Source organism: Brassica napus, chromosome C3 (genome assembly GCF_020379485.1).
Source record: "Brassica napus cultivar Da-Ae chromosome C3, Da-Ae, whole genome shotgun sequence".
NCBI classification, from domain to species: Eukaryota; Viridiplantae; Streptophyta; class Magnoliopsida; order Brassicales; family Brassicaceae; genus Brassica; species Brassica napus.
In genome coordinates this window covers 65568449-65640537 of record NC_063446.1, presented here as the reverse complement: position 1 = coordinate 65640537, position 72089 = coordinate 65568449, and the positions used below count along the sequence as shown (strand labels likewise).

Sequence of the window (72089 nt, the reverse complement as noted above, 5' to 3'; positions counted from 1 at the left end):
TCTCGAACATGACACAGAGACACATTATATATATGCTAGATTTGCTATATTTTTGTAAGACTTTTTTAAAATGTTAAGTTTCATATTATTGTTGAGATTTCTGACCAAAAACGAAGAAGCACAGAGAGACCAAGATCTACAAAGATAAACAAACAACAAAAAGGCCATAAAGCCGATCAATAAAACCAAGAGAAAGAACACTTATTGGTGGGGAAAACACAAAATTACAAAGAGTCACTTAGCTTGATTACCAAATGTAACTTCCAAACTCGCAATAATTTTGGTAAAAAAAAAAACTCGCAGTTACCAACAGCAATCCAAAACTAACGCTCAAGACCTCATTAGATCAAGCAGCACATACCACATTTTTTTTATACACAACTGTGATTAAAAATTATACAAAAATAATAATAATCAAAGATGAAATTCTTTTAAAAAATCAGTTGTAAACTACAGACGGCTTTGCGAGATGATACAAAGAGCAAAAGATGAGATCAGATACGAGCTACTGGAGAAGCCGTTTCTGACCCTCAATTCCAAGCTCGGTTGTAGTTATATGCTGAAAATAATGTATATTAAGCCATACAATTTTGAAGATCTAATACACATATTTTGTTTACCTATGCATGAAACTGGTCGTGGCTGTCATATCAAGCGATTTGGTGTGTAACCTTCAAGCGAATCTTGAAATTATAATTTATGCGACTATGCTATTTTGAAATTGTTAAACTATATCAAAAATATTTGTATGATGGTTTCAAAATTACTATTATCGTTTCTAAATATGTAGCGATCATCTAACTTTTTTTATAAAAAAATATATACTTCTTATAAACACGTATATATACTACTGATCAACTATTGAGCACACATGACAAAGAAACAACAATTATCAAAGTGAAACTGAAAATATATACTCCCTAAGTTTCATAAAAAGTATCACTTTGACATTTTTCACATAGATTAAAAAAATAATTGAAATACATTTAAGTTTTATTAATTACACATATTCAACCAATAATATTTGAGATAAATGAAATTATTTATAAAATCAATGTATTTGTAATTAATATTGAACCGAAAGTTGCATTAGAATTCTAAAATGACAATTTTTATAACAAAAAAATGTTAAATTGAAACTTAATTTGAAACAGAAACATAAAGAGTATAGTTTTATCATGCTTTTATTTTGTTAAATGTAAAATAATTATTCTTCTTGGTAAACAATTTAAAACTCATCAAAACAAGAGAGCAAGTTAAAAAAAAAGCCGATAGAAAAGCTCTCTAGTGTGAAACCCTAAAGGAATCTCGCTATCTTCCATGTCTGTTCACAGATCCTTTTTCTCCTCCCTTTAAAGTTGTCTGCTATTCCTCTGTTTGCCGCGGAACAGTTTGAAGAGCCTTCGTTTTCCAGATCTGATGAACCTTTGGTAGATCTGTGGGCATGAGCGATGTCTCTCGGTGGTGTATAAGGTTTCACCCTTGTCCGGTCTCCGTCTGCGTCTCTGATCAAGGTAAAGTTTCAACCTTTGTGGTTCTTCTGTGATGTGGTGGTTGTTCACAACCTGTTTAGAGTGGTTCTGCGACAGTTTGAGAGGGTTGAACCCGGTTAGTCTCTCATGGATTTTGGGGTTGCCTTAACTAATCTTTGATTCAGCAACGGTGTAGCAGTGTCGTGGTTGTGTGTGGTGAGCAGGTGAAGGTCATGGTCCTTGAGATGAAGATGGTTTTAGGTTACCTCTTATCTCCCGGTTACGAAGGTCCCTCTCGCACCTTGAATAAGTGTTCTTCCTGGGTGCTTCTAGTCTCTGGTTTTCCTCTGTGTCTTTGTATGGTGAAGCAATATAACGAGGTGGAGCCGTGAAGATCTCCAGATGAAGGTGCGGTTGAGGTGGACCTTATTTCGAGTTTTGTCTCTTCACGGTTTTGTGCCTTGGTGTAGGCGTTGTGGTTTAGTAGTCGTCATCGTGAACATGTGGTTCAGATGAGGTCTTGATGGTTCAGGCGTTGTCATTGTGAACTTGGGGTTCAATGAAGTCTCTGCGCTCCCGGTATATTGCGTTGCGTGCTATCTTGCTTAGTTCATGGTAAGAAATCCGGCTAGTTATTGATTGTTAAGTCTTTGCCTTTTCTATCTAGTGTTGATTTGATCTGGGTTTGTTGAAGGAGTTTAGGAGTTGATTTATATTTCAGTTGTTCATGTGTCACCCGTGTATTTTGGATTTTCGATCCCTTTTTTTGGGTTTAGCTTCCGGGGAGGTCTATGTGTTCGGCCGGTTTTCTAATGTTATCAATGAAATCGAAAGGGAAAGAAAACAATTTAAAACTCATTTTCCGTGTAACTTTGTTTTTAGCGCCAACTTAATTAATCATCAAGATCTGATCTCTGCTTTTAATTAGATCAATATATATATATATATATTAAACATTTTTTTGTTAAAATTAAGAATCATGTTTTTCCCGTTTTGTGTTACATTTTATAGGTTAATTTAAAATAATTTCATCATGATTTTGTTCTATATGAAAAATTGGCAACATCTTTTGTACTGTCCCGTGAACCCACCGGGCAGTTTCATATCGCTATCTTCACTTTTGCTTTCTAAAACTTCATTATTTGTTTTTATAGGCACAAATAGATTTGTTTTCTTATTTTCATTTTGATTATTTTAAAACCCCACATCTGCGACCAAGTCCCTCCTCAGTCTTTATATAAACATCTCTTCTCTCGACAACTTGGTATCAAATTACAAGTTAAAAAAATAAAATAAAAACCTAAAAATAATATATGGGTGTGTCAAGTGATACGGTGGAGAAATCCGATCTTCAGCGACCGTTAGTGGATCCGACAAACTCGGATCCAAAACCACCCAAAGATGTCGGACTCGAGAGCGTTTTAACGGATAGTAGCCTTTCGTGTCGGAGGCGCGTGTACTTAGGCGCGTGCATAGAGTTGAAGGTACTCTTCAGGTTGGCACTTCCGGCGATACTTGTCTATCTAGTCAACAGCGGAATGAGTATCTCCGCTCGTATATTCTCCGGACATCTCGGCGGTCAAGAACTCGCCGCCGCATCCCTCGGAAACAGCTGCTTTTTTCTCGTCTACGGCCTCATGGTACGTTTTTACGCTTCACTAAACGGTGAACGATATAATTAAATGAGTTAAACTTTTTGGTAAAAGGTTATTCCATTTACACTACACTGCACTGCACTACATGACTATGACTAGAACTTTTTTTATTGTCAGAGTTGTTAAGAAAGTGATCTAGAGCGAGTTGTAGAAGCAAACACTTTCGCTGCTAGGTATTTTAATACGGACAAAACTCAGTTCATCCCCTGTGAGGAACCTTTAGATTCATCATCTCCCTTATAACCAATTAAATTGTCACCTAGATAAATAATAAAAAATTTTAAATTTTTCTTAAAAAATTTTAAATTTTTCTTAAAAAATTTTAAATAGCCGAAAAAACAATGATGCCTAACAAAACCCTAGATCCTAAACTTTAAACTCTAAATCTAAATTTAACCCCTAAATATTAAACCCAAACCCTATACCCTAAACCCAAATAGTAAACCCTAAACCCAAACCCTATACGATAAACCCAAATCCTAAACCCTAAACCCAAACTGTAAACCCAAATCATAGATCCTAAATCCAAACTTTAAACTCTAAACTCAAATCCAAATCATAGACCTAAACCAAACTGTAAACCTTAAACCCAAATTTAAACATTTTGGGTTTAGGGTTTGAGTTTAGGGTCTATGATTCAGGTTTAAGATATAGAGTTTTGTTTTAGGGGTTGTGTTTAGGGTTTATGGTTTAAGGTATAGGGTTTGAGTTTATGATCTAGAGTTTGAGTTTGGGATTTAGGGTTTAGAGTTTGAGTTTATGATTTAGGGTTTAGAGTTTGAGTTTTGAATTTAGTGTTTAGAATTTAAGATTTAGGGTTTTGTTAGTGGGATCATTTTTTTTTAATTAATTTTGATTTTTTTTTTAAAAAAGTAATATTTTTATTAATAATTTAGTTGGCACTTTAATTGGTTACAAGATGGGTGGTGAATTTTTTGTCCTTTTAATACAAGTATAATTATGTTTTTCTTCCATAATACGGTCAACGGACACAAGTCGCTTAGCTGAAAATTTAAGATAAAAAATTATCCGCGTTTAGCGCGTTTACATTAAATTAATAATATAAATAAACAGTAAACATTAAATTCTATATAGCTGACTACAATAATTGATATTTTCTTCGATACCCCGAAATTTAGAGATAAATTGATAGAATGCTAATCTTACCTAACATTATAAACACACCCACATATATACATATATATATATATGAAAACTAGTATTCATATCATTTTAAAAGTAAAATTAGTATTAGAAACTTACTCAGTGTGTGATCAAAACTTATATATGCAGCTACTTTAATAAGTATACGTTTTCCAACAATCTAACCAAATTTAAAAAGTGTCCTAAGCTGATTTTGTTCATATCAGTGTTCTAAATATCGAACTTGACATGGAATTAATACAATACTATTTAAAAACTAATAATCAAAGACTCCCTCAGTTTGATGTTTTGAGAAGGTTTTGTTATTTCATAATATAAAATGTTTGCACAAATCCAAATAACTTTAATTATATCAAAATATGTAACCAATTGTCTTTTTATTATTTCTATTTATAATTAAACAAATTATTTTTAAATTATATTATAGTAGTACTTATACGTGCATTGAGGTAAAACATCATGTAATATAAAATAGATGGAGTACTTTAAAACACTTGCAAGTAACTCAGAAGTCAAATAATTTATACTGAGAAAGTATTCAAATAATAACTACTCTTTTGTAACATGTCCAAGTTTAAATTTTTATTACTTTTACAAAGATAAATCAAGTATCAATTATACCTAAAATATCAAGTACATAGCCTGTGTCTTTCCTTACATTCTATCATTTTTATTTATAAAAAAACATTATATATTCAATTAATTTTATTTTTTGGCTTCATTTCAGTTAGGCATGGGCAGTGCAGTCGAGACACTATGTGGACAAGCATATGGAGCCCAACGGTTCGATATGCTTGGGACCTATCTCCAACGAGCAACAATTGTCCTCGCTTTAGTGGGTTTGCCCATGACAGTTCTATACACCTTCTCATACCCGATCCTACTCATGTTAGGCGAACCCAAATCAGTGTCTTACAAGGCTTCTTTGTACATCGCTGGACTCCTCCCTCAAATCTTCGCCTACGCCGTCAACTTCACGGCCCAAAAGTTCCTCCAGGCCCAAAGTGTGGTGATTCCCAGCGCGTACATCTCAGGCGCCGCCCTTCTCCTCCAAATCTTGCTGACGTGGTTTGCCGTTAACGTAATGGGCATGGGCCTTATTGGAATCGCTTGTGTTCTTACAGTCTCATGGTGGGTGATGGTTGTGGCCCAGACTTTGTATATAACGTGTAATGAAAGGTTTAAACACACGTGGACTGGACTTAGCTCGAGATCGTTCCAAGGTCTTTGGAGTTTCTTTAAACTCTCTGTTGGGTCTGCTGTTATGATCTGTCTGGAAATGTGGTACTCACAGATTCTTGTTCTTCTCGCTGGTTTGCTTGAGGAGCCTGCTCTCTCTCTAGATTGTCTCTCCATCTGGTAAGTCCATGATCTTGGTGTGCATGATTATGGCAGACCTCACATATCTAATAATATGACTTATAACTTCTAAGAGATGCATGTATATGTGAGGTCTTTTAAATTATAAGATAACCTATAACTTATATCTAAATACTCTCGTTCCTTTTTGTAGTATGGCAGTTTCAGCATTGTCCTTCATGGTTTCTGTCGGCTTCAATGCGGCTGCAAGGTTACTATTTATTCCTTTTATTATTTTCAAATTATTAACATGGCATTGTTGAATCATAAACTGAAGAAAATATATATGTGACATTACAGTATACGAACAAGTAATGAGCTCGGAGCAGGGAATCCAAAATCAGCTTTGTTCTCTACATGGACGGCGACTTTTGTTTCCTTCATGATCTCCGTTGGGGAGGCGCTCGTCCTAATGGCGTCACGTGATTACATCAGCTACATCTTCACGTCGGACGCTGACGTGGCTAAGGCCGTCTCTGACCTCTGCCCTTATCTTGCCGTCACAGTCATTCTCAACGGAATCCAACCCGTCTTGTCCGGTATACTGACTTAAAACCGGAGAAACCCCCTATTTAACTTAACCGAACAATAAATATCTGTTTGCTATTTGTTTGCAGGAGTGGCAGTAGGATGTGGATGGCAGACCTTCGTAGCATATGTAAATGTTGGTTGTTACTATGTTGTTGGTATTCCCATTGGTTGTGTTCTCGGTTTCACTTTCAATTTGCAAGCTAAGGTTCGTTTTTAATTTTGTTTCCCTGTATAATATATGCTTTTATGATCTGTCTCTCTATATATAAATAAAATGCGAAATGATAGGGAATATGGACCGGGATGATTGGAGGTACCCTCATGCAAACTCTCATCTTACTTTACGTCACGTATAGAACAGATTGGGATAAAGAAGTAAGTATTACATGAAAGCAAGTCATGTCATATTGATTTAAATTGTATATTATAAGCTAAATTTGGCTTTAAAGGTGTGTACAACTGTACATGTTATTAAGTTTTTTTATTATTATACAACTTTTAGGTGGAAAAGGCGAAGAAACGATTGGATATGTGGGACGACAAGAAGGATGCTGTCCAAAACTAGTAAGGGATTTAAACAAATAATATATCTTTTTCAGGAATAGCTAAGATTTAATTTTGATAATGTAATAAATATACTAAAAATGCAGGTTATAGTAAGTCCGGAGGAGTGGAAGGCAAAAAAAAAAGAAAGAATAGCAACTGTGTGGTCTGTGGAGGTGGTTTGATGAAAAGAAGATCCTTCTTTTTAAAAGATTTTAGAAGTTGTAAAATAGAATAAAACTATTCACAAGTCTTTGGGAAAACATTGTTGGCTAATTTGATGGATGGTTTCCTCAATCTGTTAAAGTTTGTTTTCAAATTGATCTGTTAGTACTTTAGTGCTGTTCGTTTCATCGACGCAGCTTTCTGAGTCTGCGTCTGCGTCTGCTCGTTTTGGTATTGTTCGTTTTTCAGACGCATACGCAGACTCAGACTTAGACTCAGACGCAGCTTGTTGTTCGTTTCGAAGACGCAGAACATTGACGCAGACGCTGGACGCTGACGCAGAAAATTGATTTAGTGCTGTTCGTTTGGCAGACGCTGCGACTATTTGATTTTGTTTATATTTTAATTTTATAAATTTGTAAAATTGTATTTTAAATAAATAAAATGTAGTTTGAATTTGTAAAATTATATTTTAAATAAAGAAATGTAGTTTACATATATTTACATGCATCAAAATATTATATTTAATTGATAATAAATTTTTAGTCAACTATACAAATTTAACAACATTTTTATCATAAATTATAAGCTAAATTAAAGAAAAAATAATATATCAAAATATTTATCACAAAACAAAAGCTAAATAATACATAGTCTTAAATAAATAAAACAAATATTTCAATATCACATAGAAATGATAATCAAAGTTATAAGCAAAGAAAAACCAAGTCACTAACTTAAACATTTAATACGGTAAACGACCTCTACCATATTTATCTGTGATGTTCTTACGCAAAGCTTCCATCGCTCTATCACCAGTCGGCTCATATACAGTATGTCCACCACCACCACCATCATCATCTTCTTCTTCTTCATCACCGTCACTATCAGCTTCTTCTCCTTCTGCTTCTCCATCATCATCACTTTGTCATTGTACAAAATCATGATCTTCCCGATGCGAATCACGTATGAAGTTGTGTAGCGCCATCGTCGCTGTCACGAGCTTAATCCACTTGACCAGACCATACTTTGGATGCTTACGATCCAAAATCCTCCATTTTGCTTTCCATACTCAAAATGTCATCTCAATCACCGATCGCAATCCTGAAAACTTAGTGTATCTCTTCCTACTGGTGTATCTCTTCCTACTAGTGTCGTATTTGTTCTTGAAAGGCGGCCAAGTGTCATATCCTTTCTTAAACTTCGCTTCAAAAGCCTCTATGATGTTCTGTTTCCCTATTTTATTCATAGATGTACTCGTTCTATTTCCCTTTTTTCTCTCTTCAGCGTAAAGTTGGAAAAAAAACCGGGTTTCCTCAGGAGGCCAATTCTAAAACACACAAAAATTAAGAATAAAGCATAAAAAAACAACGCAAGACACATACCCTAAAGCATACGACCTAAAGATTCCGTACGACCTAAAGCATAAAACCTAAAGACATAATACGACCATTCCATACATATAACAAGCAAGAATAGTGTGAGAGAGCCTTACATCTTTTGCCATCTTAAAAAGTGAGAGGAACAGCGGTAGAGAGTGAGCTTGAGAGTGTGAGCTTGAGACACACAAACACAGCCTGAGATGCTATGGAGAAGCCTGAGACAAAGCAAACACACAACACATTCATCAAGCTCTACACAGTTTCATCAAAAGACACAAGAAATCATTTTAAAACAGTTCAAACTTAATACAGACCAACTCTAAGCATCAATACCAACACTTGTTTATATTTTTCTCAACTAATCAGTAGCCACAGTATTATTATAATAAACAAAAAACAAATTAATTCTATCAAACACTGGCGCAATAACAAGTTTTCCCAGAGCAACCAAACAACTATTAAAGCTCAGTACAAGTTAAGCCTAGCCTAGAGGTTCACTACCAGCTGAATGGGGTGAGAAAGGAAGGAAGATACTGCTAGCATCAAGCATTAAAGGTATCTTAAGTGCGGACTGAAAATTCTAAAACTTAAAAGTTTTCTTTACCAAATGTTTCTCAATATTTTTTCTCAAAATCTGTAACACCCTACAATTCAGACAAAAAAAAGGGAAAAAATGAGAAGATTTCATTTACCAGGGATAGCATACTCAAATGCTCCAGGATTGCATCGTAGAACTTGGTCATATAACTGAAAAGGCTCCTCAGAGTTACAATTGAGCTCCTTAGCCTCGTTTCTAAGATCCCTGCAAAATTAAATCACAGAGAAATAAGTTGGTGAGCTCTACATTTTACAATCACGAATAGAACTTCATCTTGGCACATTCTCATCAAACCTAAAAAAAGCCAAGCTACGCTAGTGCAGAGAGATCATTTTACCCACACAACTACTCTTCCACGCATTTGAGGGAAAGAAGCACAATCTAAATCTCAGAGATACTTAAATCAAGAGTCAATACATGAAGACGTAAACTTCTCTAATCATCAAAGCAACAAGAGCCAACGAAACAACATATGATTCATTGCTTTTCATAAATTATCTGATCTGATAGCTTCTAAATTCAGATGCGAACACAGTCAACACATAAAACAATATTTTTCTCAACTTTGCTTGTCTGAGTCATAAATAATAGGCAGAAACACAAGAAAACTAGAGAAGTAGAAAGCCATATATAAAGCAAACACACAACTTCAGATTCTATACGAGGATGATAGCTACAGTGACGAACCTTAAGAAGCTTCGGAGAGCTTGAGAGAAGCTTGAGACAAGAGGCTGAACACAGAACACACTTATTTGCCGCAAATGCTGAAAAAAACACACAACACAACACACTTATAATCGATGCTTGAAACCAAAATGCTTTAGAACAGAGAATTTTTTTTTTTTTTTTTTTTAGAACAAAGACAATTACCTGAACGAGAAGCTATGGAGAAGAGAGAGCTTTGAGATGAGATGCCATGGAGAAGAGAGCTTCGAGGTGAGATGAGCTGGGTTCGAGATGGAGAGAGAGAGCCGGGTTCGAGATCGAGATCGAGAGAGAGAGAGAGAGAGAGAGAGAGAGAGAGAGAGAGAGAGAGAGAGAGAGAGAGAGAGAGAGAGAGAGAGAGAGAGAGAGCTGGGTTCGAGATCGAGAGATGAGAGAGATAGCTGCTGGGTTGGAGATCAAGATTCGAGAAGCTATGGAGAAGAGAGAGCTTTGAGATGAGATGCCATGGAGAAGAGAGCTTCGAGGTGAGATGAGCTGGGTTCGAGATGGAGAGATGGAGAGAGAGAGCCGGGTTCGAGATCGAGAGAGAGAGAGAGAGAGAGAGAGAGCTGGGTTCGAGATCGAGAGATGAGAGAGAGATAGCTGGGTTGGAGATCAAGATCCGAGAGAGAGAGAGCTGGAGAAGAGATGCGTCTCACGGAGAAAAGATGCGTCTGCGTCTATTAGGTTAGGTATTTTTTGTAATTAGTGAATTAGGTTAAGGGCAAAACGGTAATTAGATTAAGTAGACGCGGAATTTAAGTCGCGATCGCTGGTTTTTTTGGCGGCTGACGCTGGACACTGCGTTCGGACGCAGACGCAGACGCAGGTACCCGCGTCGATGAAACGAACAAACTTTAATGAAAAACATAGCCGCAGACGCAGACGCCAGACCTGCGTCGATGAAACGAACAACACTTTCATGATTGTTCAGAAGTATTTATTCAGGAATTCATACATAATACTAGATCATCTATAATGGACATGTTTGATAAGAGATTCAACATCTGAATGACTACAATTAACATGTTGAATAATAAAATTTGATAATATAGATTTTTGGTGTTCTAAATATTTAACATATTGATAAGGATGAAATAGGAACCTCCAACACCACATGTCATATTTTGAAGATTTTTGACATTTTTATTTTATCCTAATTATTTAAATTCAATTATCTAATTATAGATTAAATAATTTTATTTTTATATGAAAATTTATTATCTTCCTAATATCTATGAATAAATATTAGATTTGTTCATTTTGAACATGAAAAATAATTATTAATTAGTAATTATGGTGTAAATTTACTAAACAAAACTATTGTACTTGGTAAAAACTTAATGTATTTTGAATTATTAGGTGGAAGAAAAAAATTATTGGAAGTATTAAAAGATAGAAAAAGATGTTTAAATTTAAAAATATTGTAGATAGTCATAATAGTGATATGGCCCGTCATATTTGATAACTTAAATAATTTGTTAAGAGTATTTACATCGGTAAGTCTCTTAACATTGGTTTCTTTAAATTATTATATTCATAGTTTGATTCTGTAATTAAAATTAATTATTTAATAACTGGTGTACCAATTAAAAAGAAGTAAATGCTTTAAGTAGTCTCTCAAATTGTTTTGATGATTCTTTTAGGAAGAATCATTTATCAACTTTTCTACATTTTCTCTCTTCTTAAATATTACTTTTTTTTTTTGACATGGAAATAGAATCTAAAACTACTCTGCAGCCGTTAGACTAGCTTCAGGGGCTAGCCATATGGGCGCAAAGACACTAACTGAGGGATTTAGCTTGCGTAGTCGGCCACCTTTGGCGAGTCTGTCCGCACATGCATTCTGTGATCTTGGGATAGCAGATATAGAGAAGCTTGAGAAATCAGAGGATAATGTTTTAATCTCGTCTAGCTCCGGCGCTAAGGCTGGCCATTCCATATCGGTTAGTATGATCTTCACTAGTTGTTCGCAATCCGACAGAATTTGAATCTCTCTTCTCCCGCTTTTAAGAATCTCCTGCATCGCCCAAATTATGCCTTCTGCTTCCGCATGGAGAGGTGAAGCCGAGCTGATGTTACCCTTGACCCCGAACAGGGTGGATCTTCCATCGTCTAGTAGCACAAACCCGAGACCTGTGGCGCCCTGATCTTCGATCCAAGATGCGTCAACCTGGCATTTCCACCTCCCTGCTTCAATTCCCTGTCTCATCTGATCGCCACCTACTGGCAGATCGTCTCCCCCAATATCAAAAATCTCTGCTACCAATTGAGCTACACGCCAGCTCTCGGCTTCCTTTATCGCCATTTGAATCGTATGCCTTGGAGATATGTCCTTATTGTTAAAAACCTTATCATTCATTGCTTTCCATATGTACCATATGATCCATGGAAATGCCTCCAATTGCTGCGCGCTCACTCCTCGATTTCTGGCTCTGAAAAGTAGGTAATCAAAGTTAGCGTAGAGAGAACTACTCGGGAAATACCCCGGAGATGTTGGAATAGGAGACAGAGCCCAGCATTGGAGGGCTGGTGGGCATTCGAACAGAGTGTGGTTGATTGATTCTGTCTCCGCTCCACACCGGACACAAGTGCTTTCCCGCGCACAGTGACGATGCTTCAGTTGCTCCGCCGTCGCAATAAAACCGGAGATTGAGTTCCATAAAAAGTGTTTGAGCTTTCTTGGTGCTTTTAGTTTCCAGATCGCTTTCTTGGGAGTTAAGGTACTAGGTTCTGCGACTGTTGGGAACAGAGACCTGGTTCTCATCTCATGGGCCATCTCGTATCCCGATTTCACTGTGTAGAGCCCAGACTTTGTTAAGTCCCAGCTGACACAATCCGGACTGCCAGTTCTACTTATGCGTAGAGATAAGATTCTTGGGATATCTTCGGCTCTCACAAATTCATTTAGCATGTTCCGGTTCCAGGTCTGAGATTGATGATCAATCAGATGATGTACTCTGAGGTCCTGGTCGTAGTGGTTGCTTCTGCTAACAGGAGGTCTTGCTGTTTTACATGGTAGCCATGGTTCTTCCCACACCTTTGTATCAACACCATTGCCTATCCTCTTCCGTAGTCCTTGCTACAGTAGCGGTCGCGACGCAGATATACTTCTCCATCCATACGAAGGATTTTGCGCAATACAGACATTCATCGGATTTGAGTGGCGATAGTATCGGCCTTTCATAACTCCGGCTAATAACGAGTGTGGGAACTTTAGGAGACGCCACAACTGCTTCGCCAGGAGGGCCAGCTTAAAGTCCCTGAAGTTTCGAAACCCCAGGCCGCCACATTCAAGTGGGATACAAATTTTGTCCCAAGCTATCCAATGTAAACCTCTATTGTTATGCTTTGTACTCCACCAGTACCGGGACACTGCACTGGTTAGGTTCTGCGTGATCCCTTGTGGTAATAGGTAACATGACATGACGTAAGAGGGTACCGCTTGAGCAATCGATTTAATTTGCAATTCTTTACCCCCTTTAGATAGGAGTTTCGCTGACCACGAGTTAGTTCGATTATTAAGTCTTTCCAGGACGAAGCTGAAGACTTGTTTTTTAGAGCCACAAATCTTTTCCGGTAGGCCGAGATACATTCCCATTCCACCTTCTTGGTCGATGGCTAGAGACCTTTTTAGGTCAAGTTTTTTGGACGCTACCACCTTAGAACCGAATAGAACTGAAGATTTGGATTTGTTCAGTTGTTGTCCTGAGGCGTTGCCATAGACGTCGATGAGTCGCATTAGTTCACGACATTGTTCCGGTTCCGCTTTGCAGAAAAACAGACTATCATCTGCAAACAACAGATTCGATACCGCGGGGCATGCTCGAGCGATCTTGATACCAGATAGCTTCTTTTCAGCTTCAGCATGCTTAATCTGAGATATCAGCACCTCTGTGCATAGGGTAAATAAGAATGGCGATAAAGAATCGCCTTGCCGTAGCCCCCGAGAGCGGATAATATGTCCTTTGGCTTCTCCGTTGATAAGGACTCGGTACGAAACCGAAGAGATACAACTCATGATCCAGTGAATCCAGCGGTTGTCAAATCCCATCCTCTCCATAAGTGTTGCTAGGAAGCCCCATTCTACACGATCATATGCTTTACTCATGTCTTTCTTAATGGCGACATATTTCCTCTGGCAACTTGGGTTCGTCCGTGGAGCATGGAACATCTCTTGTGCTACTAGAATATTGTCTGTGATGAGACGTCGAGCCACAAAGGCTGATTGAGTTTCCGATATCAATTCAGGAAGCACCTTTTTTAGACGGGAAGATAAGACCTTGGATATAATCTTGTAACTGACGTTGCATAGGCTGATTGGTCGGAACTCAGTCATGGACTGTGGTCTGTCCGTCTTAGGTATGAGACATATGTTGGTCTCGTTGATGAGTGGGTCCATCTCCCCTGTGGCGAATAATTCTTGTACGGTCCTTATAATGTCTTTCCCGATTACTTTCCAGAATCTCTCATAGAAGAGGCTAGTCATCCCATCTGGACCAGGTCCTTTTTCTGGATTTATCACAAAGACTGCGTCTTTGATTTCTTCCTCTGAAGGTGCTCTTGTCAGAAGGGTGTTCATGTCATCAGTGACAGACGCGGCAATATACGGCAAAGCTTCTTCGTTATCTTTGGGGAAAGAGGACGTGAACAGCTTATGAAAATATTCAGTCGCCAAGTGCTCAATACCTTCTTTAGTTTCAATCCAATTCCCCATCGAGTCTAATCGCTTTGTTATTCGGTTCCGAGCTCTACGTTGTTTCGTCTTTGCATGAAAGAACTTTGTGTTTCTATCCCCTTCTTTTAGCCATAGGGCTCTGCTCTTTTGTTTCCAGAAAAGTTCTTCCTCCCGGTATGCTTCGCAAAGCTTCCATTTTAGTTCTAGTTCGTCCTCGCTCGATATGGAATCATCGTTTTGAGACTGGTCTAGTTTACGCTTGAGGTCCTCAATGAGCTTCTTGGTATTCGACGGGTTGCTTCGTTTCCATCGGGAGATATCTCTGCGACAATTCTTGATCTTCTCGTATAAATGAGGTGATTCATTGGAGTCTACATGTCCCCATCCTTCCTTAACAGTTTCGATAAAGCCCTCTTTGCCGAACCACCTCCTATCAAACTTAAAATCTCTTCGTCCTCACCCTTCCTTTGATTTAATCCGAACAAGTACATGCCTATGGTCAGAGCCCCAACGCAAGAGATACTCCACATCAGTGTGGGAAAATATTTGGTGCCAATCTTCATTACCAACCGCTATATCTAAGCGACATTGGATCCTTCCTGATCTTCTCCTACCTGCCCAGGAAAAGAAATTACCCGAGTGAGGGAATTCGATCATACCGCAGTTCGCCAGCATGTTCTTGAAGGCTAGGAAGGACGACTCGGTGCGTTTTCTCCCTCCCTTCTTCTCTAAGTTACTCGTGATCTCATTAAAATCCCCCACCATCAACCATGCTCCTGACCGTCTTAAGCTGATTCTCGTCAATCTCTCCCATACTCTTTCGCGGTATTCGACTACCGTATCACCATACACAAAGGTCATAAATACCTTGTGTCCTTTAATCTTTGCTGCAATATCTATCATTCGATCGTTCGAGAATTCAATATTCACATCAGCATCATTCATGTAAAATAAAACTAGTCCACCGCTTCGCTCAGCTGGTTCCACGGTGAACACATTGTCATAACCAAACTCAAGCTTAAAGTCTTGCATAAAAGAAAAATTATTTTTTGTTTCTGAAAGAAAAAGAAAACTAGGATTAAAATAGCGATGTAACTCCTGGAGATGTTGTTTTGTCAGGTACGCTCCAGCCCCCTGACAGTTCCAAGCTATTGTACTCATATCCGAGAACTGGATGGTTTCTGGGACACCACCGAACCTGAATTTAACACTGGTTTTCTGCCTTTAATGGCAGAGGGATACACCTCATGGCGAGGGAATTTTAGACTGTTCCGAGCCGATGCACTTGCCTCCCTTGGAGGCTTTAGCAACTTTGTTTTCGGGGAAAGCCTTCCACGACTTGCTAGTTTCTTGAAGGCAGCAGCACCTTTGAGATCAGGGCTACGTGTTCCTCTCCTCTTCCCTATTGTTTGAGCGATCGTCGTATCAGTTTTTCCTAGAACCGGCTTGTTGGAAGTGCCCCGAGCTACCGCCTCGACACCCTGTACTTCAGAAGGTTCCTTTGGCTTAGTTAGAGACGGCCGGTCCTACCTGGATGGGGATAGCTGTGAGATTGCCTCGATTCTGTCATCCTCAAGTTCCTTCTCAAAAGCCTGTATTTCTTCTTCAGATATTTCATCTAGTAAGTCATCGTTCTCCATCATCTCTTCATTCATAGCCAGCTCAGCATACTTAGCAATGGTTGTATCAATGTCTTCCTCTCCTCTTTCATTATCCTTTGTTGTGTCGACAAGATCCTTATCTATCCCAAGCATGGGTTCCTTGTGGAGCTCCACTTCAGTTACCACCTCCTTGTTGTTCCTGTTGGTATCCGTATCTCTCTCCAAGCTTGGAGCGAGATTCTCAGTCGCCCTCGGCGTGATTGTCTCCTGTTCCCCTTCTTCGCCAATGACTTGTTGACGACGATTTTCCTGAGCACTTTGAATTCTGATATCAACACTAGTTCTTCCACTCTTTGCAGCTTCAGGTCTAGCCGTCCCGGCAAGTTCTATGCTTCTACTCCCAGCATTCTCTTGTCTTGGTGTTGTGTTAGTCTCTTTTGTTCATGTATCTTTGCGCACCGGTCTCCACTCCATGGTTTGAGTAGGTGGCGATCGGGAACGTCTCCCCCCATAGTGTCCTCTGGGCCACTTACTCTGTAAGTTCTCTAAGATGGTGCGTTGAGAATCTGGAGAGTGCCTTCTCCTGGGGGAGTGATTATCATGACGCTCAGTATGATTCCCTTTCCCTGCCTTTTTCACATAGCTACTGTAGCTATCAGTCCTCCTGTCTTTGCGATCTTTAGGGCGCCATTCCGAGGAGGAAGTTGTATCTATGTTTTTTCCCCTAGTCTCCATTCTTGAGCTGTCTTGGTAGGGGTGGTATCTTTCCCGATTCCAGGGAAGTTCAGACTGATTGGAGTTATCCAAACGGTTCCAAACGTTTTTGGACTGAGCTTCTCGCCGATCCGTGATTCTATTTCGTAGGTCATGCGATCTACCATATTCTTGACGGTTCTCGTAGCGATCCTCCCGCCTCTGGTTTGTCACATGCGCCTTCTCATTTCTTAGATCAAGATCTCTACTCTCGCGGTGGTATGGCGATTTGTGGTATGCTTCCGTATTCCGGTGATAGGGATTTGAGAAAGCTTCCTGAGTAGCCTTATCCTCTTGTTCCTTCTGTTCGATCCTTAAGAGACGATTCTTTTCTCTTTTAACTTCAGTCAACTCTGGGCACGTTCCTTCTTCATCTGTAATTTTTTTACACGTAAAGCAATGCCTATGAAAGTCTTCGTAGATGATTGTAACCTTCACCACATCCCCGTTCTGAAAACCCACTTTGCATTCAAATTTCAGAGGAAGGTCACCATTAATAAAGACTCTTACTCGGCCCCCTTCAATATCAGCAGAGTCATAAGTTCTGAGAGCCTTGCCTACACTTTGGTAGGTTTCCAGCTTTTTGTAGTGAATAGGTACGCCTGATACTGTCGCCCATAGCAGCATCATGTTAGGGAAGTCCTCCTTAATGGTTGGAATCCATCTTTCCAGCGAGAAACTCCACTTATTAAAGTGACATGGCCGTCGTTGAAGGACCTTCTGTAGGTCTTCTTCCTTGTCAAAATCGAACTGGAACTTATTATTTCCTAAGTTCGTGCCTCTTACTCGGCCTTCAACATCCCATATACGACGTTTCGGCATATGTTTCAGAAGAGCTTCAACGCTTCTACCATCTGAATGGAACATACGTCCAACCAGGGTAAGCTTAAATTTTTCTATCAGGTCTGAGTTGTCAAAGACCGGGACCCTAATGATCTCATCATCTTCGTCTTGATGCCTTCTCTTCACCATGGAAGCTTCTCCTCTACCTCTGGATCCAACAGAACGCTGCATTCTGATCCTTTTCCAAATCTTGCTAGCCACGTCAACACACCACACGGTGGAAATTTTTGAGAAAAAAAACCTTCGAGAAAACGATGTATTCGCAACAGGACACCGGCTTTCAGAGAGGAGTGTACGATAGTCTCCCTCTCCCCTTCTCCTTGCTCGTCCTAGGTCACAGATCTGAAGTCGCCTTTTTTGTCGCCACAGAACCCTAAGCGGCTAGGGTTTTTTGCGTTGGTGAAAAATATACTTCTTAAATATTACTTAATTATTTAATTTTGTTGAGAAACCCTAATATCAATGCTGATGGCCTAAGTTCATATAAAAAATATATTTATAAAATGCTTACAAACTCCACATCTTATCATTAAAGGTAGAGTTAACCACTATACCATAACCAGTTTTATGTAGCGAATAATAGTTTTGGTGCCTGAAAGTCTGAAACATCAATTCTATGAACTTCAGCCCAAAATCGATTCTGATGCACACGTAGGTAAACTAACTAGAGATCAGTAGGGTCACGGTTGTACAGTTACATTTACTAAAAAGTATGACTATTTTAGTTTTTTATTTTACTTTGAATTCATATTAGGTTCACTAAATTTGTTTAACAATCACAAAACTTAAGAATTAGTAGTACTAGGGGTTTAGCCCCGCGCAAGCGCGGAGCTGGGTACGTTGTCGATGCATTGTGTTGTTTTGTGCATGTAATTGTATTGTTTGTTTTTTTTGATAAAAGTTAATTTTGTTATGTTGTCTATAATTGTCTACGAATGGAGGATTGAAAGTTATACATGTTGATTAGGTAGATCTAACAATGACCATGTATTCATTTCGTTGTTATTTTTTTTAATCTTATATTGGTATAGATTTGATTGACCTCTAGCGTAAAAATGATCAAATATAACCGAACTTTTGTAGTTTTTAAGTTACGGTTAAAATAGTGTAAGAAAAATGGTTTAAATTTTGATCTTAAAATTTTTAAATGTATATGTACAGTAAATAAAATAGTTTTCGTAGTTTACACGGATTTTATTGTGAAACTTCTCAAATTTAGTATTTTTTGTAAAATTAAAGTAATAAGTGAAGATATTTATATATTTATATTGTTATATAACTATTTAGTATAGAGGTTTAGCGATTATTTTTAATAAAAATGGTTATGTGGTTTTAAAAAAAAAATTCAATCGCCGACCAAAAAAAAAAATTGGTATAGCTTTATGTTCCAAGAAAATAAACTGGGTTTAAATTATTTAGGTTTGAAATTTGGTGGGCCTTGGAACATTAGTTTTCTGTGCTTCTAACTCAACCGTTAGGTCGTTTTATTTTTCATCGTCGGGAGAGCTTCTAGGTTTCCAGTTATTAATTCAACCCAATGATCGTCCACCCCACCAAAGGCATCTAGGAGCGTAGTCCTACGCTTCGGAAAATATAATTTTTCAATATGGAACATTATTGTATCAAACATGAGTAAATGTATATAATCTGACCAAGGCTTTCGACTTGTGGTTCCTTGCTGCAATTGTTTTAAGCGACTTTGCGCAATGCTTAATATGGTGTCATGAAATTATTGAAATACTTTAGATTTTGTATGAATGGTCACTAAAGCTAATTTTGTTTAATTAAATTAAACCCTACAATTCACACAATTTATGTAAAATCAAATTTTATTAACACAATCATATATAGATCACAAGATTTTCTCATAATATTAACAAAAGTCTTAAGACTCCAAAAAGATTGACAAAATTCTTAAGACTCAATTGACCAAAAGCAAGGCCAAGTCAAATCTCTGAATAAAAAACATTGAAAAAACTCAAGAAACCTCTGAATCTGTAAGTAAACTTACTTCACCTTTGTCTTAGATTTCTTGAGAAGACTGGAAGTTCTGAACTCAGCATCGTCTCTAGTAAAGCTCCACCAGAGAATGGTTAGAGGAACTGTGGCGAGGTGCCAAATAGAGTGAGCATCGAAGTAGCCTCTATACGGAGGGAAGTCATATATCTCTAAAAGCATAGCTAAACCTGAAGCTATCACAACCACCAACAGTTTCCAATTAGAAGGATGCCTTGAAACAGCTGCCCATCTTGCCCATAGGAAAAGCTGAGCGACTCCCATGGCCACACACACAATCATGTTCCAACATGTAAACAACATTGAACTCACAGAGAATGGGAGAAAAAAAATGGAACTGGTTTCAGATAGGGGAAAGAGTTCTCTGTATACCATAGTAAAGTTTGTAGAAGTTAATGTACAGTGCGTGGGTGGTGACTAAAGCTAGTACTGGAGCGGATGCCATGACTCTTGCAGCGTCCACCCGAACATCAAAGGTTCTTAGGATAGATACGATGAGTGAAAATCCGAGAACGGCTATTGCAGATGAGTAGTCCAACCTCTTTGTGATGTCAACATCCCTGGGAAACCATAGAGACAGATCACCAGAAGATTGTGGATGATAAAAGTAATGTGTAGATGATTACCGAGTGTGGAAAACTCCACTCCAGAACCAAGAGTTCATGGACAAAAACCAACATATTCATAGTAACCCGTCCTATCTGGTTTGAGAGGCAACTTATAGTATAGTGTAATGAAGAAGGAGAGCCAGCCATGGAAATGCATCGCTAGGCTTAGCACAGAGAAAGTAACAGAAGCAGGGTCCTGACAATGACCATGGGCTCTTCTCATCATGGCTATCATGTCCGTTTCCTGAACAAATTCATTAATTATTCCAGTTCTCTAAACATAACATCTAAATGTTGTAACTTCTCAATCTTACCATGGTATTCTCCATTGAGCCAGGCATGCAATGCGTGGCCAACGTTAGAAACTCTAACAGTAGGCTTGCCTCCTTTATTCTTAAGGTCACTGTCATCTATCTTGAACCTATAATATAGAAAATTAATGAGATAAAATTCTTATTTTTCTTTTTGATGTTTTCTTCTTGAAATTCTAATTCATAAAAAGAAATCAGACTTGTACGCTTACTTTGTTGTGTACCATCTGTAATCAGACTTGTTTTTGGACCGGTCTCGGTGAACACCTTGAAATCAAACTTCTTATTTGCCTTCTTTGACTTCATATAATTACCTGCAGTGTGATGAGAGACAATCTGAGATATATAGCATCCAAAAAAATGAAAGTAAATAATCTCTTAATTTTTTGTCGATACAATACCTGAGTAGAGTGGTTCCCATGAATTCACCATGCTTCTTGATGTTTTTCGAGTTCCAAAAACAGTGGAAGTCGAGCAACAATGAACGCTTGATAAAGAAGATTAACTAACAGAGGTTCTGAAGATTCATCTATAATTTATAGGTTTGGCGTGAAGGAAACGGAGAGGTCGACATCGTTTCTGAATTAAATGACGAAAACATTAATTGGTAAATCAAGAGACATACGTTGAACAATAGGGAAAATTAATGTTTGGTGTTTGCAGAGAAGCTGAACGGAGGCGGCAAAGGTAAAGAGACGAAAAACAATTAAAAAAACCCTAATCGACAAAACGCTGTGTTTAATAACATATTAAAACATTAATTGGACAGGAAAACTCAAATCATACCATATAATTTAAAAACCAAACGCGAGAACAAAATTACTAAACCAAACCGAGAATCATGAACCCCACAGTCTTTATAAAATGCATACGTGTACACCTTAAGGAGAGAGTAAACTCTCCTATCATAAATATATATTGGTTTCAGCCATCAATGTACAAAGTATCCTTTAGTTTAGTGGTATAAACGTTGGTGTTTATATCTCAATAACTCGGGTTCGAGCCACAGGTTTGACACTTTTTCACACTTTTTAAAAGTGAGACCCACAGATCGCTGACGTGGCGGCACCAGAATGAGGCAACTGCCTCATTATATTATAGATTAGAATGGTGTATTTTTTTTTTTTTGAAACACTTAGAAGGGTGTATATGTTCATGCATTAATGAAGTTTTAAAACGTGTAACAAATATATATACCGCTATTTGATATAACACTAACTAGAATTTGATCCGCGCGCCCGCGCAGATATTTGTTTTCATTTTTATATAAATAGATATTATTTTAATGTTTATCAGTTAATATTTAAAATATTTGTCATATTTTAAAAAATTTATAAACACAATAATTAAATTGTTTATGTGCTATAAAAAGTAGTGACTCGTGGGCTCTACTAAACCTTACAAATGTTGATCTATTGATATGTTTGAGTAATATTTGTTTTAACACCAAATTATTTTCCAGATGTCTAATCATTTAAATATTTTGATCATATATGGACCATATGACGAGATTTAGATACGTTAGAAAAATAATAATCGGTTATAAAAATTAAATATTGCTTTACAAGTAATTCAAAGATATTTAAAACTTAGTATTAGATTTTATTGTTGAAAATAAGTTTTAGTAACCAATATGGTTAAACATATATTTTATAAATTTTTGAAGTATATATAATTTTAGGCGAGATTTAGTTATATTAAAAATAATATCCAGTTACAAACTCATGTCATATTGTTCTACAAGTAATTTAAGGATATTGATTCTTAGCATATATATTTTATTGTTCAAAATAATTAATGGTAACAGTAATGGTTAAACATATATTTCAGGAATATTCAAAATAATTAATCGTAACAATATCTAAATTTAATATTGTTAAAATCGATCTTAAATTTGAATATTCCTAAAAATTAGCTTAATCGTTTTATGAAATATGTTAAACACGAAAATTTAACTAAACTTGATTTAGGAAATGATTTAATAAAATAGGAAAAGACAACAATTACTTGATATGTTCATTTAATTATTTCAGTAACATAGAATTGTAAATAAGTTAGAAAACTAAGGGACATATTTTATTGGTAATTTTCTTTTAATAATAATTATAATATAGATTATGTTGCGAACAAAATCCAGATAGCAATAACACACTATATTTTGAGTTGAAAGTTCTATACCACAGATATACTCATATACATGTCACTTACTTGAAAGTTAGGTTTCATTTTGAACTGGTTCGATTCTGCGTCAGTTATATACATATATAACACACTATATTTATTCCAATTAGGGAAAAAACGTTGGCAATCATGACATGACTTTTAAAACTTTCTAGCGGGTGCGCGGGTATTCGGTTTTTCTTTAAAAAATAATAATATTTTTCTTATATAAATGGTAATATGTATTTTAAATTTTATATGTATTACATAACTGTTTAATATATTTCTAAACACAATAATTTTATAATTTTATAATGAATAATTTTATTTTATTTTTTGAACCGTCAACCGTATCACCCACATTTTTTAAATATGATCTGTGTGTTTGTGCAAATGTATTTTATGGATCAAAATTTTAATGTAAACAAATTTTTTTATCTATGTTTATATTTAATCTATGCGATCAAATAATTCAATATATTATTTACTACTAGGGCCGGGCAGCGCTTCGCGCGGCAAGCGAGTGAATTCATTAAGTATTCAACATGATTTTTTTTTTAATTTCAAAATGCAATTATATACATAGGAAATTATGTGAAATTGCTTTATATAAAATTTCCGTCAATTGAACATCAAAATTGTTGCAATAAGTAAACTGCATGATAGATGATTTGTCTTTTGCTTTTTATAAAATACATATCATAATTTTTCTCGTTATAAATCACTAAAAAATCACAAAAGAATAATTGTTAAATAAAACGAATCATATTTTGATCAGATAAAATAATTGAACTAAAAGATTTATTTTAAAACACAAAATACTACACTATGCCATTTTACTATTTACGTAATGTTTAAAATAATTCCGATGCGAAATTTATTTGAAAAATGCTTATAAATTGATCCATAATTTTTTATGTTCCATGATATATAATTAATTATAAGATTAACATTTTTAGTTATATTATTTTGGAAAAAAATAGTTACACTACTGTTATTGTCATTATTTCTAGATAATTATGTAGTTCTGAAATTAAAACCTCAAAGAATCTTTGGATTAAAAATAACCGGTACCAAAATTGATATTAAGATAATTATTAAATTTCAATTGCAAATTTAACATTTTCATAGCATCTCCTTTGATCTTATTTTGTTTGACCTCTATGTGTAAGTTTAGATATTCACAGATGCGTTAACGCATCCATCCACCAAAAGAAAATATTAGAGTAGATAAGGCCAAAGCATCATTCTTCGCTGCTTCTTCTCCTTCGCAAAACTTTGGGTTTAAGTGGTTATTTTTGTTTTGTTGTAATGTTTATTTCATAATTTAAATCTTATTTTAGGTGAAAATAAACAATTTATTAATAGCAAATTACATCCCATGTGAGACTTTTAAAGTTGTATAAGTGAGATAGAGATTTCATTTTATTTGTTTATAAGTAATAATTTTTAAAAATTTGTGTTACAAATAGTTTCAAACGCTTCGTAAAGAGATGATAGTATTCTCTTTACTGTGTTTTCTCTCTCTCCATCTCTGGTACTTCGTTTGAGCTTATTTGAGTCAGTTTTTCTGTTTCCAAGACTCCAAATCCATACCAATATAACTTTTTAAAAATCTTAGGAAAGCATTAACTGGTTTTTGATAAATGGGTTGGTTAAATGACAAACAGTTAAAATTCAAATGGAGCCTTCAAAGGTATTCATGTTTCTTTGTTGCAATTCTTTATCTCATTGGATTGTTGTTCTTGGGTGTTCTCAAAGGTATAATAGTCACTTCTTCTCTTGCATATTGTTTTGGTGTATTTGAATTAGATCAGTTAGTCAAATCTGCTGAGCAATTTTTAGATATTCTTAATCAATGTAGTGAGCAATTTATTTTGTTGTTTTAGGGACTGAGTTTTTTTTAGGAATCTGTATTTGATTCTTTCAGATCAAAATCATATGATATTAAAAAATCTTTAAATTTTAATAAATATTTAAATATGCATTATTTATTTTCATTAAAAATTGAAAGTAACATATTAACATTCACTATTTCTTTTAGTTTTGTGTATTAAAAATCATTAAAAAGAGTTTTATTTTTAACCAAAAACATTATGAAGAGTTTTATGTAAATGTAACTGGTTTACATTTTTTTATTGGAAGAGGTAAAGGAAGAGTAAGAGCGGAGACATCACATTTGCATGTGAAAATAGGGTGTTACTTTGAATTGAAACCCAAGCGCCATATTTTTGTTATTTTATCCTATTTTTTAAGGTTTAAAGGTTTTACTAAAATTTCATAAAATGCGAAAAATTGAATTTTTGTTTTTGTCAAAGATTTTCTAATCATTTACGGACAATCTTCTGTCTTAATAAGAAGTAAGCATATTTACAGACAGTCTTAGGTATATAGATTAAATGAAAATACATTTATTAATTTGTTTTATTTGATAAATACAGAACTGAAGAGGAACTATTTGTTCGCAAAAGAAGTAAATGTCTATCAATCGAAAGAATCAAGCTAGTAATGAGAAAACTACTTAGTTACTGTAAAATATTATGCAGTGTATTTGTTATCATAAGTTAACTATAAAAATTATTACTCATTCCGTTCGCATTTACTTGACGTTCTAAATAATTTTTTTGTCAATATATTCGAAGTTCTCAGAATTCTATGTAAAGAATAAAGAATGATAAAATATGACTTTTTCTACCTTTGTAATTAATGATCTTTAGTGAAATAATATAAAACTAATTTAGTATTGAACACTGTCGAAAAGATTAAAATAGACATTACATCAATTTCTTTGATTTTCTTTTATAAAAAAAAAAGTCTTTAATCTACATGCAGACATCATGTAATTCCGAACGGAAGAAAGTACTATTTTATAAAAAAATGTAAGAATTATTACTCGAACTAATCCAGAAAACTTACAGTTGTTTTTTTATTTCTTTGAATTGGATTTTGATCTAAACGTAATTATTTAACTCTATTCAATTAAGGTAAAAAAAACATTATAGAACTCTCAAATTTTATTAAAAGGGGGAAAGTAAAAGATTTTTGTTTCGTTCTTACGCAAGTGCAAATAAATAACTGAGACGTGGTGAATAATCAGCTAAATTAGCCGGTAATATTGCTAATTACACATCAATATATATAAAAGAGTGTTTTAATATCGTACGATTTGTTTCTTATTTGCTTGAAAATGTAAATTTAAATATCTGATCGGACGGTTGCATAACCATTTACTCTTTCTTTTTATATTTTCGTCACTATCATCTTAAAATGCCAGAAGAGAAAGCAACTTCGTCGTGTCAAGCATATGTCACACAGAAAATATTGTAGTTGGACACGTGTGTAGTCTGAAAATGAGGGTCATCTTTAGCTGGATTTAAAGTTTATGCATCTTATTTGGGCCTCAATGATAAGCCCGATTCGTTGTAACCAAATTATCCTTTAGAGTCTTAATGACGACAAAAAAAACAGAAGCGACTTCGTCTGTTACCTGTCTTTAGTTTTCTTCAGACGGAGTATCTAATCTCTCTTTTTCTGTGCTTTCTGAGAGAATATAAAAATAGCATATGGATTCTCCGGCGGTAATGGTGGGCCGGAGTTTAACGATGGTGCTGGTAGATTTATCTGTGGTGGTCCGGAACTGTCACAAACTCCGGTAATAATAATCATCAGCCGACGTATTGGAATCATATTCCCGAAATATCCGGAAACGGAGTTTCGAGTGGGAATGGAATCGCCGATAAATGATTTTCATGCAACTCAGCAGCAACACTCGTTTCGTATTCAAGCAAATACCAACGCTTTTTTCTAAGGTGCGTGAAAGCCTAGAACTTTTCATAATCTTCAGTCGCCAACAATCGGAAGATACATATAGAAATCCTCAAATTGATTTAGAAGAAGAAAGTGATGAACTTCACATGTTCGAACTCACTGATTTATAGATGAAGATCCGTTTGGGATAGGAAGAGGTGTATTGAATGAGATGGCTTGAGATGAATGGGTCGGTGATGTTAATGACAAAATTAATTGTGTTAAGTGAATCTAATCGACAACGGCAACCGTTTGCAAGTGATGTCTTCATTGTTTTTTTGATAGAAAGATCGACATGAAGGCGGCGATGTGATATCACGGGAAAGAAGAAGTGTGACGTCGTTAACCTAAGTTAAGCCAGGCCCAATTTTAGAAAGCCCACATAAATAACACACACGTTTAAATGAAACGCAAAACTTTGGTTACCTGGACACGTGGCGGCTCCTCCTGCTTTGACTTTCTGACGTGGCAGAGGACATGGAGGGCCCATGAGAGAGTAAAACATTTTTTTATATATATAGATTTTGTGTTTTATATTATGTATCTTTATAACATTTTTTGTGTCTTTTCGACATAGTTAATAAACCAAAATAAACAATAACTAACCCGTAATAATGGACATCTTATTACATTTTTGGCATTGATTAGATATAATTTATTTGTTTAGCATTGATTAAGTATAATTTATTAAACTTATATCGGTGAGGTAGAAAATCAAATAAATTGTTGCGGTGTGCATTCAGGTTAAAGACCTAGCAAGTTAAAACATGCAACTTGGAGTAGTTCTTTTGTGTGGATCGTAAAAATGCTATTTGAAAACAGAAAGAGAGCAACATATAAAATAAAGATCAACTGAATTTTCTCTAAACCGGTAAACTATATGTTACTTTAATTGCAATATAACGCATAGCAAGTTGTCAACATTTTAACCCCGAATCGATGATGAACAGGTCTAACATGGGGGAATTTGCCAAAACTAACCCACAACTTGATTTTAACCCCAAACATATACTCAAACTTGAATCAAATGCAAAACTAACCTAAAAATCTTGTAAAATTACAGCTCAGCCCTTTGTGAACAAACAAAAAAACAGAAGCCATTTTTACGAATATAGTCCTAGTAAGTCGTATGAGTCGTCTGAGATGTTGGAAGTCGCCTGGACGACTTTAAAGTAAGTCTTTTGGTGTAGCAGATCTTAAAAATAATTTTTAAATTTAAAAAAAAAATATTTTGATAAGCGAAAAATTAAAATCATGTAATTATAAACAGTTTTAAGTGATATATATTAAAATATAACAAAATTGAATTGTTTTCAACATAGATGAGTGTAAGTAGTGAATCATGGTATTCTTTGGTCTAGGGTTTGGCAACATATGTTGTAGCATTATATGTATACTTAGGGTTAGATTTTGGAAAGCTTGAATGTTTTTTTGAAAAATTAATTTTTTACCTATACATGTTTATTTTTGTGTATAGTAAACACTTTTGAAGTTTAATTTGATTTTATGAAGTGTTTAGATAGTTAATTAAGTTTAGGGTTATGTTTTGGGTCTAGACGACTTACATTTCAGTCGTCTAGTGAAGAAACTAAAACAGACGACTTACATGTAAGTCGTCTAAATACCCGCCTAAAATTAAAAAAAAAATTATTTTCCCGCTTAAATAATTTAAACCAGACGACTTACTTGCAAGTCGTCTGGGAAGTCTTCTATTTTAGTTTTCCACAAAAAATATTTTAATTTCCCGCTAAAAATATTAAAGTCTTCTGGCGTCTAGGAAATCGTCTGAATCAAAAATATTTAACCTAATTGGATTTTTTGTCGCCCTATATAAAGAAAAATTTACACATTCTCTCTTCTCCTCTCAAATGGCTGCAACAAAAATGTAATGTTCATCAGTGTAAAACTCTTCAACCTCTCTCTAATCTCTTTGACTTGAAAACACCAAACTTTATATGAATTTTTCATTTTTGTCTCATGTCTTTCTTACTAATCTATCTTTTTTTGAAGGTTTTTAATCAGATGGTACTCATCTTCCACTCATTTAAAGGTAGATCTATTAATTTTAAATATATATTTTTGTGTGTTCTATAAAGGTAGATTTATCTAATTTTCCACTCATTTTCTCTGTTTTTAAGTCATTTGAACGTTTTTGGATATGCAGGTTTTTCAGATATGGATTTGATATGCAGGATTTTCAGATCTGGAAGATTCTGGGATGACTTACATGTTAGTCGTCTAAAATATAATGCACTAGACGACTTCCAGGAAGTCCTCCAGACGACTTCCAGGAAGTCTTCCAGACGACTTCCATTTCAGTCGTCTGGACTTCCTGGAAGTCGTCTGGACTTCATGGAAGTCTTCTGACGAAGTCTCCCTTTCATAATAGATCTGAGCGTTTTGGTAAGTTTTTGTGTCTGATTTTTCTTCATTTGGTAACTTCTTGTTGTATAAAGTTCTTACTTTTTTCCCAAACTAAAACTCTCCAAACCCACTCTAATCTCTTTGGGTTGAAAACACCAAACTTTATATGAATTTTTCAGTTTTGTCTCATGTTTTTCTTACTAATTTATCTTTTTTCTGCAGGTCTTTAATCATATGGTACTCATCTTCCACTCATTTAAAGGTAGATCTATTAATTTTTGATATGTATTTTTGTGTGTTCTATAAAGGTAGATTTATCTAATCTTCCACTCATTTTTTCTGTTTTTAAGCCATTTGAACGTTTTTGGATATGCAGGTTTTTCAGATCTGGATTTGATATGCAGATTTTTCAGATCTGGAAGACTTCTGGGACGACTTACCTATTAGTCGTCTAAAATATAATGCACTAGACGACTTCCAGGAAGTCTTCCAGATGACTTCCATTTCAGTCGTCTAGACTTCCTGGAAGTCGTCTGGACTTCCTGGAAGTCTTATGACAAAATCTTCTTCCATATCAAGTGGAGTCCAAGCTTGTCTTTGTAGAGGAATGATCTATAATAGTTTTGTTTGTGGTCTGTTTTGTGAATTGCATGTCTACTCTTTTAGTTGTGAATTTTTTGTAAAATCAGTAATAATGTTTCCCAAGATGTTATACATGTGCTAACAATGTGTTTACACATTTACAAATCAATGAAATAATAAACTTTGGTAGCCTTTTTTTATCAATAATAAACAAATCAATGAAATAATAAACTTCAGTAGCCCCTCTTCCGCTGATTCTCTCACCATTTCTTGCGCATATAACAATGCTTTGTATGAAGTGGTGTAATCAAGCGTCATGCCAAACATGTTCTTCATTGCATCTTTGATATGCTGCGGATTCAACCCATCAATGATTCAAACACAATCTATGAAAAGTCTACCAATGTACTTCGGAGTACAGCGTTTCCGCTGAGCGATTCTGTCTGGGATGGAACATGTATGAGTTGCCACATACTTGGTTACCCAAAACGTTTCAGTCCCATGTTTCACACTTGCTCGGACCTTCCATTGACAACCACTAACACGACATGTTGCCACAAAGAGTGTTTTCGTTGACTTGAATATTCTGAAGGAGAACCAACGCCTCACCGCTCTCAACCGCAACTCTGAAAGCAGTGCATCCTTACTAGTAAAACTCTGGTTGACATAGATTCTGTCTGCAGATGATCCTTCTCCTTCACAACCATATGCCCCTTTGTAATCATCAAAACAGATCGAAGCGGACGGCTTCAATCTAAGTACTCCTGACGACTAAACTGTACGTCGTCTGGTCAACACAGAGATTATTTTTGCAATTGACTTTACTTTTGTTTGGTTAAAGAAAAACTCCAAAAAAGCTAGACGACTTACATTTCAGTCATCATAGGTTAGTTTTGCATTTGACTGAATTATTTCAGAAGTTTGACTTTTTTGGACGACTTACATTTCAGTTGTCTCGTGAAAATTAAAATAATAATATTTTTTTAAAACTAGACGACTTACAATTAAGTCGTCATAGGTTAGTTTTGCAATTGAAAAAAAACTTCAATATTTAATTATATATAGACGACTTACAATTCAGTCGTCCGTCAGACGACTTATATGTAAGTTGTCCAGGATTTACGAGGTTTGACCAGAATCTCGGGATAAAATCCTGGACGACTTACATGTAAGTCGTCGGGCGGATGACTGAATTGTAAGTCGTCTGGGTATGATTAAATATTGAAGTTTTTTTTTTTCAATTGCAAAACTAACCTATGAATACTTAATTGTAAGTCGTCTAGTGTTAATAAAATATTGATATTTCAATTTTCACCAGACGACTGAAATGTAAGTCGTCCGGGAAAGTCAAACTTCTGAAATAATCCAGTCAAATGCAAAACTAACCTATGACGACTGCAATGTAAGTAGTCTAGGTTCTTTGGAGATTTTTTTGTAACCAAACAAAATCAGACGACTTAACTTTCAGTCGTCTCAGAAAACCGATTTCAAAGTCAATTGCAAAAATAACCTCTGCGTTGACCAGACGACTTCTAGGTAAGTCGTCTACAGCCAGACGACTTCCAGGTAAGTCGCCTACAGCCAGACGACTTTCAGGTAAGTCGTCTACAGCCAGACGACTTCCCATGTAAGTCGTCTGACTAACAGATCTGGAAAAAAACTTGATTTCATACCTTAAATTTGTGAGATAACTTCCTTAGCACACATAAGGCTTCTCCAAGCACACATAATCTCAAACGAAAGTGACCCACCCAGAATCGTTAGCTTCTACGACTCTATGAACTATAAAAAATATAGAATCTAAATCTTGGGTTTTTTTAGCTCATTGTGGAGAGAAAGTGAGAGATATGTTGTGTTTCGTTCACAAGAATGGAAAAAGAAGAAGGGTAACTCGATTTTAGGATCATTAAGAGCTTCAAATTGGTTGTTCATGGTGGTTAGGGTATTGATGACAATGACAATCTTGTAATTACTTGAAGATGATGAGAGTAAGAGAGTAAAAATGTCATTTCCGAAAAAAAATTGATGCATTTTCGTGAATTATATAAACTTGTGGGGTGAATAGGGCAAAACCAATTTCCAAAAAAAAGGGAAATTAATTTTGTGCTTGACTTTAAATTGTAGGTCAATTCTGCAAAAAGCCGATAAAACATTTGCACGCAGATCGTTCTATGGGTCTTTCAAAGACAATTAATAAACTTGAAATTAAACTATATTTGTCTCACTTTTTGGGAGTTAGATTTTAAAATCTACTTGTCAATAAGTATAACAGAGAATATACTCCCATTTAATATCTAAACGGATTATCTGCTTATTTTATATTCAATTTAAGAAATTATTAGTTAAATTAGGAAAAACAATTAATACTTAAAATTATGTTTAATTACTACTTCAGTTGCATAGGAATGTAAATAAATTGTAGTTTCAGAGGTTGATTTCTAAGTTTATTCTTATTTCGTTATTTTGTTTTGGCTTGAGATTTAGAAAATGATTAAGATTTCAAATAATTAAAGAGATACATACTTAGGTTAAGACCCGCGCCTTGTGCAGAAAAAAATATTTTATATTTATTACTTATTTTATGTTTTTCTGCATATTATGAAATAATAAAATAATAACTATATATATCAAATAACTAAGAAATCAGTTACTATTGTGTAATAAACTGGAATGCGCATGTAAATCAAATGACCGCTTCTGTTTATTCGTAATCGTTTTAGGGTAAATAAATCAAAACAATCAATCTTATCTATCGTTAATGATATATAATTAAATTTAAATGATATTAACATAGATATATAGTATACTTTTAATATGTATATTTATTAAATGAGGTTTATACTCATATGATTTTATGATTATTTGCATATTTGTGTAACAAAATTTTACACTAACAATTTTTTTTTTATATGTGGATTGTTTAGTGGTTTCAATAATTTATAATCATTTAAAAAAATGAAGATTTCAAAATTAAAATATTAACTTTTCAGTATATGTTCAACGCAGATATCAAAATACAAGTATGATGTATAGTTTAATTTAAACGAAAAAAAATATATATATATATATATATATATATATTAACATTATCACCTATTACAATAAAGGGGAAATTTCCAAAATTGACTCAAAACTCGATTTTGAATACAAAAGTGTACTCCAAATGTCAATCAAATGCAAAAATAACCCAAACGGCTAGTAAATTTATTACAACCTCCGTATGGCTAAACAAAAAAACATGTATTGAGTTTTACCATTATAATTATATTTCTCTGAAGACTTCTTTGCAAGTCTTCTCATTGAGAAGATCTTAAAAATAATTTAATTTTTTTATAAAAAATATTTTGATGGGAAAAAAATTGAAATCCTTTAATAATAAACATGTCTAAATGATGTAAATTTATTTTTACTAAAATCAAATTATTTTCAACATAGATGAGTAAAAGTAGATTAACTCATGATAGTGTTTGGTTTAGGGTTTGGTAACATATGTTATAATATTGTTGGTATATTTAGGGTTAGATTTTGAAATCTTATATTTTTTTAATTTTTTTTTTTGACCTATATGTATTTAGTGACTATTTAATAACTTGATTTAAATACTTTCTAAGTTTTTTACAAGTTTAAGGAAGTGTTTTTTTGTTTAGTTATTTGATTATAAGGTTTGGAAGACTCACAGAAGTCTTCTGACATATCCCACCTAAACTTTAGTAGAATTTAGGGTTCCCGCCTAAATTTTTAGAAACATTTAGGTTTCCTGCCTAAATCGAAGTCTTCCAAACGTCTTCCAGAAGTCTTCTAGGGGAAGTCTTCTCATGTATTAGATCTTAAAAGTAATTAATAAATTTTATAAAAAATAATTTGAAGGAGAAAAAATCAAAATCATGTATTAATAAACATTTCTAAATTATGAAAATTTAGTTTTACTAAAATTAAATTATTTTTAACATAAATGAATGGATGTAGATTGAATCAAGATAGCCTTCGGGTTAGAGTTTGGTAACATATGTTATAGTATTGTTAGAATTTTTAGGATTAGATTTTGAAATATTATCTTTTTAATTTTTTTTTAGTTTGACATATATGTGTTTAGTGACTATCTAATTACTTGATTTGAGCGCTTTCTGAGTTTCTTTTAAGTTTAAGGAAATATTTTTGCTTAGTTATTTGATTATAGGATCCGGAAAACTCCGAGAAAACTTTGGTTTAGGGTTTAGTAACATATGTTATAGTATTGTTTGTATTTAGGGTTTAATTTTTGAATCTTAAATTTTTAAAAAATTTGACATACATGTGTTTAGTTTTGTGTATATTGAACGCTTTAAAAGTTTGATTTTAAGTTTAATGATTTGTTTTTTGCTATCTAGTTAGTTATTTTATTAGGTTATGGTTTGAAAAATTTCTAGAAGACTAAGAAGTCTTCTGACATATTTCCGCCTAAATTTTATTAGAATTTAGGTTTCCCGCCTAAAGCGAAGTCTTCCAGAAATCTTCCAGAAATCTTTTCATGTATTTGATTTTAGAGTCTAGAAGACTTCACAAGAAGTCTTCTCTTAGAATACTTCCCAAAAAGTCTTCTCTTAAAAGACTTCCCTTAGAAGACTTCTTGGAAAGTCTTATGTATCGAAAACATTTAACCTAATTAGAATTTTTGTCTTCATGTATAAAGAAAATTTACACATTCTCTTTCTTCCTTTCAAATGGTTGCAACAAAAATTTAATGTTTCTCACTCTAAAACTCTTCAACCTCTCTCTAATCTCTTTGAACATCAAAACACCAAACTTTAAATCCATTTCTCATTTTTTTTATTATGTCTTCTCACTAATTTATCGTCTTTTTGCAGATTTTTCATTACATGGTTCTCATATTTCACTCATTCAAAGGTATATCTATAAATTTTAGATATGTATTATTGTGTGTTTTATATATTAGATTCTAAAATGCTATAAATTCAACATAATATGACTGTTTCGTTTATTATTTAATCATAAAATTATATATTTTGAAGTTTTTCTCTATTTTGAAGCCATTTGAATGTTTTTGAATTTGCAGGTTTTTCAGATCTGAGACAGGCATCTCAGAAGACTCTCGGAAGACTTCTCATAATACTTTAGGCAAGTCTTCTAATGCATTTTATGCTAGAAGACTTCCCACAAAGTCTTCAAGAAGTCTTCTGCCCAAAGTGATACAAATTTTGGATATGTATTTTGTGTGTGTTTATATATTAGATTCTTAAAAAAGTTATAGATTCAACCTAATTTGATTGTTTTGTTTATTATTTAAGCATAAAAAATTTATTTTTTAAGTTTTCTCTATTTTGAAGCCATTTGAATGTTTTTGAATATGCAGATTTTTCATATCTGAGTCAGACTTTGGAAAACTTCTCAGAAGACTCTTGGAAGACTCTCGGAAGGCTTCTTGGAAAATCTTCTAATGCATTTTATGCAATAAGGCTTCCCACGAAGTCGTCAGGAAGTCTTCTGAAGTCTTCTGCCCAAAGTGATACAAATTTTAGATATGTGATTCTCAGAAGTTATATATTCAACCTAATGCGATTGCTTTGTTTATTATTTAAGCATAAAGAATTTATTTTTGAAGTTTTCTCTGTTTTGAAGCCATTTGAATGCTTTTGTATATGCAAATTTTTTCAGATCTGAGTCAGACTTTGGAAGACTTATCAGAAGACTCTTAGAAGACTCTTCTAATGTATTTTATGCTAGACGACTTCCCGCGAAGTCTTCCGAAGTCTTATGCCCAAGGTGGTACAAAGGAATGATGTCAAGTGGAGTCCAAACTTATCTATGTTGATGAATTATATCTAGCTCCATGTGTAATACTTTTGTTTATAGTCTGTTTTATGATTTGTATGTGTTTTGTTTTAGTTATGATTTTTTTTTTGTAAACTTGAAGAGATAATCAAAGGAATTTGGTATATATGTTCATGTTTTTCCCAAAGCACTTGACATTATTGAAGTTATTAATATAACATACCAAGAAATTTTTTAAACTATTCTACCCACTCATAACAAAACATAATAACACAAAAACTTAGTCAAATTTACTAAAACTAAGAGAGTTGAAATTTGGTCACAAGAAAACTTATTCAAATTCACAAAAGATAAAACTTGAATTTTAAGTGAAAGTTGATATTTTAAATCTCATGTAAGTTAAAAATTATACTTTATAATCTAAAGAGACACATTAAACCACATGATTTTACTTTCTTGAAGTTAATTAACACATTTGAAAGTTAAAAAAATACCTTGAAGTTACTTAACACTCTTGAAAATATAACATAGAAGACTTCTCCAGAACTCATCTAGAAGTCTTCTCGGATTAGCTAGAAACATTAGTAAACATAAATATTTGAAATCTCGTAATTATCTCCAAATAAGTTATAAATTTCATCCAGGAGCCCCAATATTGACTAATACACATGAATTAATAGGAAAATATTAAAAAATAATTTTAATTTAGAGAAAATGAAAGTTTATTAAACATTGACGTAGAAGACTTCTTAAGAAGTCTTCTATTTTGGTCATTTTTGCAATTGCAAATTTACGAAGGAATACTTCTTAAGAAGTCTACTCTACAGAAGACATCTTGAGAAGTCTTCATTTGTAAATATCAGTTTAATTATGAATTTGAAAAATTCTCGAAAATGCCAGAGAAGACTTCTCGGATAAACATGTTAGTATTGCAATTGACTGAAGTTTGTCAGAAACTTGAATTTTTTTAAAAGACTTCTCGGAAAGTCTTCTCGGAGAAGACTAGAAGTCTTCTGAAAGTCTTCTCAATGTCGCAAGAAGTCTACCTGGAATACTTTTGCAATTGACTGTATTTCAATTTTTCAGAGAAGACTTCTCTAGAAGTCTTCTGTCAGAAGATTTCTATAGAAGTCTTCTCTCGTAACCAAAGGTTTAACCAAAACCCGGAATAAAATTTGAGAAGACTTCTAAAGAAGTCTTCTTCGAGAAGAAGTCTTCTCATTAATATTAAATGTTTCACTATTATTTTTTAATTGCAAAAGTAACCTACACAGACTTCTTGCGAATGAGAAGACTTCGAGAAAACTTGCAGAACACTTCTATAGAAGTCTTCTGTAAAAAGTCAAATTTCTGACAAACTTCTGTCAATTGCAAAACTAACCTATTTATCCGAGAAGTCTTCTCTAGTATTTTCCGATTTTTTTTCTTAGTAAAGGAAAGTTAGAAGACTTATAGGGAAGTCTTCTTCAGAGATGTTAAAATGGGCTTGAAGCCCGCGGGCCTAACGGGCTTTAGTATAAACGGGCGGACCGTGACCCGTTTATTATAATATAAAAATAAACGGATTTATACGGGTCAGCCCGTTTAGGCCCGTCTCGTTAACGGGTATACCCGCAAAATAAACAGGTACCCATTTAAGCCCGTTTATGAGTTTAAAAAAAAATTATATGTAAAGATTATTTTTTTCAAAAAATATTTTTTTTTATAATTTTTTTTTGAAAGAAAATAGTTATATTATATATAGTTTGTGTTACAAAACAAATATATATAGTTTGTGTTTTTTTAGAAATATTTTAAAGTTATAATTGTGTTTAAAACCTACTAAAATTTGTTGATTTTTTATGATATTATGAACTGATTAATATTCAATAAAAGTAAAGTATTTTTTTTCAAATTTTGCGTTAATTGGAATTTTATTTATTATAAGTTTTAAAATAGAATAAAAACTAATAAAAATTATATAAAGATATGACAAAAGATTATTGACAAAAAATAGAATTCACAAAAAAAGGCCTAAACGGGCTAAACGGATATCATCAACATAAATAGGCTAACATTAAACGGGTTTAAACGGGTAACGGGTCTAAGCGGGCTTGACAATAAATGGACCTAAACGGGCAAGGTCTAAACGGGCCCGGGTAGCCCATATTAACATCCCTAGTCTTCTTGATGGAGAACACATCTAGCAAAGTCTTGTGAAAGTCTTCGCAAATAGATCTGAGAAAAAAAAACGATTTCATATCTTGAGCCTGTGAGATTACTTGTTTTGCTTCTCCAAGTACCCATAACTTCACTACAAAAGCTACCAAGTCGTTAATGACCACGAATCATGAGTTTCAATGTCTCTATGAACCTTACAAAGATTGGAATCAAAATCTTAGTTTTTTTGGATGAATTTGAAGAGAGAGAGAGAGTGAAAGAGATGTGATTTGTGTGCATAAGTAATGAGATATGAAGAGTAAAAATCGAAACTTTGGTGCATTAAGGGCTTCAAATTGGTTGTTCATGGTGGTTAGTGTATTGATGGTAATGACAATATTGTAAATACTTGGTGAAGATGAGGATGATAAGGTAAAATAATCATTTACAAAAAAAAGGAAAAAAAATGTAATGGCATTTTCGTGAATAACTCAAACTTCTAGGGTGAATAGGAAAAAAAAGTTTAAAAAAAAACATGAGTTATTTTTGTGTTTGACTTGAAATTTTAGGTCATATTTAAAAAAAGCCCTACAGTAAAATTATTTATTCATATGATTTTATTATCATTGTATCTTATTATAGAAAAAAATTTAAACCTTGATCACAAAAGTTTATGTGAGACTTTTAACAGTTTTAGTAATTTATACTCGTTTTGATAAATTCAAAATATAACATATAAATTTTTATTATATGATTAATGTAACTGTGTAATTTATTTTAATAATAAATAATTAAACAAAAATGATAGAAAGTATACAGATTATTAGCAAATCTTTAGTATATAAAATCACTAATTGCCATATATATTTTAATCACATTAGATAATTCCGTAGGTTTTATTTAAGGAAAGAATATATAACAATTTCAATTTGATAAATAAATAATTCTTAATGGATATACTATATAATATAACATTCCCTAGCAATTTAATTTCGGACTAACAAAATTCTCAATTGATTTTCAAGCCGCCACGCAAGCAAAATTAGCATTTCAATTACGTGACAACCCAGCATGACAATTTTTTAATTAGTAGAAACTACATGTTATAACTTTTTAAATGTTTATCTATTAATATATAGGGGATGCTTTAGGTTTGATCACAACTTTTAACTAGGTAATTAACAATAATTTAATCAATAAAATAGATGACAGATTATAAATAAAAATATAATATAAGACTTACCAATTTTTTGTCATGAAAATGAAAACATCATCATAATTTGAAACAAAAATATTTGTCTAACATATGATATATTAAAAAGAAGGGAATAAAAGGCAAAGGCATTGCATTTTTTGTCGGAGACACTTCATTACTTTATCCATCCAAAAGAGAATTTCAAGAAAAATTGTGAGAGATTTAAGGTTTGAATGGAAACATACGGAATAATTGTGGTGCAGTTTTAATAATAACAAAAAAATATAGATATACAACGATATGTAAAGATTTTGTTACTATTAACTACAGTGCATGCATTTTGTAACATTTGGAGCCTTTATAAAAATAGCAAATGTCAGAAATTCAATTAATGATCGTGCTAACTGATAAATATGGTAATTAATGAAGTCATTTATTACTTTATTTTTAGGAACAATGATAGTCAGCTACTTAAATATTGGTCATGACTGACCTTGTAAAGTAAAGAAATGACCACTTAACTACACGAAGTATATGTTATGCATACTATTATCCCTGATCAACAACATTAGCTTAATTTAATTAGTCAGAAATCGCCACGTGGACGTCAGAAATGGTAACATTGTATGATTAGTTGTTTGGTTAGTTCTAAAACTGATTTACCTGACCCAAATTAAAGTAAAAACCGACCCAGTCGTTTGTTCTCTTCAGCTCCATTACTACAACCTGGTTTTCCCACCTTCTGCTGCTCCAATTCCATACGAAGGAAATTGACCGTGACACTAAGTTCACTTATCTGTTTCTTCTTCTCATGGGTTTTATCTCTTGTTTCAAGTAAAGTCTTCTTTGACCAACCATTAACTTTTTCTTCATCAAACCACTCGCAGTAAGAACAATGTTTATTCCCTTCTTCCTGATGATGACACAACAAAATATGTCACAACCCATCCCATTACTAGTAAAACATCCCAAAAATCATTTGTTCAATCTAACCTTCTATAATTAGCACCCAAAGAACCTTCGGCCTAAATTCTTGTATGTCCAAGCCGTGAAAACATTTTCTGGAAACCGACAAGCACACAATTTGCGACCACCATAACCTTTGTTCCTATTTTTTTTTTATGACCCCGATTTTAGATCTATCTATCAAAAACCGGTCAATTACTCACATATATAAGCAGGCGTACTGTATGGTTAGACTTATATTGTTCGACTATATAAGTATTACATGTGAGCTATCAACTTTTCCAGTTGGTTCACGCACATGTAGCATACAAGCTACATGCTTATATATAATTAGTTGGTGATAAATAATTTTCAAAGGAAAATAAAACTAGAAATTTCATAGATCAATTAAAATATAATTAAAAATTAAAAATATTTACGTTCTGTTTGAAGTATATTGTCATGAACCGGTATTGAAAAGTAAGTTTCAGGTTATGCTTTAGTTCAGGTTTGGTATACATTTCTGAAAAAAACTCTAAAGCTTGAAATGCCACCTTCTTTTGCGGTTGTGATCCAGGTTTATTCACAATCTTACGTTGTCTGTATTTTTCTTTTGTGTATGAAATGTTTTTGTTGTTGTTGAGAACTTGTTTATTCAGGGATCGGAAAGTGGTTCATGGCACGTTCCTATCACGTGCCAAAACAACAAGGAGGCTGTAAGAAAAAAAAAAATGGTAAACCATTCCCCGGAGAGAACGTGAAAATCCCGGTGGCCACGTGCGTGAAAATCCCGGTGGCCACGCGCGTGAAAATCTGGTGTACTGCAGATTCGAACTCGGGTTCCTTGAAAATCCACGGAATGCCTTGACCACCCGACCACAGACGTCTGGTTTATAGATTTTTCCCTTCGCTGTTGTTGTGTTTTTCTCTATTTGTTGTATCGTCAGTATATTATTTGACTAGTCTGTGACAATTATGTCAAAAAGTCACCGTTCGATATTTAAACTCAAATCAGTTTTTACGCCGTTGATCAAAGACTTACATATGCCCTTTGATAAAGCGTCGTGAAGAATCTTCATTTATTCTTATTCTTAAAAGTAGTTTCTTTTTTGTGTGTGTTGGGTTTGAATCGTTGCAACCCGTAACTGATGTCAGTTTCTAAAGTTTCTAATGTAGGATTTTGATATTATCATTTTCGCTTTTTTGTTTCTAATAGGATTTTAGAAACTTAATAAGAAAAAGTTCATTTATATGATAACTAGATATGGAACCGTGTTTTGCACGAGTTTTATTTTATGTTTGAACGTTACGAAAAACATAAAAAGAATAAAAATATTTTTCACATTAGTTCTTGAATTTTTTAGTATATATTGGTATAAGACTTATTTTAGTATAATAATCAGTTTTCCTTCGTAAATTTTGATTAGTATTTCTACTTCAATAATCATGGTGTTTTAAAATAGTATATTAATTTTTTCTGTAAATAATTCACTTTATATTATTTTTAATATTGTAGTTAATTAAAACATATAGGATTGGTGTAAACTATCTATATTATTTATATTGTGTAAGAAAATTGAAAAAAAAATCAAAATTGATGTTAGACGACACCAATAAATATGTATGATAGATATTCAGCTAAATATAAAATATATTGCTTGATAAACATCACATTTGTTTCATGCTACCCTACCTTAGCATCAATAATGTGACTACAACCTCTTTCTATATATCAGATATTATTGAAAATTTCTTGATATACAATATTTTGTAGAACACTATTGTCGATACTTTTTGTGTCTACTTTAAGAATGTTGAAGTCATGTAGTTGTAGTGACTATTTGATAGTGAAGCATACAATTGTCCATGAGAGACCATCTTGCATTTGTTGGTGAGAGACTTATTTTGGTAATAAGAATCTGTTGATTATTGATCTCAGTTAGGATTTCTGCTTCCGTAATCATGTTGTCTAGGCTGGTTATTAGTATTATTTCTTTTCGTTGATTTAAATGCCTTAATAACATGACTGGAACATCTATTTTGAGATCAATTTTGTGATTTGGAATCCCTGAAAATTTTACCGTATTTAAAAATCTGTGGGATACAGAATATGCTGATTTGTAATTTCTTCTTTGTCGTTACCAATACTATCAGAACACAAATATTCTTTTTGCTCACTGTCTAAACAAATAACATATTATTCACTTTACCAACGTTTCATTTTTTATTTTTTGGAGTAAACATTGCTTTTTAGATGAGATAATTCTTGTGTATATAGACGTTGTAGTGCATTCAAAAGGAGCTGCATTGTTTTGCAAGAAAAAATTGTTGTCTATCTCAGAAAGTAAATTATGTGAACATCAGTTTAGATGTGAAAGTACATACAGAAAAACTCACCTAAATATAAAAGTCAATTATTCATAAATAAATTGACATTGACATTAACTTAGCTACAACAGTATAACCAATTTATATTTTCGATAAGAACAAACACATATAAGCATAGTCACATTAATTTTTGTACAACAACATAATTGCATAACATCTATTTGGCTATATGTACAAACGTGAAAGTAGAATTGTGGCAATAACTAACGTACAGCAGCACGACAATTATGACAAAAAAATCAACATCAGTTTAAGAAGAAAAAAAATGTGACGATCAGGAAACCTAATTATTTCGTCAACATGTGACAAAAAAAAAGATCACACAAAGATACGAAAGAACATGCAGAAAAACTCGCCAACTATTTTTCTTCTACTCTTATTATGTTTGCTGACCAAATATGAGAGAGATTAATCCAAAATACAGATGTTAATAATTGTAGTTCTTTTTGGTTTATGATTTTTAAACAGAAAATTCAATATTTAATTAGTAAAGTTGATTATTCATAAGAATACTGAAATAATTATTCTACAATTTTTTTTTGTTTAGGATTTGAAGAAAGGAAAATTACTATTAAACACTCTCTTACAATTTTCCTATGTTTACAATTTTAGAAAAGGACAATTACTATCAAATATTTTTTATAGTTATCATTTCTGTAGGATTTTATAAAAGGAAAATTATTATTAGATAGATTATTTTACAAATAATTTTTGTTTAGAATTTTTAAAAAGAAACAAATTTAGTAAAAAATACTACCAAGTAATTTTTAAACTTACTTCTTTTTTAAAATCATTTTTATTATCTTATCTTATACATTTATTAACCATGAGATATTTTGATATACATCACAATTTTAAAAGAAAAATTACTATCATATTTTACAATGCTGACAAAAATATATATTTTTCAATTATCTTTTCTTTAGGATTTTAGAAAAGGGAAATTAATATTAAGTATGTTATTTTACAAATATTTGTCGTAGGATTTGTAAAAAGGAAATTTTCTAGAAGCAGCTACTGTTAAATAAATTTTGGAATTAATTCTTTCTATTAAATCATTTCAAATTTGTATTTATCATCTTAGCATATATATATTTAATCATGAGAGGTTTTAATATACGTCACAATTTTAAAAGCAAAATTACTATCATATTTTACAATGCTGAAAAAATCATATTTTACAATGATCTTTTCTTTTTGAATTTTAGAAAAGGGAAAATAATATTAAATATATTATTTTACAAATATTTTTTTAGGATTTGTAAAAAGGAAATTTTCTAGAAACATATACTATTAAATAACATTTGAAATTAATTCTTTCTATAAAATAATTTTAAAATTTCTTATTTATTATCTTAGTATATATATATATATATATATATAATCATGAGAGATTTTAATATACGTCACAAATTTTAAAAGAAAAATTACTATAATGTTTTACAATGCTCACAAAAAAAAAATCATATTTTACAATTATCTTTTCTTTAGGATTTTAGAAAAGGGAAATTAATATTAAATATATTATTTTTAGGATTTGTGATACACTAAATATGAATCTTTGCTACTGCCAAGTTAACAGTTGTGATTATAGTACTTTAGATTCAATCCAGAGGACCAGTCTACATTTTACTATTATAAATTTCAATATCAAGCTAAGAAGAAAATGGTTTTCAATTCAATTGGTGACGCGGAAAACAAGTAAACTAGAGTTTGATTCAATTTAACAAGAAGCTAGCCTAGGGTATTTCATTGGGTGTTGAGCGAGAGCCAAACAATTATTCAAGCGCGATGCAGTGCTTTCTAGAACTCGGATCACTCAGCTGGAACACCCCACTGTCGTGGTGGTGATCTCTTTGCTGGTCGATCCCATCATCTAACTGTCGTTGAGATGAGAAACGACTGCAAGCCTTAGAGATCAGGTCCAATCAGTTCACTTACTACTCTAATATCTACTTTCGCTGATTAGGGATACTAAGCTCATTCAATACATGTCAAGCTATCTCCTAAGCGGTTAGCTAGGCGATAAACTTAGGATCTAACATCAAGTGATCAGATTAATGAAAGCCTTAAGAATAGTATGGATGAAGAATAATCAAAAATAGCTTATCTATGTTTAGCTCATATTTCAACACCCTAAAAACCCTAGGCGAGCTAGATCACTACTCAATCATGATGCAAGCAATCAAAGACATAGATCCTGAATGAAACTGCATAATAAAACAGATAGAAAGAGGGTTCAGGATAATCTTCTCTATGGTGAGAGAGATGGAGCCTTCTCCCTTTACAATCCAAAAGCACAAAAGTCTCCAATGGTTTTCTTCTGTCTAGAATAGCGTAGAATGATAAAGAGAAACAGAAAATATGATATATCAAAGCCACAGGCAGCTGGGAGAGAAAATATGGATAATTAGGCTAAATCCCGTAATGATTGTAGTTTCCTTAAAAATCTCTGCCGCTGGAACACTCACTCGGAACAGTCACTCAGGTTGCTCCGCTATCTGACTGTTCTGCGTGAAAACCACCAAATTGCATTGTTTTCTGCCTCTTTTGTTCCAGCTGGTCCATCTCCCATCCAATGCAACTCCAGACCTGTAATGACTCCAAAAGAACTAGAAAGACTCGATAAAGACTTGAAAACCAATTTAAAAGCATGTATACAAGATGTATAAAACACCATATATCAATTTGTGAAAATGTAATTTTCTAGAAACAGCTACTATTAAATAACTTTTGAAAATACTATTAAATATTTTTTAAAATTCGTATTTATTATCTTAGGATATATATATATATTTAATCATGGGAGATTTTAACACATGTCGGTATATTAAAAGAAAAATCACTATCATATAATTATTTTCTTAATATTTTTAGAAAGGAAAATTATTATTAAATAATATTTAGAGTTACTTTTTTACAAATATTTTTTTTTGTTATTATCTAATTATATATATTTTTAATTAGAAGATTGTTTAACACATGTCATAATTTTAAATATATAATTGCCACTTGTCACAAAATCCTATTTTACAATTATCTTTTCTTTAGGATTTTAGAAAAGGGAAATTAATATTAAATATATTATTTTACAAATATTTTATTTTAGGATTTGTAAAAAGGAAATTTTCTAGAAGCAACTAAATAACTTTTGAAATTAATTCTTACTATTAAATAATTTTAAAATTTCATATTTATTATCTTAACATATATATATTTAATCATGAGAGATTTTAACATATGTCGATATATTAAAAGGAAAATCAATATCATATAATTATTTGCTTAATATTTTTAAAAAGGAAAATTATTATTAAATAATATTTAGTTACTTTTTTACAAATCGGGTTTTTGTTATTATCTAATTATATATTTTTAATTAGAAGATAGTTTAATACATGTCACAATCTTAAATATATAATTGCCATGTGTCACAATCGTGTTAATTAGCAACTTTGAAGAACCAAGTTTTATATAATAAGATGTTAACACCATGTATAACTTATATGAATTCTTAGATATAACAATAAATGAATAAGTATCTATCTATTATTATAAAAGAGAGTTTCTTCTCTCCAGAGCGCGCCACATCATTAAGTAGGTGATTCTGAGCGCGCCACGTGTCCACTTAACCAGAACGCAGCGCTCCATTTACGGTAAGTAATAAAAGTTTGTAGGCTTTATGGTTATGTTAAGAATTAAAGCCCAAAAGGTCTTTTGTCTTCATCGTCTACATACTGCAGTCTAGGGTGTCTGTCCTTTCTCGATGTCTGATACCTAAGAAGCTTCTTCTGCGTTCTTTCACACCATCAATGTTGTTTCAAGATGGATGACTGAAATCATGATGAAGAATCTCTTTTTTCCTTTCTCCATTCGCGTCGTTTAGCTTTCTACTCAACCGAAACCGTTACAGATTCAGCGTCATTACGGCCTTCAAAGTGATTTGTTGTCATTAAGGTCTCAATTAACTCCATCTCCCCCAACTCCTTCCACGATATCACATTCATTGCATCTCCCGTTTTCTTCCAGTCGGTGATTCTGGAGCTATAAATAGCTTAGTTTGTCTTCATGAAATTCATCACTTTGTTCCTCACAATCATATTGACACCAAAAACTTTCGCAGAGTATAGTGGCAAACTTCTCTCTCCTTCTTTCTGGCTTCAAAGACGATGACTGCAGCACCACCGCCGAACTGCGGCTCCTGGAGTTTTGGAAGGCAGAAATGTGACAAATCCTCTGTTCCGACGATCCACTTCACCAATCCTCCCTTCTCTTTCCGACCACACAAGAAGAAATTCCTCGAAAGTTCCTCGATCCAAGCGAGATTAGCTTATATCCTTGCCTACACCTGAAAACGAGTTCCACTATTTTAGAATCTCTAATCGGTGTTGTAGATATCTTCAAGTATATGATTCTCATGTTCAAAGTGTTCTTAAGATTATGTTCATAGTCTTCTTTTGTTATTAGACTCATGTTCATAGTGTTCTTAAACTAAACATTATGAAAATGTTATTCAGATCTTGATTAATCATCGTCTGAAAGATTTATTTAGAAATCGTTTGTGATTTTGTGATAGTATGTTTATAGTGAACTTCCATGATCTCTCTATTTTTATTTATCTGTTGATCTTTTTAATGATGGTGAATTACAGGAGACAGGGCCAGAGCCATAACGACTCCATCAGATATGACTGTGTCGGGCAGATCTTCGGAGAATCTCACAGTTTCGGCGATTCTTGCTTGGTTCAACAATGGCGGCAGTGAAGATGGTGGTATTAACAAGTGTGTGATCGAAAGGTTCGACAAGGAAGCTGCTGAGATGTACAAGAGGTCCTTCAAGTACGTCTGGGTGTTGGGTATCACTATTGATATTGCTCTCCCGAAGTTTGAGCCCACTAAGTAGTATTGTACTGTCATTGATGCTTATGGACATCTTGATTTCATCAAGAACATGATTAGAGGTACCTCATTGTGCTGTTCTTATCATTGACTCCACCACTGTGGTTTTGAAGCTGGTATCTTTCACAAGCTTTGTTATTAGATTATTAACCCCTTGATTTGCTGGTTGTGTTTTTTGGAGGGATTAGCTGAAGTCGATTGGAGACAGAATAGAGAGCTTCTTTTGGAGAAAAGGGTATGCACGCACATCATTATGTCTGATCAATTACTCTAATAATCGATGATCAAATTGTAACAGAGAATGTTTGGATTATTGACCTTTTTGATGTTAGGTGAAAGGCGTGGACGTGAAGGAAGCTCTGCGGTTACAGAAAGAGAACAACTTTTTGATTCTTGATGTTAGACCAGAGGCAAAGTACAAGGAGGTGAGCAGTAATACGCTTTCTGATATGATGATCTCTTTGTAGCTTACTTAATGGCGAATTCATGTGTGTACAGGCTGAAGGGTCATCCTCCGGGAGCTATCAATGTGGAGATGTACAGACTGATACGGGAATGGACGCCATGGGACATAGCTCGCCGTCTTGGATCTGCTTTCTTCCGTATCTTCTCTGGCACTGAAGAGAATCCAGAGTTTATTCAAAGTATACGCTCTTTAATGAGATCAAAAGCTTTGTATTCATTTACCATTAATATACTCTGTTGATAAGCTGCTAAAACAGATGTACGTCTTTTTGTTGTTTGATGTGGTAATCTCTCCCATTTCTTTTACATACTAAGTAATGGGACCTAATGGTAATTGCATTTATCTATATTCCTTTCCTTTTCAGCAGAAAACTAACATGAAAATCACATTAACCTTGCATAAATGTCGAGACTATTAGTATCTATGAGAATTGAACCTATCGCATATAATTTTTAAATTTCTCCCAGGACAATACACCAAGACAAATATCTCCCACCTATATACGTGGAACAGAAGTTACGTGTAAAATAAATGGGAGAGATTTTAAGCTACACAAATTTAATTCAATAAATCAACAGAAAAAGCTTAAAAAATAATCTAGAAAATATATAATAAAAATAAAATAGTTTAAAAGTATGAGAAATTTATTACTAATAATAATAAATAATGATTACTATATATTATAAAACTAAACATTTCAAACTAAAATAAATGTTAAAATATAATGCTATTTATCAAAGAATAGTGAAGGTTATTGTCATTTTAATTCAAAAGAAATATTTATTATTATGATCTCATAATTATTTCATTATTTGTTTTTATAATATTTTTTAAATCTATAATAATTTTTAAATACTTCATAAATTAATATAAAGTAAATTTGTTATTACTTCCCGCCCGTAGGGCGGGCCGACACTAGTATTATATAGAAAAATGAAATGGAAGGGATATATCAAATTATAAAGAACTTTCATTAAACTATGTAGTATTTTTTTTTTTTATTTTTTTTGAAAAAAATTGAACAACATTTATAATGAGACGGTTGAAGTGCTATTAAAGCTACTAAAATGCTGCTTAGATAATGTGACATCCAATTCAAATGATATCTAGAATCTAATCATTTTTTTTGAGAAAACGATAATTAGTTATTTTTTTAAAAAATATATGTTTTTGCTAAGATCTATCATTATTTTTTAATTAGACGAAAATTTACTGATATTTTAAGAATAAATAAAAATACGTTCTTAGTATAAACTAATGATTTATAGTGCTATATTAATTAGAAAATTTAACTTTATATCTAGTCAATATTATGCCTAAAGTATAAACTTTTGATATTTATTTAATTTTTGTCAACGATTACAGTCTCTAACCTGTAATATTTATAAGATAGGTGAAGATTACTTTTTTGTGGTAAAATATAAAATCAAACTAAGAAAAACAAAAATGGTGCTTTATTGATGAGAAAAACTGAATTAATTGATTTGTAGTCAATTTTCCAACCAAATTATAAAATTGTAATTTTTGAAAGTAACAAAATAGCATTTTCTTTAGTACAATCATAAAAGTAGTGAGTTGCTTTTTGGCATCAAAAGAAAAGATATTATGAACTCAGAAAAAAGAAAGGATATTAGGAACCAATCAAATTAAATAGAGATTTATTGTTCGAAAAAAATAAACAAAATATAAAAGTACAAAAAGCCCAATAAAAGCCCACATTAAGTTGCTTATATATCGGAAGGAGAAGGTACGAAACCAAACGCCACAGAAACCGCAAGAGAGCAAAACTTAAAAGAGAAGAAGAAGAAGAAGCAACGGGAGGAGGTAGCCGAAGAAGAATAATCAAAATACACTCAAATGCTTGCATTTATCATCTTATTTTGAGAAAACATATAATTCTCCTACCCTTCGGCTTTCGAACCACTATTTCGGTTGGTTCACGTCGCTTGGTCAAGAGGTAATCATATAACACTAATAGGTTCTCTCCTGTAATTCCAAAATACGTATTTTCGTGTAGGGTATTTTTTTACCTTTGACTTATTCTTTCTCCATTATCTGAATCAACGTTCTGATTTTTAGATTCATATTTATAATTGAATAAAATTATTTTGATTAGTTTTCACTATTTATTTGGAAATAATAATCTAATATTTTTTTCTTTGGTAAAATAATCTGATATATTATCTAGTCTAATAAGTAAAATTTTATTCAGAGTTTATACAGAGGTTGATATTCTGAGTTGAAAGAGTTCATTGTTCTTCTTCTCTTGATCCTAAGTGTTTCTACTAAGTTCTCATTTGGTATTGAACATGTTCAATAATTCAGTAGAAGTTACATGTAAAAATAGATTGAATTAAAGTTAAAAAAAAAAAAGAGAATTAGATTGAAACTGTATGAAACCCTAGAATGTTATGTATATTTATTTATTTTTTCTCAAATTTATGCAGATTTATTTTTTGATAAAATATGTAATGGAGATTTGCTATTTATTAATCTCATGTTTTTGTATTTGTTGTGCTCTGTAGAATGAATCCGTTTAACCTAGCCTCCACAAGCTCACCTCCTCCTGTTGCTAATCATCTCTCGGCGAAGCGAAAGAGAGGCCGTCCACGTAAAGATGCAACCATGACTCAACAAAAAAGATCTCCAGGGAGTCCAAAGGAGGATGTTAATCTGGTTGGTAAGACGGTTTCTGGTGTGGTCGAAAGATCTTGCGAGGCGGGGTTCATCATCAATGTTAAGGTGAAAGACAGTGACACGAGACTGCGAGGTCTTGTGTTCTCACGGGGGAAAGTCGTTCCTGTGACTCCAGAAAACGACGTGGCTCCTCATGTCAAAATGATCGTAAGAGAAGAAATCAAGAACCAGACTGAATATCGTGATCAATCTTGTCCTCCTAATGATCAGACAATGAAAGATGCTGTCACTGACTTGGAGACTGAATGTGCTAGAGCTTTGATTCTACTACCACATGGAATAAATGGAGAGGACCCCAAGGAAGTTATGGAAGAAAGAGAAGCTGCTACTCGTTTGGTGGAGTTTTTTCAAACTCCAGAAACGACCAAAATGACTTCTCAACAGAACCTTGTCTTGGCACGGAAAGAGACCAACGAGCATCAGAAATCTCCTGGTGAGGCTCGTGGGTTTGATCTAATGGCGGAGGAACCGGTTCATCCGGTAAAGGAAGTACCGCAGGAGCTTCAGCTAGAACTTGGGAACAAGACAATATGGAGGGGAGACAGCAACAAAAATGGCACCGCAATGGAGATAGATCCTGAAAGCTCTGTGCCTAGGAATGGCTTTATAGCGAAGTTGTTAAAAGGAAAAGAAAAGGTCGACTGTTAGTGCAGTAGTTTAAAACCTCTTCCTATTCGGTTGTTTTATATTTCAGACTCTCCAATATATTTCTGCTCTCTTTTGTTTTCAGTACTTTGTATTTTCAGACTTCAGTGTTTGTTGTAAAACCATTTCTTCTTCTGGTTATAAAAACACTTGTTTCTTTTAAGTTTAGGTTAGTCCCACAAACCATTTTTTTAAAAACACTCTACTCTTAACCGTTTTGACCGTCAAATTATACTCTGCCTTCTTCTAGAATTCAATTTTATCTGAATAGAGCTACACAAAAAATAACGTTGGATGAAGCATAAGATAACTAAACACGATGATGTTGAAGAAATCGAAGGTATGATGTTCTAGACCTAGAACTATATCCTTTTAAAACAAGGTTTACATGACAGAAAAAGATCACAGATATGAAAACAACTTCTGTGCTAACGACGAATTTGTTTAGTGTCTAAAACCCATGTATCACTAGTTTAAACCTCGTTTTCAAAAGATGCAGATGTGGTATAGTGGCTAAAACCCACCAGCACATGCTTACTGATCTATTACTTCCTACTGATTTAAAAAAAAAAACATTTGATAAACCACTAAACCCCACAGAAATTGCGTGTAAATTAATCAGTTAAATTGAGGTACTTGAGTAAGATTAACACTGAGATGGGTCCTGCAGTTTCTTTCTTCTGTTCCCTCCCGTCTTTGAAATTTTGAGTTCAATAAATATATAAAATATCTAGTCTATCTGCAACTTGCGAGGTTGAACCAAATGAGTGGCTAAAAATATTTGAATGCAAAACAAATTTTTAATTATTATTGACAAGTAATACTAACCACTAAAATAATACTAGAAAGAAACTAAAATAATTATTTTTAAGAAACCATGTTATTAGTTAGTGGTCAGTGACTCTAATACTTTTATTATCCAATCAAATGCGCCTTATCAAAACTTCATAGTACAAGCATTTTAGCAAGTATTTATTTTCCAAAAATATATATAAAAAAATCACACTTCACTTCAGTCGACAAACTATTGCTTTTCTCTCTTTCTAATAATATCGTTTTTTCAGTGTTTTTATTTAATTTTCCTTTATGATCGACTTTTCAAGGCAGACAACAAGTTGCTCAACTAGTTCAAGTGGTGGCATCTGTTTAGTATAAATAGGAACCAAAATTCAAAACTAACCAATTCACAAGAAAAGTAAATGGACTCTCAGACAATTCAACCGACACCATGGGAATGTGTTCAATCTTCTCAGTCTCTAAGTAACAACCAAACTCCTCAAGAGAATCGTATCCGTTGGTCTCAGTCTCCAGATTCTCACACTTTCTCTGTTGATCTTCCTGGTAATAAACCTACAGCATATATTCATTACAAACTTTGCATATTTATCATTTTTGCACATGTGTTGTGTTTTTCTTTTTCTTAATTAGGTTTGAGGAAGGAAGATATAAAAGTGGAGATCGAAGATTCAATATACTTAATCATACGAACGAAAACGACAGAGATATCGCAGGTTAGAAGTTTAAAGAGGAAATTCCGGTTACCGGAATCGATAGATATGATCGGAATATCAGCTAATTATGAAGACGGTGTGTTGACTGTGATTGTACCAAAGAGGGTTTTGCTAAGGAGAAGTTTCTTCATTGATCCTTCTGATGTTCCCCAAAGTCTTCACGTTCTTGCCAGAGCTGCTTAAAACAAGCTTTGTTTTTCCTTTTAATCTTTGCTTTTCAAAGTCTGTTTTTTACTAGTATACTCTTTTTATTGCTACTTAACCGTTATGTGCAGTTTTATATATCAATAAAAATCCTAAGTTTGTTACATATGTAACACAGTAAAACCTCTATAAATTAATAATGTTGGGAATACACCAAAACTATAATTTTTTATTAATTTATGGAGATATTAATTTATCGATATACTAATTGAACCAAAAATTCAATTTGGAACTATAAAATTATATTATTTTATAGAAATTTTTAGTGTATATTAATTTATAGAATATTAATTTAAAGAGGTTATACTGTACATAGAATACATATATTGGTTTAATGTTATTAGACTCGGTCTATCTTTCCTTTTGATTTACTCTTTCAGTACTTGTATTCACACTCTCATTTACATTTAATGAAGCTTTTCAAATTAGATCTAAACGAGTTTGCTAGATCTGAAAACATGATAATTAATGTTGTGATCCCCTCAATATCGGGCTTATTGGTCATGTAAACACAAACACAGAATTGCTTTTGAAACGTTTGAGGCCTAATATCATGTTGGTGAACACTCAAAACAGCATAAAAGTGGCAAAGTTTGTTTTATGAAGTTAGTTAGGGAAAAGAATGGGACCAAATCCAACCTCCATTTCATTCATTCTTTAACCTAGTTGTGAGGCTTACTTAACAGTGAATACAAAGTGACTGTCTGCTTAACGCATATTTTGAGCTATATCAAAAGCCGTGCCTCAGCCGGTTATTGAGACAGACGGATGAAACTATATAAACTATATTGCTTACAAGTTACTGAGAACAAAATTCATTAATTTAATACTAAATTATTTATAACCTCCAAAGTCTTAGGACTGACCAAGTTTTAATGCCCATCTACAACACAGAGAATGATCATTGATCAGATTGGAGACTGGTGGGTTTCCAGAATAAACAAAAGAGTGTATAAATACCGCATTTGAGTCACAACAATAGGTGAAGTTTCTCATAGGATGTAGATGGTGTGATATCTAGTTCTTGGTGCAGCTTGTTGAACTTCAAATTAAACTAGTTGCAGCAAGTTTTTGGAATGGAGACTGATACCAGTACCAGTATATACTTGTTCAGGAACCAATACTATAATTGAAAATCATATAGCAAACCATCAGATAGAGAGAAATTATGAATATTTTGCAGTTAAAACTTCACCTTTTTATCACATAAATAAGCTTGGAATTAAAATCTGGACAACACACCCATAAATAGCTCTACGAAGCAGCTAATCCCTATTAATGTTTTAATTGTTAGAACCAAATGCACAGTCTAGAAACAGAGAAGATGAATAAGAGGATGATCGATAAACCCTCCGAGATTTTGTGTGAAAATTAATGACGCGAGTAGTGTAAGATAGAATTGAGCACTAAATTTGGAGGCAAATAACGGAAATAATAAAATTTATATTGAACAATCAGCCAATGTTTTGTCATTATATATTCCAGAATAAAATGTCAAAAATGTGAAATAAAATGTCGTGAAATGATGAAGATCAAATCTAGCGTGAATAAGTGGTATACCATTCATTTTTCCAAATATATAGTTTCATCTCTTTTTTTTTTTGATAAAAGGTTTGTTTATACAGGGGAAAATTGTTTTTTTAGACCAAAAAAACGATAACTATGTCCTATTAGGCTAATTTATTTTTTGTACCACTTTCTCCTCTAATACCCTTTAGTATTTTCAAAAATAAATCAAATAAATAGTTTTACGAACAAAAAAAAATTCAAAAATAGTAACGACTGATGAAATACGTATATCAACTTATTCGTATTTTTTTTTTAATTCTAAAAATGTTTAAATCGTAATTTCATATTTTGTTCTACAAAAAGTAGAATTGACATTCTACACATTAGAAAATGTAATCCATTTTTTCATTGAATCTAATATGTTTAGAATATGTGATCTACGTAAATAATAGTAATCTAAAAATATTTGGAAAACACATTCCACGCTTAACCTATCATTCTAAAATCTGGAATCTACACATTACTATAAATCTAAAACCTGTAGAAATCGAAATCTACACATTACTATAAATCTAAAACTAGTAGAAATCGATTTCAAACATGTTTACTGTGTTCTACATATAGTAGAATACAAATTCTACGAATAAAGATAATCAGTACAAAAATATGGGAAGAGAATATTTGGAAATATTTAGTTTCCTTATATTTATTAAATCGATTTAAAAAAAATCATGATTTATAAAATCAATTTTTAATTTAAAACATCGATTTGGAAACCGTTTGTTCTGAACCGGTCGATCCTGATCTGAACCGGCAAAATACTTTTATACACTTATTCTCTTTATATATAATAAATCATTATTTAAATAAAAATAATAATAAATAATAAATAATTTTTTTATGTTTTCGAATTATACTTTTTCAAATTCGAACTTTTTTATAAAAAAAATTTCGATTTTTTTTCAAATTTTTTTATATATTTTTAAGTATTTATTTATATATTTATTAGAATCCTAAATTTTACATTCCAAAAATCCTAATTCACCCCTCAACTCTAAACTCAAAGGAGGTGTTGTTGGTTTATATATTTTGATTGATTTAGAAATCTATGTAGTATTTATAAATCCAAGTAAAATATACAGATTTTTAAATTTTTTTGGATTAGCATTTACAAATCCGGAGGTTTTCTCTCGGATTTGAATCTTTTTATTTTTAACAAAAAAATCCAAAAAATCCATTCAAATCCATTATAAAATCAAATTTATTAGTAAATCCGTACGATTGAATAACACTTGATTTGATATAGAATTTATGAATCATTAAACCAATAACACATGATTTTAATACATATTTGAAAATCATAGAACCAATAACACTAGATTTAATTCGGATTTTCAAATTCATTAAAATACAACAACCAATAACCCCCACTAAGTCTAGATTAATTAACTCTAGGTGTATAAGTGTCTTTTACCCTTTATTAAAAATGAGTGTAAAAGTGGTTAGTGTAAAAATGAAAAGTAGTACTACGAAAGTGGTATTTATTGCAATTTCCTTTTTTTGAGAGATTTTTAATATTTTTTAAAATTATTTTAGTCAAAAATTATATTTTAATATTTAACATATTTTTTTAATTGTAATTTCGAATTTTTAATTGAAATTAAGGACAATATTGTCATTTTGAAAATATTTAGACTAATAGAACATAAAATATACGAGATTAGGTTAATAGGATATAATTATCATTTTTTTTGGCATAAAAAAACAATTTTCCCTATATAGTTTCATCTCATGAGGCCATTATTTATGGAATCATGAAGGAAACTATAAGATCATCAATAAACGATTTAATCATTTGTGATCCTTCAAACTGGTTCCCGATTTCGTAGCGACTGGGCGATGCGAAAACTTCACATTGGTATCAATATTCTTACGCTGCGAAGCCCTTTTTGAGACATGACCGTTACTCTTTAAACCCGTCTTAGCTTTATTCTCTTCGCTTTTGTTTATGCTTCCGATCAATGCATCATTATCTGAAGAAGAAAATTTCAAAGCAAAAGTCATTTTTTCCCATATTGAGTCCATGAGTATAGTAAATAACTAAATATCCATGTACACAAAGAATTATTAGGAGATCCCTTGAGTATATTTTCTTGTAATTATCTATGAAAGTTAGCATTTATCTATATGGTAAGACTCTTATAATCCTTTAGACTTTATACTGATTTTGAAAAAAATGATGACATGACTTAAACTTAGTTATGATATGGACATTTACATGGTGATTTATATTTTCGGTAAGTGTTTAAAATAAGATAATAACTCATAGATCATCACTAATATAACAATAAATAATATAATAGTAAAAATAGAAATATATTTATAATTTTCGAAATATTATTTAATTCTGTTTTTTATAATTATATATTTTTTCTTGGTAAAACAAATCTTCGAAATATTATGGGAAATTGCCACAAATACCACATTCATAGTACCACTTTTCATGTCTACACTAATCATTTTTACCTTCACTTTTAATGAAGGGTAAAAAACACTTATGTCCCTAAGGTTAACTAATCTAAACTTAGGGTTTAGAGTTGGAGGTGGGGTAAGGTTTTTGGAATATGAAATTTAGGATTCTAATAAATATATAAATAAATACTTTAAAAATAAAATAAAAATTTAAAAAAATAGTTTCAAACATAATTTTTGATTTTCAAAATTAAAATTTGAAAAAATACAAAAAAAAAATTCGAAAAATAATAATTCAAGAAAAAAAATTTATAAAAAAGTTTGAATTTGAAAAAGTATAATCCGAAAACATTAAAAAAAAAATTTTATTTTTATTTATTTAAATAATGATTTATTATATATATAGAGAACAAATGTATAAAAAAATTTTGCCACTTAATGAAAAAAAATATTTTTGAAAATGTTCATTTAGTGGTGGTAAAGATGAAAAATAGTACCATGAAAGTGGTAAACATGAAATTTTTCCAAATATTATGCAGTTTTTTTTGAAATTGTACTTTTCTAGTTCCAACAGTATTAGTTTCTTTTTAATATCTACATATTTTAGAAATATTATTCAGTTTTACGTTTTGATGATTATACCTAAGAATTTTTAATATTATAGAATTTGATTTAATATATTTTTACCAAAAGAAATATATATTTTTTTCCCAAGATTATGATTTTAAATTTATACATATATACTATTAAATTTTAATACCAAAATATTTATTTTATCTTAATTTTTAAATATAATTAAAAGAAAGTTTAAAATTAAATTTTGAAAATAGATAATAAAATCTAAAAATTAACAAAATTTTATTTCTAAATATACTTTAAATTTTAAAACTTTTATTTCTGCATTTGGTGCAGTAAAACATATAGTATATATTAGGCCTTAGACTTATTATTCGAGATCCGCTCCGGATCCGCTCTTAAAATAGGATATCTGGGGTGCCCGGATCCGAATCCGGATAGTAAAATCTTGGATCCGTCCAAACCGAATCTGAATCCGGATATCTTAATTTTTAGGTCTGGAAATCCGGATCCGTATTTTTAAAACACATTAAATTTTTAAATTTTATTAATATTTATATTTGATATATTAATATTTATACATGAATTAATCTTATAATATTATATTTTAGGTTTTACAATATTATAGACATATATAAATATATTTATAAATATTTAATTTATGTATTATATTAAAAAATAGTATTTTTTAAAAAAAATATTATTTTTATAAAAAATATTATTTTTATAAAAAATATTATTTTTAAGTATTTTTACGGATCCAGATCTGGATATACGCGGGTAATAAAATATCGGGACGGATATCCGAAATCCGGATATCCAAAAACCACGAATCTGGATCCATATATTAAATTCACGGATCCGACGAATCCGGATCCGGGTACCCTGAATTTCCCGGATATCCGGATCCATACCAGTATATATGTAAATAACTTGTTGATCAAGTTTAATTATTATTTATTTTTGTAAATAAGCCTACTGCATGCCTAATGAGTAAAAAGCTACTGCATGCCTAATGAATAAAATTGAGAAAATCTATTATACTATTTAGATTTTTTTTCCAAATTTATCATGATACCTAGATCTCCTACAAAATTTTCTACAATTACATACCAGGACTTGATACAACAGCGCGTGGGCGTAAAACCGGGATGGTTTTGGATTTTTGTATCGGTTCGATTTCAGCTCCTCTTCTTTTTTTTTCGATTTCAGCTCCTCTGATATGCTTTTTCATGTCCTTGGATTCACTTTCAGACATGAGGACACTTGGAATGTAAATCTTAGGAATCTTCGCCACAATTATATGCAAATCTTCTTCTTGCTTATTCTCTGTCCAGATGGAAAAGAATAGTTTGGATTTGGTAATTTCTAGGGATGAAACTACCGAATCAATAAATCTATCGAATAGAACTAACCAAGTCAATGTTTCTAAATATTAAAGTAGGTAACCTAGTCAATCCTAATCATCTAGCTCAAAAACTTATAGAAAGTCAAACTTAGAGGAGAAAAAAAGGCAGACAGAAATTACCAGAGGCACGAGATTGGAGATAGTTAGAGTTCAGACAAGAACCACTTTGGTTGCAGTTAATAGTTTTGTCTTTTGCTTTAACTCTCGGATACACTACGAAATTCCAAGAAAAAAGGGGGGAAATTAAGTAAAATAATCTGAATTTAATTGGCTTAGCGGATTTTAATTCATCAATAAATATAGAAAAAACTGAATCGAAATCGATGGGCGAAAAGAAACGATGAAACATAGTAAAAGTTTTTATCAAAAAAACATAGAAAAAGTTTCGAGCAAACCCACTTGCTAATTTTTGTTCTGATTGATCGTTCTGCGCAATGGCTTAAGGTTGGAGAGAGAGGAATACCAATTAAATTGATACTCTATTGTCCTTTTTTTTGGTGTGGTTATGAAGGTCAAACTCTTCATGCTTCTGTTTTAAATACGACTCGTTTTCGTCAACTTTTGAAATACGACTCTTTTCTCACCAGCCGTTGCTTTTTTTCTTCCATGTTCTTTTTCCTTTTGTCAGGTTCCATGTGAATTTAAGTTGGAATCTTTAATATTACGCAATGTTTTCCAGTTTAGTTTTTTTCCCTCAGTTTTCCAGTTTCGTTATATCTTTTTTATAATCCTCAACATTTTATACAGAAGAACAGAAAACATTTGTAAAATAAAATGATATATGTTTTTTTAAAAGGGATTTCCCCTAAACATGCAAAATAAATAATATAAAGAAATGCCTTCCGGGGTCATGTAGTTGGGAAAGTAATTTGAAGGGTTTCAGCATCGATAGAGTTTCTCATACATTTTATATTAATACTAGAGCTTTTTCCGGGCTTAATGCCTTCCGATGTCATGTAGTTGGGAAAGTAATTTGAAGGGCTTCAGCATCGATAGAGTTTCTCATACATTTTATATTAATACTAGAGCTTTTTCAGGGCTACGCCCGGACTTATTTCCATAAATCCTTAATTTATTTTAAGGTATTATGTTATTTCTATTTAAATATGTAATATGTATATCCGAAACTTTGGCAAATATAAATTACTAAACTGAATTTTAATTTATTAGAACGCAAAATATAAATAATGATAAAAATACATATTACATTATTTAAAATATTTTACAGTAAAATAGGTTAATACTCCAATCATTTAAAATTTTGAACTCATTTGTTCATTCTATTTTCTGGTTCGTATTGTATAATTAGTGGCTAAGAGTTTAAATTCTTACCAATAAAACCAATCTTTCTAGAAGTATAAGTATACATGAGTTAAATTGGTTGGAATTTTTATTCCAATTTAAAAAATGTTGGATCTAAAAAATACTTTTCTAATATGTTTTTGATTTTGTATTAAATTTCTAAAAATATTCTGTATATTTTTTTTTCTCACAAATTTGTCAGAATAGTGACGAAAACTTCCTGGTTTTGTTTGTTGTAAGTTTGCAAAATAGAATTCTATTTTCCCTTCGGCATACAATTTGGTTATCATTAAATGTTTATAATTTTAAAATCAAGAAAATGGGCAACGCAAAAAATATGGGGGAATGTAGTTTGGTCTTCTTCTTTGTTGTATTCGTCTTACTCTTATCCATCGTGGTGTAGAACTTTTTTTATATTGCAATTTTTTTTTTTGAAACTGGCATTCATAAATCACTTTTATATTGCAATTTTCCTTTTAAAGTTTCAATAATATCAATGGTACAATGGAAGTAAATCATCTTGATGGTGTTATTAGCACACTTATTTTTCTCCATTCTTTTGCATTAGTTTTGTAGGATATGTTATATAATTAAAAGAGAAAATTATTTTTTTAGGCCAAAAAATGGTAACTATGTTTCATTAGACTAATCTCATATATTTTATGTCCTATTAGACTAATTATTTTCAAAATGGCAATAATGCCCTCAAATTTAATTATAAATTCGAAATTACAATTAACAAAACAATTGTAAATATTAAAATATAATAAATAATTAAAGTATTTAAAATAAAAGAAAAAATTAAAAATCCTCAAATAAAAAAAAAACTAAACATACACTTTATGTTCCACGATTTTATTTTTTTCTGAAAATTTTATTTTTTTCATATATGAAAACTAAATATTTCCAAATAGTTTCTTTCCATATTTTTCGGAATTGATTATTCTTATCCGTAGAATGCAGTAAATCTGTAGAACTCTATTTCTACAGTTTTTTTAGATTTATAGTAATGTGTAGATTTTGATTTCTACAGGTTTTAGATTTACAGTAAATCTGTAAAACTTGTTTTCTATAAGTTTTTAGATTTATAGTAATGTGTAGATTTTGATTTCTACAGGTTTTAGAGCGATAGATTAACCGCATAATGTGTATTCTAAATATTTTAGGGTACTATTATTTATGTAGATCACGTATTCTAAACATTCAATAGAAAAAGTATATTTCATTTTCTACTTCGTAAAATGCCAATTCTACTTTATGTAGAACATAATTTGAAATTACGATTTAAATATTTTTAGAACTCGGAAAAAATATCACTAAGTTCATAAGGATATTTCATCAATAATTACTATTTTTCCAATTTTTTTAGTTTGTAAGACTATTTATTTGATTTATTGTCGAAAATAGTAAATGGCATTAGAGGCAAAAGTGGTACAAAATAGAAATTAGCATAATGAGATATAGTTACCATTTTTTGGCCTTAAAAAAACAATTTTCCCTAGTTAAAATGGGTTTTTAACTTCTATATATTATGAGATTGATGATTGCGAGTAGCATGGTTATTTTTTCGGAGGGCTTTAGTGCTCAGTAATTGTCTGAACACAATTTTTATTCGTCTCGGATAGAAGGACAGATGAATATGGTAGCAATATAAGATGTAAATCTATTATATAATTCAAAATCAAATACCGTGTGAATAGTTGGGATATAATTTCATTTTGTTCATATTCAATTTATTTTGTTGTATTAACTTAGTTTAAGCTTCATATTAAGCATAATTATCTCTTTTTGTTTTTTACTATTTACGTAAACATTGCATTGACTTAATTTTTAATGGTAACATATTTGATCCACTTTATTAATAACAACACAAATTGACATGCGGTCAAAACATTTCAACCGTACACATCGATATAAAGTAGAATAGTGGCTCACCAAACATTTCAATTGGTTATATACAAATTAATTCTCATGTGCTGCGTGAGTGAGAGAACCAAGGGCAACACAAAAAACTTTTCCCTGTAACTTATTTCGGAAGCCAACCGTGATGTACTGTTGTTCACAGTCATAATCTCATATGCATGCGCTTGGTGGAGGAGGTGATCACACAAAATGTTTGTGTTGCTCTAACCATGCGTTTGTCTCAGGATCTAAATTTGTATGACAAACATAGTAGTGTGTATACATTTACTAAACAGACAAAGATTTGAGGAAAAAACATAGTATACCTCCAAAATATCCCTTAAAAATCTCAGCATCAATCAGATAATATGATAATACCTATAAGATCTATTGTGGTTCCATCTTCCACAGTGACATGAGCAACAAAAGCTCCCTACAGAGCCGCCATATGAAGAGATGTTATTCCTCCATCTGATGCTCTGTTTATCACCTCGTGAAGAACACTGCATACATTTGAAAGATATCTTCAGCTAATCATGTCAACTAAAGCCATAAGCTTTAACTATTTCAAAACACTATTAAACATTCTACCAAATCCAGAAACTGAGGATTAGTTACTCTTCAACAGGCTCCAGCAATTGGGGACACTTATTATATACTCGGAAAGCAATATCCTGCTACACCGAGGATGACCATTTTGAGCTGCAAGATACAGAGCAATACTACTATTTAAGCTAATATGGTATGTGATTATATCAACCCCAATAATCAAACAAAATCACTATGTCAATATGTAAGAATAAAAGTTTATCAAGTGCTTATATTAGCACCAAAATGAATGAGAATCAACCGACCTCCCAATGACCATGTTGGCAAGCTTGCATCAAAGCCGTCTGTTTCCAGAACCGCTTGTATTCATATTACTTTGATGATCGATAAGAAAATGTCAAGTACCAAAAGAGCTATTACCTTTCCGCGGTAGTTCCAGAGATTGATGATATCAACTCCTGATTCCACCAACAGCTATAACTATTTATGAATATAAACAACAAAAGCTTTATTAAGATCATCATAATCAATTCAGCATTACCATAAAGGTCAGAACTTGTTGGAATCTCTGAGATCTTACAAACTGGTTTACCTCGTGGCCGGCGGCATAATAGAGAGGAGAGTTAGGGACAACGAACGTGGAGTAGGGAGCAGCTTCCAGAAATTAAAAACGAAAACTTTTGCTATTCTCGTGCTCTGAAAGGAAAAACAGTAATTTCATATCATCTGACTGGGAAATATTATGTTGCTTGAGATGTTAATAACAGTTGCAGCACTGTGATATAAACAAATTGGGAACACTGAATAAGAGGAGCCAGATTTCAATCAAATGGAAGGCTTCTTAAACTAAATTTTACCTAGTGTTCTTCTGTCGGATAAGAAAAGGCCACAAAGTCAGGACTGACATGGAAACCTGACTTTCAAAGCGGATCGGTAAATTCGGTAGCTCTCTTTCCTTACTCCTCGGCCCATGATCTGAGAAAATAAGATAAAAGGTTTCAGACGTTCGGAAAGTCCGGTATGGACAGGTTGAAACTCATTAGTTAGAGATCCTAATGCAAATAGTTTCTTTGACATAAAACATAAAATAGTTGGGACTGCAGAAGTAGTACCTAGCCATGGACAGACATTTATGGTCCCCTCCAGTTCATACTCCAACTCCGAAATGATTTGAGCGTGTATATATATAGTGGAGAGGGGAAGTCGAATAGTAATTCGTGGAGTTGCTGTCTTTGATTTGATGAATCATGAATGCAATAATAGATCTATTCAGTGGGAGAAGGAGAAGTTGGATAACGATTTAAATCTGAAAAAGAAGCTGAAAGGCGACGAAAATGGAGGAAGTGGAAAAGCCAGAAGTTGTAAGCACTACGGCGACAAAAACTGAAGAAAGAAGGATGCTTAAGTTAGATGGGCCAGCTGGCTCTTTTCTACTGGTTTGAATTATTAATCCGACGTGGCATAGCTAGAATTTGAGTATATCCTACTTTTAGTATTGTTAGATATATATAAAATAAAAAGTAGACTAATTAAAAGCTTGCAGATAATAAAAAAGTTTCTCGAACATTTAGGATAATCTCTCAGTAAAGAAACGTACGCATGTCTCCAATTTGTCTAGATTTCTTCATTTTTAATCAAACTGATCTCCAATGTTGTTGTTGCATACTTGTTCTTGCTCTGGCTACCCGATGATGACCCAAAATCCTGAAAGAGGTTGCCATGTTCTGTCTGTATAAATGCGTAAGGATCTTCACCTCCATTGCTGCATAATCAAAGAGCAAAATCTCCACCAAACCAATGACCAAAAACAGATTAAGAAACATATTCGTGATTATTGTTATAGTGTATATACAATTGATTTGAAAGTCGGAAACTTTAAGAGACCCAACACATCACAATTGAATAATCAATATTGAAAGGAGATTGAATATGAAAAAAGGAGGAAATCGTCGGCGTCTTCGTCCTTCAACTCAGATCCATCCGAAGGACGCGACAACAAACCAGAAACGCCGCAAAGGCGAAGTCGTGGTTCCCGGCGAGAAAGACGTGGGTTTACGGCGGTGTGACGGCTGAGGAAGATGACTTTGTCAACAGCTTCACTGGTCTCTGATTAGGTTCCGTGTCGGAACCATCACTGAATGCAACATCGGAAGTTTCACGGAAAGCTTAATCCATCATTGAATGCAACATCGGAAGTTTCACGGCAAGCTTAATCCCTTTCCTCTTTTCCGGTAAGCAGAAGAAGAAACAAGATACGTTTCTTCTTTCTCTTAATTAAGAGACGTGTCTTAGGTTTATCTCTATTTTTCATTTTTTAAAATCCTAAATAGGTTAACAAATCCATTCAAGAGACTGGGATAATCCTGCTCTAAGGTTCCATCATAAAAATACAAAGGAAAGAGAGATAGAGAAAGAAAGAAATGAGAAATAAATAAATATCTCACTAGAAAACATTAGCTAGGTTGACCATGATCAACACGGCTATCTCAACCACGAGTAACTACCCACCCATGGGCGGACCTAAAATTTTTCTTAGCCGGGTTATAAAGAAATTTCAGTTCAGATTTCTCTGCGAGACATGAAAAGTTTGGAAAATTGTATTTTGCTTAAAGAAAAATTTTAAAAAAGAAAATTTGGAAAATTGTATCTCAGTTCAGATTTCTCTGCGAGACATGAAAATGCTTCTTATTCTTGTCCATCACTTATCTCTAATGATCTACGCTTGAGTACTCTTTGCAATCTGAAGATTTATTCTAAGCATGTTTACATTAATTTGCATAATTCTTCTTTTCTGAAATTCAAAACTTAAACTTCTTAGCGTTAAACTTTTCTGTCAAGTCCATGGTCAGGTCCTTCATAGGAGGTGTGGTGTAATTGTTTATAGCTTCTTGAAATGCATGGAGCATGGCAATACATCGTGCATTGTCACCAGCTATATCTCCAGCCAAATGTTGCAGACCCACCTAAGATTAATAAAATACCACTATTCTGTTTAAAAGCTTCATAAATTAATGTTTAAGATTCAGACATAAACAAGTAGGTGTACCTTATAGACAGCTTGGTGTATGGTATCGAGTGTGAATATATTGGAGCTTAGATTGGGAAGCTGATTGCCGCGCTCGTATTGAGGAAGATGGAGAAACAACTCAACTTTGTTCTTGCTCTCGGTCTGTTCAACCACTGAGCGCCTCTTAGCTTTATCGACTCGGCTTTTATCGTCGTACTGCATTTGTGCCTGAGGGACATCCATCCTCCTCTCTTTTTCTACTGATACAGCTCTTTTTTCAGAAACTGAGGATGTGACCTGAGGTGCCTCTTTCTTCGGAGGCTGTTTGGCAGTCTTGCTAGGTTTGGGTCTACTAGATTCACCTGCACGTTTGCTTCCTTCCCCTAAACATTAGTAAGAGGAAAACATTAAGATGTATAACTTTGTTCACTAAGAGATTTAGGCTAAGATCAACATTATTGGTGGGATGAAGAGAGAGAGAAAAAGAGTCTTTGTTTTGTTTTTTTTTTTTTGGTCGTTGGAGAGTAAGGGACAGTTTTTAATTAGGGGTTTTTCCCTTCTCTTTCTTTCTCGGTTCCCACCCCTCTCCTCTAAGGGATGCGTTAAGGGACTCCCGATAATGGTGTCCTAAGCCTCTTGATACAACTTAATCATAAGTCAAACTATTGAATTAAAAAAGTTTCTTAGACATCTTAGTATTTAATACTATTTATGTGTAAATTTGTGCTCATGGCTCTCTCCTAGACGTATAATAGACATATACATGTTACACTAACGTCTTTCTTTTATAACAAAAAGTCATTCACTCACATGTCACATTAAAGTCCAAATGCAGTTTGGGTATGTAATTTGATGTTTTGGTCCATATGTATGATTAAATATCGTTAATATTGTACATCTGCAAATATATGAAAGTATGTTAATATACAAAATCTTCTATTTTATATTTAGCAATAATTACATATATTTTATTACATTTACATTTTAAGCTTTTTGGTAGATGAAAAAACTTTAAAATAGATCATTTCAAGACCTACGCGCAAGGACAGACTAATCAACAATATGAATTGATAAAAAAATAAAAAAATATTAGTTTAAATGATCATGAATACTTCTTTTTGGAACGCAAATGATCACAAGAACAAAATACAAAATTCAAGATATATCACCAATTGTGCTTATTCATTCACATGCTGATAATATTTTACGCATGGTCTATTTACAGAAGACCATTTGCCCTGAATTAGTTTAAAAGAGGGAACCGAACATGCTATGAAATTGATTCTGCCACTAATAAAATAACGAGTAAAACGGTAAAATAAGACACATTCAATTTTCAATTTTCCCAATAAGAATTTTTTTGTCTTTTTGTCTATATTGGACATATTTTGCCGCTTATAAACAAAAATAGTTTTATAGATATTAGAAACATAAGTAATAATATATTTTTTTGTCATCACATAAGTAATAATATTTGTATGGTATTTTTCTCATAAGTAATAATATTTGTATGGTCATTCAATGTGTTTTACTATGATATATATGTGTATGTGTGTGGTAGAATACTTAATCAAAAGTTTCTTATACATTTTATTTTTATTGTTCTTAAATATGATTTTCTGATGATGTGATTATGTGGTCAGTATTTATTTATGAAAAGTATTTGTTGTTTTATTATGTTATGTAGTAGTAGATAATAAGTTACTATATTATGTGTTTGTGTTTTTAATAAATTGTTGTTGTATGTATAATACCACTTGTTAATGGTGAAGTGAGTTTCTGATATAAAACATATTGAATTTCAATAACTTTGTCTTTAGACATTTGTTGAGATTAAAGGTGTCAAAATTGTAATTTAATTTTTCACATTTTTTCACATTACTATTTTTAGATGTTTTTTGTACTCTCCCCCATCTTTTGACATTGAGCCATCACCATCTATGTATTTTGTTTACCTCTCCGGTGCGCAGTGCTTCTCACCATCACTGGGAAAAGACTCACCTCCGTGCTCTTCTTTTTCCTCACCTTCTTTTTCTGTGAGATTATCTGGTATTTGTTATAGATCAAGCATATTAGTTACATGTTGTGCGGTTGTTTCTTACGTTGTATGTTATTTCAGTCAATATTGGTCCTCTTTTTCCTTAGGTTTTGGCTAAGGTTAGAAACTACATTTCATTGGGTTGGGTCAAAGTTTAGTTGTCATTGCTGTTGTTTTCTTCGTCGCTGGTTTGGTATCAATAGTCTTTGCTCGTCTTGGTTTTCAAGATTTGGTTTTTGGTGATACATCTTCTATTGCAGAAGAGAATATATTGGAGCTTAGACTGGGAAGTTGGCTCCACAGTTTGTTGATTTCATTTTGTTTCTTTTTATTTCTTTGTTCTATCATCTCGTTGCACTTTTCACCGCTGATCACGTCTCCTGTGGCTCTCCCTTTCGCCATATTTGCTACTTCATGTTTGGATAGTGTTTTTCTCTGTGTATGCTTTGTGCGCTTGGAAGGTTGTTTATGGTCTCAAACTTAAGTTTTGGTTTCTCGGTGGCTGGCTTTCATTCTCTCCTACCAGGTTGTTTATCTTATTCTCATTCATCCCTTGGTGTAGGTGTGCGGAATTAGTCTTTTGAAACTTTGGGTTTTTCTATTCAGAGTTTTGTGGTTCTTCGCTGGCATGAGCGCCTTCTATGTGCTTGTTTAGTTTGTGAGGTATTTCTTATTTCTTAGCTGGTGTGTTTGCGGTGCTTTAGACATGCATCTTTTTGTTTCGTGGTGACATTTTTCTTTCGATGATTATTATTTTTCTGACCCATTTTTGTGGTTTTTAGTGTTGGTGCTTGTTCGCGATCATTTGTGCTCCGGGGATTTTGCTTTGTCTCATATTTTATCTTTTCACCTTTTTACCTTTTTTCTGACATCTGCATGTTCTAATTAAAACATTCTATGGTAAGATGAAATATGTTAGTCTTCTTTTTTTTTATCTTTTTCAGCTCTAAACCTTTATTAAGTTAGTGTCCCTATGGTATTTTGTTTTTTCTCTTTGACTGTGGAAGTTTTATGTTTAAATTCTGTATTGCACTGTAATTTCTTCTTATTAGTTTGGTCTTTTTATATTTAATAGTTAAATAAATATATAATTTGTAAATTAAATAATAGAAAATGGTAAAAATAATAAAATAACAAAAATTTATGTTATTTTTAGTTGTGAATAAATTAAATATATAAAATATATTTCTATTATTTTATTTATTTATTTATTTATCTTGAATTTTAGTGAACAATAAAATAGATTATTAAACTTCATACGATAATAGTTAGTGTGAAAATAATTAGATAGTTCACAATTATAAAGTACTTGGCCAAATTGTAATAATCTAAAAGAAGAAGAACCTAAAATGTAAAAAAATACATGGATTACACGTCTCGCAAAAGTCCCCCCCCCCCCCGCCACTTGTCAGAAGAAGTGAAAAAGCCAACTTTATATATATAGACTTGTTATGTAATTTGTTTATCTATATTATGACCAGAACCCATCGGTATACATTTGTCGTGAATAGGTGTTATAACTTTAAATATAGTCTATATTAATTTTTTTATGTGTTATAATATGTTATAATTGAGACGTGCGGGTATTTTATATATTTTCTAAATGTATAATTTTGATATAATCACAAACATTGTCGATATATTATTTACGCTTTAATGTTATATATAATGTAATTCTATAATCTTATTGTTTACATTTTTTATTTGGTATTATTAATATATACAGATTTGTTTATGCATTTTAATTTGTTATTGATTGTAAATATATAATAATATAATTTCAAGTTCGGTAAAATAAATACATAATTTGAAATAATCAAATAGATAATCCCCTTCAATTTTTTTTTTGATATTAACAGTTTGCATACAAAATTTACAAAAATATATTTAGTTATATTATAGAACATATATTTGTTTAGGATCATTTATATTTCCTTTTTGTGTTTCAAAATATACTTTAGCATCTATAGTATATAGCTGTAAACATATATTTTATGTTTAAATAATTTCGAATTATTATTTTAATAGAATTATTATTTTAATAAATTTTATACATAGTTTACAAATTTTAGTGTGAGAATTCTTGTTTCTCATCCGAAATCATCGATTTTTTTCTAATCACCTTTTTCGTTTTGAGCAAATTAGGGAAATATACTGTAAAATGTGAGATACCATACAATAGAGGGGGGGGGGGGGGGGATGGTAATGATGGAGGGAAAAAAATTAAGGGGAAATAGAGTATGGATTGCAAATATGAGAGGTTTGGTGTGTAAGGGATACAAATTCTCTTTCGTTTTCACATAAATTCCCACATGCTGATCCTCTCGCTCTTCGTCTTCTAGAGAAGATGTTGTCTTTTGAACCCAAGGACATGCCTACATCTGAAGAGGTATTCCTTTATTACATTGTAAGTGGGGTTCGATTCAAACTAAAATTATGGTTTTATGTGTTTGCTTCACAGGCGCTTGCGGATCCGTACTTCAAGAATTTAGCTAAGGTTGAAAGGGAGCTCTCTTGTCAACCCGTCACCAAGCTGGAATTCGAGTTTGAGAGGCGGAGGATTAGAAAAGAGGACGTACGAGAGCTCGGAGTCTCTCGAGTATCACCAAAGATGCTTAAAGAATACTTGGATGGATCAGAGCCACCGAACTTTATGTATCCTAGGTACTTTCCGAGCATAACTATTCTCTTGTTTACTCGTCAATGGTTGTTAAGAATGTAGTTAATTCTGCAATGCAGTGGAAATTCAAGAAACAGTTTGCTTACCTCGAGGAATATTTCAAGAATGGTACTTGCGCAACATGCATCGCTAGGTATGGTTCACTTTCTGTAAACATTTGATGATTTGGGATTCTTTTGGAAACAGTACAATGACTCTATGCTCTTATGTTTTGCAGGGCTTGTATTTTGTACTCTGGTAACAACCATGCGGCGGCACAACAGAGTTCAGTGGAAGTCACTGATGGACTCTCCAAGTGTAGCATCAGAGATACATAGCGACTGTGTGGTGCTGACAGGAGAGTTTCTATTAGCGTCCCTCAAACTATTCAAGGTCTTTTGCGCTCTCTGTTTGATATAGTTAAGATGCAGAACTTATGGTGTTTCTGAACATTTACCTTTGTTGTAATGAAGCAGGTGTTGCAGTAGCTAGGCCTGGAAAAGTAGTTGAATCTGTGTTGTGGTGTAATAACTGTGGCGCAGCCACAGGAGTCGAAGCTCTTGAACAACAACAGCGTAATTCTGATCAATGCAACCGTTGCTTCAGTTTTCTTCCATTGGCATCACAACCATCAGCAAACATATCTTTTGGATGTCCTGGTGCAATTACAGAGTGCTCCCTAAGCCTCGCCAAATACTTCAATAGCTCAGTTAATAGAGATGGACAGCTCCTTTTCAGATAATCAAACCCATCTGTTTGCATCACAGCTGATAAAAAAAGGTAAAAATAACGTAAGCCTACACAAGCAGAGAGCTGGCTCACAAAGATTTCACAGTAAAGAGCATGAGCCTCTTTTTGTTTACCTTTCATAGATGGTTATGTCCATGAAGAAGAGAGAGATACAAAGAACGAAGGAGAGAAAGATCGTGGGAAGAAAAAAATCGTGAGAGAAAATATACTGTGAGAGATTTAGTGTAGATTTAATGTAGATTAGGAAAGATATTAACCGAAATATGGAAGTTTCCATATTTTCATGATTTGGCTATAATATGTATTCTACGTAGAGCAGAGCACTATAGAAAGGGTGAGAAGTTTATTATTCCGTACGCGTAACATAAAGTAAAAGGTAGAACATGTTATGACACATAAAATAGAAAAGATAATTTACAGAGTCGTGGTTATAAGTTGTAACCGCCTACGGCTAATGAGCCTTCCACGTCAACTTTCTTGGTCCGTGGGTCTCATTCTGTGCCACGAGCGGTGCATTAAATTTTGGAAGTCTAGTGATCCTGCAATCACCACATAATATTTATCTGTGCTTTGACCTCATTCGAACGATATCACGAATCAAGAGAGCTGACATGGAAGGCTCATTAGCCGTAGGCAGTTACGACTTATAACCACGACTCTATAAATCATCTTTTCTATAATCACTTTCCGATAGTTCATCCATCCTTGTACTACTCCTTCTCAAGCAGCTTGACTCTGGAGTTTTAAACGGATGTATACCCAAAAAAAAGCAAGCGCACTTTGATTACATAGGTAGACAAATCAATTTTCGTAAGCCTTTTCACATATACCAGAAATTGGGGTGTTACAACTAACCTCCACTCACAGAGTGCAACGCCCCTGTTGCATACCACAACAGGTCTCAAGACGTTTCTCGAGTTAGAACTAAGATGGCTAACATGGCTTTGATACCACTTGTAACACCCCAACCGCTTACGACTAATGCCTGATATGTCCACTCTCTCGGTCTCTGGATCCCATTATGTGCGATGGAAGGTACATTAATTTTTCAAAGGTTCATTAGTCATGTTTACTAACCTTGCAATCAGTACATGACCTTTGTATGTGTTTTGGCATCATTCGCACGATATTACAAATCACTTCTAGATAGGTCACATTTCCTTTTACTACTCCAGTTCAAACATGCAAAACTCTAGTGTTTTTTAACGGATATGTGCCCGAAAAGATAAGCGCACTTTGATATAACCAAATCAATTCTCTTAAATATTTTCGCATATATCAGAAATCATGGTGCTACATTTTAAAGGGACAATCTAAAGTTGAATGCGTAATATTTTACCAATTCTTTCTAAAATAATTAAAGACACAAACTCATACACAATTTGTCGTTATCGTAAGAGTATCATGTTAATTTCCTACTATTAAAATGGCAGGATCACTCTTTTGTGATTTCCGAGTTCCAACCACTCTTTTGGCATATTTCTGACCACTACACATTTATTTCTTTTATAAAATTATTAGCCTAGTTGATAGTTATACTTATGTATGAGATCCAGAATATATTCACATGTAAATTTTCATATAGTTATAACTCAACTAGGCTAATAATTTTCAATTAGTCATGTTTACTAACCTTGCAATCACTGCATACTACATGACCTTTGTATGTGTTTTGGCATCATTCGTACGATATTACAAATCACTTTTAGATAGGTTATATTTCATTTTACTACTCCAGTTTAAACATGCAAAACTCTAGTATT

General features: G+C 32.7%; 6 protein-coding genes and 1 non-coding gene across 7 annotated transcripts; 5 read left to right on the top strand and 2 right to left on the bottom strand.

The window, feature by feature from the left end:
- The first annotated feature begins 1199 nt into the window (after positions 1–1199).
- Positions 1200–7024, top strand: LOC106386169 (protein DETOXIFICATION 39). The gene is made up of 8 exons (XM_013826058.3): positions 1200–3112; positions 5019–5650; positions 5805–5861; positions 5951–6189; positions 6268–6386; positions 6470–6556; positions 6684–6745; positions 6832–7024. Coding segments are annotated over exons 1-8 (1524 nt in total). The 5' UTR covers positions 1200–2785; the 3' UTR covers positions 6833–7024.
- Positions 7025–45117: 38093 nt separating this feature from the next.
- Positions 45118–47456, top strand: LOC106389939 (rhodanese-like domain-containing protein 14, chloroplastic). Its single transcript, XM_013830296.3, has 5 exons — positions 45118–45690; positions 45857–46693; positions 46820–46866; positions 46964–47056; positions 47130–47456. Exons 2-5 carry the CDS (start codon positions 46684–46686, stop codon positions 47250–47252), a joined length of 273 nt encoding a protein of 90 aa, XP_013685750.1. The 5' UTR covers positions 45118–45690; positions 45857–46683; the 3' UTR covers positions 47253–47456.
- Positions 47457–48811: 1355 nt separating this feature from the next.
- Positions 48812–52260, top strand: LOC106378905. Its single transcript, XM_013818957.3, has 2 exons — positions 48812–49054; positions 49623–52260. Exon 2 carries the CDS (start codon positions 49624–49626, stop codon positions 50440–50442), a length of 819 nt encoding a protein of 272 aa, XP_013674411.2. The 5' UTR covers positions 48812–49054; position 49623; the 3' UTR covers positions 50443–52260.
- LOC106389941 (15.4 kDa class V heat shock protein) lies at positions 51639–52260 on the top strand. Its single transcript, XM_013830299.3, has 2 exons — positions 51639–51780; positions 51868–52260. Exons 1-2 carry the CDS (start codon positions 51639–51641, stop codon positions 52131–52133), a joined length of 408 nt encoding a protein of 135 aa, XP_013685753.1. The 3' UTR covers positions 52134–52260.
- A 3104-nt stretch (positions 52261–55364) lies between these two features.
- Positions 55365–58678, bottom strand: LOC106389940. Its single transcript, XM_013830297.3, has 4 exons — positions 58519–58678; positions 58240–58332; positions 57825–58040; positions 55365–55696 (listed from the first exon to the last, which is right to left on the bottom strand). Coding segments are annotated over exons 1-4 (492 nt in total). The 5' UTR covers positions 58520–58678; the 3' UTR covers positions 55365–55514.
- A 5926-nt stretch (positions 58679–64604) lies between these two features.
- On the bottom strand, positions 64605–70577 carry LOC106384738. Its single transcript, XR_007320915.1, has 4 exons — positions 70440–70577; positions 70034–70343; positions 64919–65262; positions 64605–64835 (listed from the first exon to the last, which is right to left on the bottom strand). It is a non-coding gene; the product is annotated as an uncharacterized LOC106384738 (transcript).
- LOC106389942 (mitogen-activated protein kinase 16-like) lies at positions 69130–70722 on the top strand. Its single transcript, XM_013830301.3, has 5 exons — positions 69130–69306; positions 69379–69581; positions 69657–69730; positions 69815–69969; positions 70053–70722. Exons 1-5 carry the CDS (start codon positions 69265–69267, stop codon positions 70062–70064), a joined length of 486 nt encoding a protein of 161 aa, XP_013685755.1. The 5' UTR covers positions 69130–69264; the 3' UTR covers positions 70065–70722.
- Positions 70723–72089: the final 1367 nt, after the last annotated feature.

Excerpts from the sequence above, each read along its gene's own strand:
- LOC106386169 (XM_013826058.3), top strand. The coding sequence starts at position 2,786 with ATGGGTGTGTCAAGTGATACGGTGGAGAAATCCGATCTTCAGCGACCG. Across the intron at positions 5,651-5,804 it reads CTAGATTGTCTCTCCATCTG|TATGGCAGTTTCAGCATTGT; the intron begins GTAAGTCCATGA and ends TCCTTTTTGTAG. Across the intron at positions 6,190-6,267 it reads AATCCAACCCGTCTTGTCCG|GAGTGGCAGTAGGATGTGGA; the intron begins GTATACTGACTT and ends ATTTGTTTGCAG.
- LOC106389939 (XM_013830296.3), top strand. Across the intron at positions 46,867-46,963 it reads AGCTTCTTTTGGAGAAAAGG|GTGAAAGGCGTGGACGTGAA; the intron begins GTATGCACGCAC and ends TTTTGATGTTAG. Across the intron at positions 47,057-47,129 it reads CAGAGGCAAAGTACAAGGAG|GCTGAAGGGTCATCCTCCGG; the intron begins GTGAGCAGTAAT and ends ATGTGTGTACAG.
- LOC106378905 (XM_013818957.3), top strand. The coding sequence starts at position 49,624 with ATGAATCCGTTTAACCTAGCCTCCACAAGCTCACCTCCTCCTGTTGCT.
- LOC106389941 (XM_013830299.3), top strand. The coding sequence starts at position 51,639 with ATGGACTCTCAGACAATTCAACCGACACCATGGGAATGTGTTCAATCT. Across the intron at positions 51,781-51,867 it reads TTTCTCTGTTGATCTTCCTG|GTTTGAGGAAGGAAGATATA; the intron begins GTAATAAACCTA and ends TTTCTTAATTAG.
- LOC106389940 (XM_013830297.3), bottom strand. Across the intron at positions 58,041-58,239 it reads TCTCCAATCTCGTGCCTCTG|AGAATAAGCAAGAAGAAGAT; the intron begins GTAATTTCTGTC and ends CCATCTGGACAG. Across the intron at positions 55,697-57,824 it reads CGCTGTTGTATCAAGTCCTG|ATAATGATGCATTGATCGGA; the intron begins GTATGTAATTGT and ends TTTCTTCTTCAG.
- LOC106389942 (XM_013830301.3), top strand. The coding sequence starts at position 69,265 with ATGTTGTCTTTTGAACCCAAGGACATGCCTACATCTGAAGAG. Across the intron at positions 69,307-69,378 it reads ACATGCCTACATCTGAAGAG|GCGCTTGCGGATCCGTACTT; the intron begins GTATTCCTTTAT and ends TTTGCTTCACAG. Across the intron at positions 69,582-69,656 it reads CCGAACTTTATGTATCCTAG|TGGAAATTCAAGAAACAGTT; the intron begins GTACTTTCCGAG and ends TCTGCAATGCAG.